Below are 72,089 nucleotides of genomic sequence, written 5' to 3' on the forward strand. Positions count from 1 at the left end.
GGCTAACACTTCCGAAAAACCAATACAACGCCCACCCGGACCAATATATAAAGCTAAACGAACCGTTCACTGGGTACTTATACGTACGAAAATCCCTATTGATTTACCTGTTTTTACAAGGAAATAAAATATGAAAAAAATATTTCTACATCCCATGGCCTTTCCCAACCATTTAAATTTTTCTCTTACAGGGCTAACACTTCCGAAAAACCAATACAACGCACACCCGGTCCAATATATAAAGCTAAACGAACCGTTCACTGGGTACTTATACGTACGAAAAACCCTATTGATTTACCTGTATTTACAAGGAAATAAAATGTGAAAAAAATATTTCTACATCCCATGGCCTTTCCCAACCGTTTAAATTTTACTCTTACAGGTCTAACACTTCCGAAAAACCAATACAACGCCCACCCGGAACAATATATAAAGCTAAACGAACCGTTCACTGGGTGCTTATATGTACGAAAATCCCTATTGATTTACCTGTTTTTACAAGGAAATAAAATGTGAAAAAAAAATTTCTACATCCCATGGCCTTTCCCAACCATTTAAATTTTTCTCTTACAGGGCTAACACTTCCGAAAAACCAATACAACGCCCACCCGGACCAATATATAAAGCTAAACGAACCGTTCACTGGGTACTTATATGTACGAAAATCCCTATTGATTTACCTGTTTTTACAAGGAAATAAAATGTGAAAAAAATATTTCTACATCCCATGGCCTTTCCCAAAGATTTAAATTTTTCTCTTACAGTTCTAACACTTCCGAAAAACCAATACAACACCCACCAGGAACAATATATAAAGCTAAACGAACTGTTCACTGGGTACTTATCCGTACGAAAATCCCTATTGATTTACCTGTTTTTACTAGGAAACAAAATGTGAAAAAAATATTTCTGCATCCCATGGCCTTTCCCAACCATTTAAATTTTTCTCTTACAAGTCTATCACTTCCGAAAAACCAATACAACGCCCACCCGGAACAATATATAAAGCTAAACGAGCCGTTCACTGGGTACTTTTACGTACGAAAATCCCTATTGATTTACCTGTTTTTACAAGGAAATAAAATGTGAAAAAAATATTTCTACATCCCATGGCCTTTCCCAACCATTTAAATTTTTCTCTTACAGGGCTAACACTTCCGAAAAACCAATACAACGCCCACCCGGATCAATATATAAAGCTAAACGAACCGTTCACTGGGTACTTATCCGTACGAAATTCCCTGTTGATTTACCTGTTTTTACAAGGAAATAAAATGTGAAAAAAATATTTCTACATCCCATGGCCATTCCCAACCATTTAAATTTTTCTCTTACAGGTCTAACACTTCCGAAAAACCAATACAACGCCCACCCGGATCAATATATAAAGCTAAACGAACCGTTCACTGGGTACTTATCCGTACGAAAATCCCTATTGATTTACCTGTTTTTACAAGGAAATAAAATGTGAAAAAAATATTTCTACATCCCATGGCCTTTCCCAACCATTTAAATTTTTCTCTTACAGGGCTAACACTTCCGAAAAACCAATACAACGCCCACCCGGACCAATATATAAAGCTAAACGAGCCGTTCACGGGGTACTTATACGTACGAAAATCCCTATTGATTTACCTGTTTTTACAAGGAAATAAAATGTGAAAAAAATATTTCTGCATTCCATGGCCTTTCCCAACCATTTAAATTTTTCTCTTACAAGTCTATCACTTCCGAAAAACCAATACAACGCCCACCCGGAACAATATATAAAGCTAAACGAGCCGTTCACTGGGTACTTTTATGTACGAAAATCCCTATTGATTTACCTGTTTTTACAAGGAAATAAAATGTGAAAAAAATATTTCTACATCCCATGGCCTTTCCCAACCATTTAAATTTTTCTCTTACAGGGCTAACACTTCCGAAAAACCAATACAACGCCCACCCGGACCAATATATAAAGCTAAACGAACTGTTCACTGGGTACTTATACGTATGAAAATCCCTATTGATTTACCTGTTTTTACAAGGAAGTAAAATGTGAAAAAAATATTTCTACATCCCATGGCCATTCCCAACCATTTAAATTTTTCTCTTACAGGGCTAACACTTCCGAAAAACCAATACAACGCCCACCCGGACCAATATATAAAGCTAAACGAGCCGTTCACTGGGTACTTATACGTACGAAAATCCCTATTGATTTACCTGTTTTTACAAGGAAATAAAATGTGAAAAAAATATTTCTGCATCCCATGGCCTTTCCCAACCATTTAAATTTTTCTCTTAGTGGTCTATCTCTTCCGAAAAGACAATACAATGCCCACCCGGACCAATATATAAAGCTAAACGAGCCGTTCACTGGGTACTTATACGTACGAAAATCCCTATTGATTTACCTCTTTTTACAAGGAAATAAAATATGAAAAAAATATTTCTACCTCCCATGGCCTTTCCCAACCATTTAAATTTTTCTCTTACAGGGCTAACACTTCCGAAAAACCAATACAACGCCCACCCGGACCAATATATAAAGCTAAACGAACCGTTCACTGGGTACTTATACGTACGAAAAACCCTATTGATTTACCTGTTTTTACAAGGAAATAAAATGTGAAAAAAATATTTCTACATCCCATGGCCTTTCCCAACCATTTAAATTTTTCTCTTACAGGTCTAACACTTCCGAAAAACCAATACAACGCCCACCCGGAACAATATATAAAGCTAAACGAACCGTTCACTGGGTACTTATATGTACGAAAATCCCTATTGATTTACCTGTTTTTACAAGGAAATAAAATGTGAAAAAAAAATTTCTACATCCCATGGCCTTTCCCAACCATTTAAATTTTTCTCTTACAGGGCTAACACTTCCGAAAAACCAATACAACGCCCACCCGGACCAATATATAAAGCTAAACGAACCGTTCACTGGGTACTTATATGTACAAAAATCCCTATTGATTTACCTGTTTTTACAAGGAAATAAAATGTGAAAAAAATATTTCTACATCCCATGGCCTTTCCCAAAGATTTAAATTTTTCGTTTACAGGTCTAACACTTCCGAAAAACCAATACAACGCCCACCCAGACCAATATATAAAGCTAAACGAACTGTTCACTGGGTACTTATCCGTACGAAAATCCCTATTGATTTACCTGTTTTAACTAGGAAACAAAATGTGAAAAAAATATTTCTACATCCCATGGCCTTTCCCAACCATTTAAATTTTTCTCTTACAGGTCTAACACTTCCGAAAAACCAATACAACGCCCACCCGGATCAATATATAAAGCTAAACGAGCCGTTCACAGGGTACTTATACGTACGAAAATCCCTATTGATTTACCTGTTTTTACAAGGAAATAAAATGTGAAAAAATATTTCTACATCCCATGGCCTTTCCCAACCATTTAAATTTTTCTCTTACAGGTCTATCACTTCCGAAAAACCAATACAACGCCCACCCGGAACAATATATAAAGCTAAACGAGCCGTTCACTGGGTACTTATACGTACGAAAATCCCTATTGATCTACCTGTTTTTACAAGGAAATAAAATGTGAAAAAAATATTTCTGCATCCCATGGCCTTTCCCAACCATTTAAATTTTTCTCTTACAGGTCTATCACTTCCGAAAAACCAATACAACGCCCACCCGGAACAATATATAAAGCTTAACGAGCCGTTCACTGGGTACTTATATGTACGAAAATCCCTATTGATTTACCTGTTTTTACAAGGAAATAAAATGTGAAAAAAATATTTCTACATCCCATGGCCTTTCCCAACCATTTAAATTTTTCCCTTACAGGGCTAACACTTCCGAAAAACCAATACAACGCCCACCCGGACCAATATATAAAGCTAAACGAGCCGTTCACTGGGTACTTATACGTACGAAAATCCCTATTGATTTACCTGTTTTTACAAGGAAATAAAATGTGAAAAAAATATTTCTACATCCCATGACCTTTCCCAACCATTTAAATTTTTCTCTTACAGGGCTAACACTTCCAAAAAACCAATACAACGCCCACCCGGACCAATATATAAAGCTAAACGAGCCGTTCACTGGGTACTTATACGTATGAAAATCCCTGTTGATTTACCTGTTTTTACAAGGAAATAAAATGTGAAAAAAATATTTCTGCGTCCCATGGCCTTTCCCAACCATTTAAATTTTTCTCTTACAGGTCTATCACTTCCGAAAAACCAATACAACACCCACCCGGAACAATATATAAAGCTAAACGAGCCGTTCACTGGGTACTTATACGTACGAAAATCCCTATTGATTTACCTGTTTTTACAAGGAAATAAAATGTGAAAAAAATATTTCTGCATCCCATGGCCTTTCCCAACCATTTAAATTTTTCTCTTACAGGGCTAACACTTCCGAAAAACCAATACAACGCCCACCCGGACCAATATATAAAGCTAAACGAGCCGTTCACTGGGTACTTATACGTACGAAAATCCCTATTGATTTACCTGTTTTTACAAGGAAATAAAATGTGAAAAAAATATTTCTGCATCCCATGGCCTTTCCCAACCATTTAAATTTTTCTCTTACAAGTCTATCACTTCCGAAAAACCAATACAACGCCCACCCGGAACAATATATAAAGCTAAACGAGCTGTTCACTGGGTACTTATACGTACGAAAATCCCTATTGAATTACCTGTTTTTACAAGGAAATAAAATGTGAAAAAAATATTTCTGCATCCCATGGCCTTTCCCAACCATTTAAATTTTTCTCTTACAGGGCTAACACTTCCGAAAAACCAATACAACGCCCACCCGGACCAATATATAAAGCTTAACGAACCGTTCACTGGGTACTTATCCGTACGAAAATCCCTATTGATTTACCTGTTTTTACAAGGAAATAAAATGTGAAAAAAATATTTCTACATCCCATGGCCTTTCCCAACCATTTAAATTTTTCTCTTACAGGGCTAACACTTCCGAAAAACCAATACAACGCCCACCCGGACCAATATATAAAGCTAAACGAGCCGTTCACTGGGTACTTATACGTACGAAAATCCCTATTGAATTACCTGTTTTTACAAGGAAATAAAATGTGAAAAAAATATTTCTGCATCCCATGGCATTTCCCAACCATTTAAATTTTTCTCTTACAAGTTTATCACTTCCGAAAAACCAATACAAAAGCCCACCCAGAACAATATATAAAGCTAAACGAGCCGTTCACTGGGTACTTATACGTACGAAAATCCCTACTGATTTACCTGTTTTTACAAGGAAATAAAATGTGAAAAAAATATTTCTACATCCCATGGTTTTTCCCAACCATTTAAATTTTTCTCTTACAAGTCTATCTCTTCCGAAAAACCAATACAACGCCCATCCGGACCAATATATAAAGCTAAACGAGCCGTTCACTGGGTACTTATACGTACGAAAATCCCTAATGATTTACCTGTTTTTACAAGGAAATAAAATGTGAAAAAAATATTTCTGCATCCCATGGCCTTTCCCAACCATTTAAATTTTTCTCTTACAAGTCTATCACTTCCGAAAAACCAATACAACGCCCACCCGGAATAATATATAAAGCTAAACGAGCCGTTCACTGGGTACTTATACGTACGAAAATCCCTATTGATTTACCTGTTTTTACAAGGAAATAAAATGTGAAAAAAATATTTCTACATCCCATGGCCTTTCCCAACCATTTAAATTTTTCTCTTACAGGGCTAACACTTCCGAAAAACCAATACAACGCCCACCCGGATCAATATATAAAGCTAAACGAACCGTTCACTGGGTACTTATCCGTACGAAAATCCCTATTGATTTACCTGTTTTTACAAGGAAATAAAATGTGAAAAAAATATTTCTGCATCCCATGGCCTTTCCCAACCATTTAAATTTTTCTCTTACAAGTCTATCACTTCCGAAAAACCAATACAACGCCCACCCGGAACAATATATAAAGCTAAACGAGCCGTTCACTGGGTACTTATACGTACGAAAATCCCTATTGAATTACCTGTTTTTACAAGGAAATAAAATGTGAAAAAAATATTTCTGCATCCCATGGCCTTTCCCAACCATTTAAATTTTTCTCTTACAGGGCTAACACTTCCGAAAAACCAATACAACGCCCACCCGGACCAATATATAAAGCTTAACGAACCGTTCACTGGGTACTTATCCGTACGAAAATCCCTATTGATTTACCTGTTTTTACAAGGAAATAAAATGTGAAAAAAATATTTCTACATCCCATGGCCTTTCCCAACCATTTAAATTTTTCTCTTACAGGGCTAACACTTCCGAAAAACCAATACAACGCCCACCCGGACCAATATATAAAGCTAAACGAGCCGTTCACTGGGTACTTATACGTACGAAAATCCCTATTGAATTACCTGTTTTTACAAGGAAATAAAATGTGAAAAAAATATTTCTGCATCCCATGGCATTTCCCAACCATTTAAATTTTTCTCTTACAAGTTTATCACTTCCGAAAAACCAATACAAAAGCCCACCCAGAACAATATATAAAGCTAAACGAGCCGTTCACTGGGTACTTATACGTACGAAAATCCCTACTGATTTACCTGTTTTTACAAGGAAATAAAATGTGAAAAAAATATTTCTACATCCCATGGTTTTTCCCAACCATTTAAATTTTTCTCTTACAAGTCTATCTCTTCCGAAAAACCAATACAACGCCCATCCGGACCAATATATAAAGCTAAACGAGCCGTTCACTGGGTACTTATACGTACGAAAATCCCTAATGATTTACCTGTTTTTTCAAGGAAATAAAATGTGAAAAAAATATTTCTGCATCCCATGGCCTTTCCCAACCATTTAAATTTTTCTCTTACAAGTCTATCACTTCCGAAAAACCAATACAACGCCCACCCGGAATAATATATAAAGCTAAACGAGCCATTCACTGGGTACTTATACGTACGAAAATCCCTATTGATTTACCTGTTTTTACAAGGAAATAAAATGTGAAAAAAATATTTTTACATCCCATGGCCTTTCCCAACCATTTAAATATTTCTCTTACAGGGCTAACACTTCCGAAAAACCAATACAACGCCCACCCGGACCAATATATAAAGCTAAACGAACCGTTCACTGGGTACTTATCCGTACGAAAATCCCTATTGATTTACCTGTTTTTACAAGGAAATAAAATGTGAAAAAAATATTTCTACATCCCATGGCCTTTCCCAACCATTTAAATTTTTCTCTTACAAGTCTATCACTTCTGAAAAACCAATACAACGCCCACCCGGAACAATATATAAAGCTAAACGAGCCGTTCACTGGGTACATATACGTACGAAAATCCCTATTGATTTACCTGTTTTTACAAGGAAATAAAATGTGAAAAAAATATTTCTACATCCCATGGCCTTTCCCAACCATTTAAATTTTTCTCTTACAGGGCTAACACTTCCGAAAAACCAATACAACGCCCACCCGGACCAATATATAAAGCTAAACGAACCGTTCACTGGGTACTTATCCGTACGAAAATCCCTATTGATTTACCTGTTTTTACAAGGAAATAAAATGTGAAAAAAATATTTCTACATCCCATGGCCTTTCCCAACCATTTAAATTTTTCTCTTACAGGGCTAACACTTCCGAAAAACCAATACAACGCCCACCCGGACCAATATATAAAGCTAAACGAGCCGTTCACTGGGTACTTATACGTACGAAAATCCCTATTGAATTACCTGTTTTTACAAGGAAATAAAATGTGAAAAAAATATTTCTGCATCCCATGGCCTTTCCCAACCATTTAAATTTTTCTCTTACAAGTCTATCACTTCCGAAAAACCAATACAACGCCCACCCGGAACAATATATAAAGCTAAACGAGCCGTTCACTGGGTACTTATACGTACGAAAATCCCTATTGATTTACCTGTTTTTACAAGGAAATAAAATGTGAAAAAAATATTTCTACATCCCATGGCCTTTCCCAACCATTTAAATTTTTCTCTTACAAGTCTATCACTTCCGAAAAACCAATACAACGCCCACCCGGACCAATATATAAAGCTAAACGAGCCGTTCACTGGGTACTTATCCGTACGAAAATCCCTATTGAATTACCTGTTTTTACAAGGAAATAAAATGTGAAAAAAATATTTCTGCATCCCATGGCCTTTCCCAACCATTTAAATTTTTCTCTTACAAGTCTATCACTTCCGAAAAACCAATACAACGCCCACCCGGAACAATATATAAAGCTAAACGAGCCGTTCACTGGGTACTTATACGTACGAAAATCCCTATTGATTTACCTGTTTTTACAAGGAAATAAAATGTGAAAAAAATATTTCTACATCCCATGGCCTTTCCCAACCATTTAAATTTTTCTCTTACAGGGCTAACACTTCCGAAAAACCAATACAACGCCCACCCGGACCAATATATAAAGCTAAACGAGCCGTTCACTGGGTACTTATACGTACGAAAATCCCTATTGAATTACCTGTTTTTACAAGGAAATAAAATGTGAAAAAAATATTTCTGCATCCCATGGCCTTTCCCAACCATTTAAATTTTTCTCTTACAAGTCTATCACTTCCGAAAAACCAATACAACGCCCACCCGGAACAATATATAAAGCTAAACGAGCCGTTCACTGGGTACTTATACGTACGAAAATCCCTATTGATTTACCTGTTTTTACAAGGAAATAAAATGTGAAAAAAATATTTCTACATCCCGTGGCCTTTCCCAACCATTTAAATTTTTCTCTTACAGGGCTAACACTTCCGAAAAACCAATACAACGCCCACCCGGACCAATATATAAAGCTAAACGAGCCGTTCACTGGGTACTTATACGTACGAAAATCCCTATTGATTTACCTGTTTTTACAAGGAAATAAAATGTGAAAAAAATATTTCTGCATCCCATGGCCTTTCCCAACCATTTAAATTTTTCTCTTACAAGTCTATCACTTCCGAAAAACCAATACAACGCCCACCCGGAACAATATATAAAGCTAAACGAGCCGTTCACTGGGTACTTATACGTACGAAAATCCCTATTGATTTACCTGTTTTTACAAGGAAATAAAATGTGAAAAAAATATTTCTACATCCCATGGCCTTTCCCAACCATTTAAATTTTTCTCTTACAGGGCTAACACTTCCGAAAAACCAATACAACGCCCACCCGGACCAATATATAAAGCTAAACGAGCCGTTCACTGGGTACTTATCCGTACGAAAATCCCTATTGATTTACCTGTTTTTACAAGGAAATAAAATGTGAAAAAAATATTTCTACATCCCATGGCCTTTCCCAACCATTTAAATTTTTCTCTTACAGGGCTAACACTTCCGAAAAACCAATACAACGCCCACCCGGACCAATATATAAAGCTAAACGAACCGTTCACTGGGTACTTATCCGTACGAAAATCCCTATTGATTTACCTGTTTTTACAAGGAAATAAAATGTGAAAAAAATATTTCTACATCCCATGGCCTTTCCCAACCATTTAAATTTTTCTCTTACAGGGCTAACACTTCCGAAAAACCAATACAACGCCCACCCGGACCAATATATAAAGCTAAACGAGCCGTTCACTGGGTACTTATACGTACGAAAATCCCTATTGAATTACCTGTTTTTACAAGGAAATAAAATGTGAAAAAAATATTTCTGCATCCCATGGCCTTTCCCAACCATTTAAATTTTTCTCTTACAAGTCTATCACTTCCGAAAAACCAATACAACGCCCACCCGGAACAATATATAAAGCTAAACGAGCCGTTCACTGGGTACTTATACGTACGAAAATCCCTATTGATTTACCTGTTTTTACAAGGAAATAAAATGTGAAAAAAATATTTCTACATCCCATGGCCTTTCCCAACCATTTAAATTTTTCTCTTACAGGGCTAACACTTCCGAAAAACCAATACAACGCCAACCCGGACCAATATATAAAGCTAAACGAGCCGTTCACTGGGTACTTATACGTACGAAAATCCCTATTGAATTACCTGTTTTTACAAGGAAATAAAATGTGAAAAAAATATTTCTGCATCCCATGGCCTTTCCCAACCATTTAAATTTTTCTCTTACAAGTCTATCACTTCCGAAAAACCAATACAACGCCCACCCGGAACAATATATAAAGCTAAACGAGCCGTTCACTGGGTACTTATACGTACGAAAATCCCTATTGATTTACCTGTTTTTACAAGGAAATAAAATGTGAAAAAAATATTTCAACATCCCGTGGCCTTTCCCAACCATTTAAATTTTTCTCTTACAGGGCTAACACTTCCGAAAAACCAATACAACGCCCACCCGGACCAATATATAAAGCTAAACGAACCGTTCACTGGGTACTTATCCGTACGAAAATCCCTATTGATTTACCTGTTTTTACAAGGAAATAAAATGTGAAAAAAATATTTCTACATCCCATGGCCTTTCCCAACCATTTAAATTTTTCTCTTACAGGGCTAACACTTCCGAAAAACCAATACAACGCCCACCCGGACCAATATATAAAGCTAAACGAACCGTTCACTGGGTACTTATCCGTACGAAAATCCCTATTGATTTACCTGTTTTTACAAGGAAATAAAATGTGAAAAAAATATTTCTACATCCCATGGCCTTTCCCAACCATTTAAATTTTTCTCTTACAGGGCTAACACTTCCGAAAAACCAATACAACGCCCACCCGGACCAATATATAAAGCTAAACGAGCCGTTCACTGGGTACTTATACGTACGAAAATCCCTATTGAATTACCTGTTTTTACAAGGAAATAAAATGTGAAAAAAATATTTCTGCATCCCATGGCCTTTCCCAACCATTTAAATTTTTCTCTTACAAGTCTATCACTTCCGAAAAACCAATACAACGCCCACCCGGAACAATATATAAAGCTAAACGAGCCGTTCACTGGGTACTTATACGTACGAAAATCCCTATTGATTTACCTGTTTTTACAAGGAAATAAAATGTGAAAAAAATATTTCTACATCCCATGGCCTTTCCCAACCATTTAAATTTTTCTCTTACAAGTCTATCACTTCCGAAAAACCAATACAACGCCCACCCGGACCAATATATAAAGCTAAACGAGCCGTTCACTGGGTACTTATCCGTACGAAAATCCCTATTGAATTACCTGTTTTTACAAGGAAATAAAATGTGAAAAAAATATTTCTGCATCCCATGGCCTTTCCCAACCATTTAAATTTTTCTCTTACAAGTCTATCACTTCCGAAAAACCAATACAACGCCCACCCGGAACAATATATAAAGCTAAACGAGCCGTTCACTGGGTACTTATACGTACGAAAATCCCTATTGATTTACCTGTTTTTACAAGGAAATAAAATGTGAAAAAAATATTTCTACATCCCATGGCCTTTCCCAACCATTTAAATTTTTCTCTTACAGGGCTAACACTTCCGAAAAACCAATACAACGCCCACCCGGACCAATATATAAAGCTAAACGAGCCGTTCACTGGGTACTTATACGTACGAAAATCCCTATTGAATTACCTGTTTTTACAAGGAAATAAAATGTGAAAAAAATATTTCTGCATCCCATGGCCTTTCCCAACCATTTAAATTTTTCTCTTACAAGTCTATCACTTCCGAAAAACCAATACAACGCCCACCCGGAACAATATATAAAGCTAAACGAGCCGTTCACTGGGTACTTATACGTACGAAAATCCCTATTGATTTACCTGTTTTTACAAGGAAATAAAATGTGAAAAAAATATTTCTACATCCCGTGGCCTTTCCCAACCATTTAAATTTTTCTCTTACAGGGCTAACACTTCCGAAAAACCAATACAACGCCCACCCGGACCAATATATAAAGCTAAACGAGCCGTTCACTGGGTACTTATACGTACGAAAATCCCTATTGATTTACCTGTTTTTACAAGGAAATAAAATGTGAAAAAAATATTTCTGCATCCCATGGCCTTTCCCAACCATTTAAATTTTTCTCTTACAAGTCTATCACTTCCGAAAAACCAATACAACGCCCACCCGGAACAATATATAAAGCTAAACGAGCCGTTCACTGGGTACTTATACGTACGAAAATCCCTATTGATTTACCTGTTTTTACAAGGAAATAAAATGTGAAAAAAATATTTCTACATCCCATGGCCTTTCCCAACCATTTAAATTTTTCTCTTACAGGGCTAACACTTCCGAAAAACCAATACAACGCCCACCCGGACCAATATATAAAGCTAAACGAGCCGTTCACTGGGTACTTATCCGTACGAAAATCCCTATTGATTTACCTGTTTTTACAAGGAAATAAAATGTGAAAAAAATATTTCTACATCCCATGGCCTTTCCCAACCATTTAAATTTTTCTCTTACAGGGCTAACACTTCCGAAAAACCAATACAACGCCCACCCGGACCAATATATAAAGCTAAACGAACCGTTCACTGGGTACTTATCCGTACGAAAATCCCTATTGATTTACCTGTTTTTACAAGGAAATAAAATGTGAAAAAAATATTTCTACATCCCATGGCCTTTCCCAACCATTTAAATTTTTCTCTTACAGGGCTAACACTTCCGAAAAACCAATACAACGCCCACCCGGACCAATATATAAAGCTAAACGAGCCGTTCACTGGGTACTTATACGTACGAAAATCCCTATTGAATTACCTGTTTTTACAAGGAAATAAAATGTGAAAAAAATATTTCTGCATCCCATGGCCTTTCCCAACCATTTAAATTTTTCTCTTACAAGTCTATCACTTCCGAAAAACCAATACAACGCCCACCCGGAACAATATATAAAGCTAAACGAGCCGTTCACTGGGTACTTATACGTACGAAAATCCCTATTGATTTACCTGTTTTTACAAGGAAATAAAATGTGAAAAAAATATTTCTACATCCCATGGCCTTTCCCAACCATTTAAATTTTTCTCTTACAGGGCTAACACTTCCGAAAAACCAATACAACGCCAACCCGGACCAATATATAAAGCTAAACGAGCCGTTCACTGGGTACTTATACGTACGAAAATCCCTATTGAATTACCTGTTTTTACAAGGAAATAAAATGTGAAAAAAATATTTCTGCATCCCATGGCCTTTCCCAACCATTTAAATTTTTCTCTTACAAGTCTATCACTTCCGAAAAACCAATACAACGCCCACCCGGAACAATATATAAAGCTAAACGAGCCGTTCACTGGGTACTTATACGTACGAAAATCCCTATTGATTTACCTGTTTTTACAAGGAAATAAAATGTGAAAAAAATATTTCAACATCCCGTGGCCTTTCCCAACCATTTAAATTTTTCTCTTACAGGGCTAACACTTCCGAAAAACCAATACAACGCCCACCCGGACCAATATATAAAGCTAAACGAACCGTTCACTGGGTACTTATCCGTACGAAAATCCCTATTGATTTACCTGTTTTTACAAGGAAATAAAATGTGAAAAAAATATTTCTACATCCCATGGCCTTTCCCAACCATTTAAATTTTTCTCTTACAAGTCTATCACTTCTGAAAAACCAATACAACGCCCACCCGGAACAATATATAAAGCTAAACGAGCCGTTCACTGGGTACATATACGTACGAAAATCCCTATTGATTTACCTGTTTTTACAAGGAAATAAAATGTGGAAAAAATATTTCTACATCCCATGGCCTTTCCCAACCATTTAAATTTTTCTCTTACAGGGCTAACACTTCCGAAAAACCAATACAACGCCCACCCGGACCAATATATAAAGCTAAACGAACCGTTCACTGGGTACTTATCCGTACGAAAATCCCTATTGATTTACCTGTTTTTACAAGGAAATAAAATGTGAAAAAAATATTTCTACATCCCATGGCCTTTCCCAACCATTTAAATTTTTCTCTTACAGGGCTAACACTTCCGAAAAACCAATACAACGCCCACCCGGACCAATATATAAAGCTAAACGAGCCGTTCACTGGGTACTTATACGTACGAAAATCCCTATTGAATTACCTGTTTTTACAAGGAAATAAAATGTGAAAAAAATATTTCTGCATCCCATGGCCTTTCCCAACCATTTAAATTTTTCTCTTACAAGTCTATCACTTCCGAAAAACCAATACAACGCCCACCCGGAACAACATATAAAGCTAAACGAGCCGTTCACTGGGTACTTATACGTACGAAAATCCCTATTGATTTACCTGTTTTTACAAGGAAATAAAATGTGAAAAAAATATTTCTACATCCCATGGCCTTTCCCAACCATTTAAATTTTTCTCTTACAAGTCTATCACTTCCGAAAAACCAATACAACGCCCACCCGGACCAATATATAAAGCTAAACGAGCCGTTCACTGGGTACTTATCCGTACGAAAATCCCTATTGATATACCTGTTTTTAAAAGGAAATAAAATGTGAAAAAAATATTTCTACATCCCATGGCCTTTCCCAACCATTTAAATTTTTCTCTTACAAGTCTATCACTTCCGAAAAACCAATACAACGCCCACCCGGACCAATATATAAAGCTAAACGAGCCGTTCACTGGGTACTTATCCGTACGAAAATCCCTATTGAATTACCTGTTTTTACAAGGAAATAAAATGTGAAAAAAATATTTCTACATCCCATGGCCTTTCCCAACCATTTAAATTTTTCTCTTACAGGGCTAACACTTCCGAAAAACCAATACAACGCCCACCCGGACCAATATATAAAGCTAAACGAACCGTTCACTGGGTACTTATCCGTACGAAAATCCCTATTGATTTACCTGTTTTTACAAGGAAATAAAATGTGAAAAAAATATTTCTACATCCCATGGCCTTTCCCAACCATTTAAATTTTTCTCTTACAGGGCTAACACTTCCGAAAAACCAATACAACGCCCACCCGGACCAATATATAAAGCTAAACGAACTGTTCACTGGGTACTTATCCGTACGAAAATCCCTATTGATTTACCTGTTTTTACTAGGAAACAAAATGTGAAAAAAATATTTCTACATCCCATGGCCTTTCCCAACCATTTAAATTTTTCTCTTACAGGTCTATCACTTCCGAAAAACCAATACAACGCCCACCCGGAACAATATATAAAGCTAAACGAGCCGTTCACTGGGTACTTATACGTACGAAAATCCCTATTGATTTACCTGTTTTTACAAGGAAATAAAATGTGAAAAAAATATTTCTGCATCCCATGGCCTTTCCCAACCATTAAAATTTTTCTCTTACAGGTCTATCACTTCCGAAAAACCAATACAACGCCCACCCGGAACAATATATAAAGCTAAACGAGCCGTTCACTGGGTACTTATACGTACGAAAATCCCTATTGATCTACCTGTTTTTACAAGGAAATAAAATGTGAAAAAAATATTTCTACATCCCATGGCCTTTCCCAACCATTTAAATATTTCTCTTACAAGTCTAACACTTCCGAAAAACCAATACAACGCCCACCCGGAACAATATATAAAGCTAAACGAACCGTTCACTGGGTACTTATACGTACGAAAATCCCTATTGATTTACCTGTTTTTACAAGGAAATAAAATGTGAAAAAAATATTTCTACATCCCATGGCCTTTCCCAACCATTTAAATTTTTCTCTTACAGGGCTAACACTTCCGAAAAACCAATACAACGCCCACCCGGACCAATATATAAAGCTAAACGAACCGTTCACTGGGTACTTATACGTACGAAAATCCCTATTGATTTACTTGTTTTTACAAGGAAATAAAATGTGAAAAAAATATTTCTACATCCCATGGCCTTTCCCAACGATTTAAATTTTTCTCTTACAGGTCTAACACTTCCAAAAAACCAATACAACGCCCACCCGGAACAATATATAAAGCTAAACGAACCGTTCACTGGGTACTTATCCATACGAAAATCCCTATTGATTTACCTGTTTTTACAAGGAAATAAAATGTGAAAAAAATATTTCTACATCCCATGGCCTTTCCCAACCATTTAAATTTTTCTCTTACAGGTCTAACACTTCCGAAAAACCAATACAACGCCCACCCGGATCAATATATAAAGCTAAACGAACCGTTCACTGGGTATTATCCGTACGAAAATCCCTATTGATTTACCTGTTTTTACAAGGAAATAAAATGTGAAAAAAATATTTCTACATCCCATGGCCTTTCCCAACCATTTAAATTTTTCTCTTACAGGGCTAACACTTCCGAAAAACCAATACAACGCCCACCCGGACCAATATATAAAGCTAAACGAACCGTTCACTGGGTACTTATCCGTACGAAATTCCCTGTTGATTTACCTGTTTTTACAAGGAAATAAAATGTGAAAAAAATATTTCTACATCCCATGGCCATTCCCAACCATTTAAATTTTTCTCTTACAGGTCTAACACTTCCGAAAAACCAATACAACGCCCACCCGGATCAATATATAAAGCTAAACGAACCGTTCACTGGGTACTTATCCGTACGAAAATCCCTATTGATTTACCTGTTTTTACAAGGAAATAAAATGTGAAAAAAATATTTCTACATCCCATGGCCTTTCCCAACCATTTAAATTTTTCTCTTACAGGGCTAACACTTCCGAAAAACCAATACAACGCCCACCCGGACCAATATATAAAGCTAAACGAGCCGTTCACGGGGTACTTATACGTACGAAAATCCCTATTGATTTACCTGTTTTTACAAGGAAATAAAATGTGAAAAAAATATTTCTACATCCCATGGCCTTTCCCAACCATTTAAATTTTTCTCTTACAGGGCTAACACTTCCGAAAAACCAATACAACGCCCACCCGGACCAATATATAAAGCTAAACGAACTGTTCACTGGGTACTTATACGTATGAAAATCCCTATTGATTTACCTGTTTTTACAAGGAAGTAAAATGTGAAAAAAATATTTCTACATCCCATGGCCTTTCCCAACCATTTAAATTTTTCTCTTACAGGGCTAACACTTCCGAAAAACCAATACAACGCCCACCCGGATCAATATATAAAGCTAAACGAACCGTTCACTGGGTACTTATCCGTACGAAAATCCCTATTGATTTACCTGTTTTTACAAGGAAATAAAATGTGAAAAAAATATTTCTACATCCCATGGCCTTTCCCAACCATTTAAATTTTTCTCTTACAGGGCTAACACTTCCGAAAAACCAATACAACGCCCACCCGGACCAATATATAAAGCTAAACGAGCCGTTCACTGGGTACTTATACGTACGAAAATCCCTATTGATTTACCTGTTTTTACAAGGAAATAAAATGTGAAAAAAATATTTCTGCATCCCATGGCCTTTCCCAACCATTTAAATTTTTCTCTTAGTGGTCTATCTCTTCCGAAAAGACAATACAATGCCCACCCGGACCAATATATAAAGCTAAACGAGCCGTTCACTGGGTACTTATACGTACGAAAATCCCTATTGATTTACCTGTTTTTACAAGGAAATAAAATATGAAAAAAATATTTCTACCTCCCATGGCCTTTCCCAACCATTTAAATTTTTCTCTTACAGGGCTAACACTTCCGAAAAACCAATACAACGCCCACCCGGACCAATATATAAAGCTAAACGAACCGTTCACTGGGTACTTATACGTACGAAAAACCCTATTGATTTACCTGTTTTTACAAGGAAATAAAATGTGAAAAAAATATTTCTACATCCCATGGCCTTTCCCAACCATTTAAATTTTTCTCTTACAGGTCTAACACTTCCGAAAAACCAATACAACGCCCACCCGGAACAATATATAAAGCTAAACGAACCGTTCACTGGGTACTTATATGTACGAAAATCCCTATTGATTTACCTGTTTTTACAAGGAAATAATATGTGAAAAAAAAATTTCTACATCCCATGGCCTTTCCCAACCATTTAAATTTTTCTCTTACAGGGCTAACACTTCCGAAAAACCAATACAACGGCCAACCGGACCAATATATAAAGCTAAACGAACCGTTCACTGGGTACTTATATGTACAAAAATCCCTATTGATTTACCTGTTTTTACAAGGAAATAAAATGTGAAAAAAATATTTCTACATCCCATGGCCTTTCCCAAAGATTTAAATTTTTCGTTTACAGGTCTAACACTTCCGAAAAACCAATACAACGCCCACCCGGACCAATATATAAAGCTAAACGAACTGTTCACTGGGTACTTATCCGTACGAAAATCCCTATTGATTTACCTGTTTTAACTAGGAAACAAAATGTGAAAAAAATATTTCTACATCCCATGGCCTTTCCCAACCATTTAAATTTTTCTCTTACAGGTCTAACACTTCCGAAAAACCAATACAACGCCCACCCGGATCAATATATAAAGCTAAACGAGCCGTTCACAGGGTACTTATACGTACGAAAATCCCTATTGATTTACCTGTTTTTACAAGGAAATAAAATGTGAAAAAATATTTCTACATCCCATGGCCTTTCCCAACCATTTAAATTTTTCTCTTACAGGTCTATCACTTCCGAAAAACCAATACAACGCCCACCCGGAACAATATATAAAGCTAAACGAGCCGTTCACTGGGTACTTATACGTACGAAAATCCCTATTGATCTACCTGTTTTTACAAGGAAATAAAATGTGAAAAAAATATTTCTGCATCCCATGGCCTTTCCCAACCATTTAAATTTTTCTCTTACAGGTCTATCACTTCCGAAAAACCAATACAACGCCCACCCGGAACAATATATAAAGCTTAACGAGCCGTTCACTGGGTACTTATATGTACGAAAATCCCTATTGATTTACCTGTTTTTACAAGGAAATAAAATGTGAAAAAAATATTTCTACATCCCATGGCCTTTCCCAACCATTTAAATTTTTCCCTTACAGGGCTAACACTTCCGAAAAACCAATACAACGCCCACCCGGACCAATATATAAAGCTAAACGAGCCGTTCACTGGGTACTTATACGTATGAAAATCCCTGTTGATTTACCTGTTTTTACAAGGAAATAAAATGTGAAAAAAATATTTCTGCGTCCCATGGCCTTTCCCAACCATTTAAATTTTTCTCTTACAGGTCTATCACTTCCGAAAAACCAATACAACACCCACCCGGAACAATATATAAAGCTAAACGAGCCGTTCACTGGGTACTTATACGTACGAAAATCCCTATTGATTTACCTGTTTTTACAAGGAAATAAAATGTGAAAAAAATATTTCTGCATCCCATGGCCTTTCCCAACCATTTAAATTTTTCTCTTACAGGGCTAACACTTCCGAAAAACAAATACAACGCCCACCCGGACCAATATATAAAGCTAAACGAGCCGTTCACTGGGTACTTATACGTACGAAAATCCCTATTGATTTACCTGTTTTTACAAGGAAATAAAATGTGAAAAAAATATTTCTGCATCCCATGGCCTTTCCCAACCATTTAAATTTTTCTCTTACAAGTCTATCACTTCCGAAAAACCAATACAACGCCCACCCGGAACAATATATAAAGCTAAACGAGCTGTTCACTGGGTACTTATACGTACGAAAATCCCTATTGAATTACCTGTTTTTACAAGGAAATAAAATGTGAAAAAAATATTTCTGCATCCCATGGCCTTTCCCAACCATTTAAATTTTTCTCTTACAGGGCTAACACTTCCGAAAAACCAATACAACGCCCACCCGGACCAATATATAAAGCTTAACGAACCGTTCACTGGGTACTTATCCGTACGAAAATCCCTATTGATTTACCTGTTTTTACAAGGAAATAAAATGTGAAAAAAATATTTCTACATCCCATGGCCTTTCCCAACCATTTAAATTTTTCTCTTACAGGGCTAACACTTCCGAAAAACCAATACAACGCCCACCCGGACCAATATATAAAGCTAAACGAGCCGTTCACTGGGTACTTATACGTACGAAAATCCCTATTGAATTACCTGTTTTTACAAGGAAATAAAATGTGAAAAAAATATTTCTGCATCCCATGGCATTTCCCAACCATTTAAATTTTTCTCTTACAAGTTTATCACTTCCGAAAAACCAATACAAAAGCCCACCCAGAACAATATATAAAGCTAAACGAGCCGTTCACTGGGTACTTATACGTACGAAAATCCCTACTGATTTACCTGTTTTTACAAGGAAATAAAATGTGAAAAAAATATTTCTACATCCCATGGTTTTTCCCAACCATTTAAATTTTTCTCTTACAAGTCTATCTCTTCCGAAAAACCAATACAACGCCCATCCGGACCAATATATAAAGCTAAACGAGCCGTTCACTGGGTACTTATACGTACGAAAATCCCTAATGATTTACCTGTTTTTACAAGGAAATAAAATGTGAAAAAAATATTTCTGCATCCCATGGCCTTTCCCAACCATTTAAATTTTTCTCTTACAAGTCTATCACTTCCGAAAAACCAATACAACGCCCACCCGGAATAATATATAAAGCTAAACGAGCCGTTCACTGGGTACTTATACGTACGAAAATCCCTATTGATTTACCTGTTTTTACAAGGAAATAAAATGTGAAAAAAATATTTCTACATCCCATGGCCTTTCCCAACCATTTAAATTTTTCTCTTACAGGGCTAACACTTCCGAAAAACCAATACAACGCCCACCCGGATCAATATATAAAGCTAAACGAACCGTTCACTGGGTACTTATCCGTACGAAAATCCCTATTGATTTACCTGTTTTTACAAGGAAATAAAATGTGAAAAAAATATTTCTGCATCCCATGGCCTTTCCCAACCATTTAAATTTTTCTCTTACAAGTCTATCACTTCCGAAAAACCAATACAACGCCCACCCGGAACAATATATAAAGCTAAACGAGCCGTTCACTGGGTACTTATACGTACGAAAATCCCTATTGAATTACCTGTTTTTACAAGGAAATAAAATGTGAAAAAAATATTTCTGCATCCCATGGCCTTTCCCAACCATTTAAATTTTTCTCTTACAGGGCTAACACTTCCGAAAAACCAATACAACGCCCACCCGGACCAATATATAAAGCTTAACGAACCGTTCACTGGGTACTTATCCGTACGAAAATCCCTATTGATTTACCTGTTTTTACAAGGAAATAAAATGTAAAAAAAATATTTCTACATCCCATGGCCTTTCCCAACCATTTAAATTTTTCTCTTACAGGGCTAACACTTCCGAAAAACCAATACAACGCCCACCCGGACCAATATATAAAGCTAAACGAGCCGTTCACTGGGTACTTATACGTACGAAAATCCCTATTGAATTACCTGTTTTTACAAGGAAATAAAATGTGAAAAAAATATTTCTGCATCCCATGGCATTTCCCAACCATTTAAATTTTTCTCTTACAAGTTTATCACTTCCGAAAAACCAATACAAAAGCCCACCCAGAACAATATATAAAGCTAAACGAGCCGTTCACTGGGTACTTATACGTACGAAAATCCCTACTGATTTACCTGTTTTTACAAGGAAATAAAATGTGAAAAAAATATTTCTACATCCCATGGTTTTTCCCAACCATTTAAATTTTTCTCTTACAAGTCTATCTCTTCCGAAAAACCAATACAACGCCCATCCGGACCAATATATAAAGCTAAACGAGCCGTTCACTGGGTACTTATACGTACGAAAATCCCTAATGATTTACCTGTTTTTTCAAGGAAATAAAATGTGAAAAAAATATTTCTGCATCCCATGGCCTTTCCCAACCATTTAAATTTTTCTCTTACAAGTCTATCACTTCCGAAAAACCAATACAACGCCCACCCGGAATAATATATAAAGCTAAACGAGCCATTCACTGGGTACTTATACGTACGAAAATCCCTATTGATTTACCTGTTTTTACAAGGAAATAAAATGTGAAAAAAATATTTTTACATCCCATGGCCTTTCCCAACCATTTAAATATTTCTCTTACAGGGCTAACACTTCCGAAAAACCAATACAACGCCCACCCGGACCAATATATAAAGCTAAACGAACCGTTCACTGGGTACTTATCCGTACGAAAATCCCTATTGATTTACCTGTTTTTACAAGGAAATAAAATGTGAAAAAAATATTTCTACATCCCATGGCCTTTCCCAACCATTTAAATTTTTCTCTTACAAGTCTATCACTTCTGAAAAACCAATACAACGCCCACCCGGAACAATATATAAAGCTAAACGAGCCGTTCACTGGGTACATATACGTACGAAAATCCCTATTGATTTACCTGTTTTTACAAGGAAATAAAATGTGAAAAAAATATTTCTACATCCCATGGCCTTTCCCAACCATTTAAATTTTTCTCTTACAGGGCTAACACTTCCGAAAAACCAATACAACGCCCACCCGGACCAATATATAAAGCTAAACGAACCGTTCACTGGGTACTTATCCGTACGAAAATCCCTATTGATTTACCTGTTTTTACAAGGAAATAAAATGTGAAAAAAATATTTCTACATCCCATGGCCTTTCCCAACCATTTAAATTTTTCTCTTACAGGGCTAACACTTCCGAAAAACCAATACAACGCCCACCCGGACCAATATATAAAGCTAAACGAGCCGTTCACTGGGTACTTATACGTACGAAAACCCCTATTGAATTACCTGTTTTTACAAGGAAATAAAATGTGAAAAAAATATTTCTGCATCCCATGGCCTTTCCCAACCATTTAAATTTTTCTCTTACAAGTCTATCACTTCCGAAAAACCAATACAACGCCCACCCGGAACAATATATAAAGCTAAACGAGCCGTTCACTGGGTACTTATACGTACGAAAATCCCTATTGATTTACCTGTTTTTACAAGGAAATAAAATGTGAAAAAAATATTTCTACATCCCATGGCCTTTCCCAACCATTTAAATTTTTCTCTTACAAGTCTATCACTTCCGAAAAACCAATACAACGCCCACCCGGACCAATATATAAAGCTAAACGAGCCGTTCACTGGGTACTTATCCGTACGAAAATCCCTATTGAATTACCTGTTTTTACAAGGAAATAAAATGTGAAAAAAATATTTCTGCATCCCATGGCCTTTCCCAACCATTTAAATTTTTCTCTTACAAGTCTATCACTTCCGAAAAACCAATACAACGCCCACCCGGAACAATATATAAAGCTAAACGAGCCGTTCACTGGGTACTTATACGTACGAAAATCCCTATTGATTTACCTGTTTTTACAAGGAAATAAAATGTGAAAAAAATATTTCTACATCCCATGGCCTTTCCCAACCATTTAAATTTTTCTCTTACAGGGCTAACACTTCCGAAAAACCAATACAACGCCCACCCGGACCAATATATAAAGCTAAACGAGCCGTTCACTGGGTACTTATACGTACGAAAATCCCTATTGAATTACCTGTTTTTACAAGGAAATAAAATGTGAAAAAAATATTTCTGCATCCCATGGCCTTTCCCAACCATTTAAATTTTTCTCTTACAAGTCTATCACTTCCGAAAAACCAATACAACGCCCACCCGGAACAATATATAAAGCTAAACGAGCCGTTCACTGGGTACTTATACGTACGAAAATCCCTATTGATTTACCTGTTTTTACAAGGAAATAAAATGTGAAAAAAATATTTCTACATCCCGTGGCCTTTCCCAACCATTTAAATTTTTCTCTTACAGGGCTAACACTTCCGAAAAACCAATACAACGCCCACCCGGACCAATATATAAAGCTAAACGAGCCGTTCACTGGGTACTTATACGTACGAAAATCCCTATTGATTTACCTGTTTTTACAAGGAAATAAAATGTGAAAAAAATATTTCTGCATCCCATGGCCTTTCCCAACCATTTAAATTTTTCTCTTACAAGTCTATCACTTCCGAAAAACCAATACAACGCCCACCCGGAACAATATATAAAGCTAAACGAGCCGTTCACTGGGTACTTATACGTACGAAAATCCCTATTGATTTACCTGTTTTTACAAGGAAATAAAATGTGAAAAAAATATTTCTACATCCCATGGCCTTTCCCAACCATTTAAATTTTTCTCTTACAGGGCTAACACTTCCGAAAAACCAATACAACGCCCACCCGGACCAATATATAAAGCTAAACGAGCCGTTCACTGGGTACTTATCCGTACGAAAATCCCTATTGATTTACCTGTTTTTACAAGGAAATAAAATGTGAAAAAAATATTTCTACATCCCATGGCCTTTCCCAACCATTTAAATTTTTCTCTTACAGGGCTAACACTTCCGAAAAACCAATACAACGCCCACCCGGACCAATATATAAAGCTAAACGAGCCGTTCACTGGGTACTTATACGTACGAAAATCCCTATTGATTTACCTGTTTTTACAAGGAAATAAAATGTGAAAAAAATATTTCTACATCCCATGGCCTTTCCCAACCATTTAAATTTTTCTCTTACAGGGCTAACACTTCCGAAAAACCAATACAACGCCAACCCGGACCAATATATAAAGCTAAACGAGCCGTTCACTGGGTACTTATACGTACGAAAATCCCTATTGAATTACCTGTTTTTACAAGGAAATAAAATGTGAAAAAAATATTTCTGCATCCCATGGCCTTTCCCAACCATTTAAATTTTTCTCTTACAAGTCTATCACTTCCGAAAAACCAATACAACGCCCACCCGGAACAATATATAAAGCTAAACGAGCCGTTCACTGGGTACTTATACGTACGAAAATCCCTATTGATTTACCTGTTTTTACAAGGAAATAAAATGTGAAAAAAATATTTCAACATCCCGTGGCCTTTCCCAACCATTTAAATTTTTCTCTTACAGGGCTAACACTTCCGAAAAACCAATACAACGCCCACCCGGACCAATATATAAAGCTAAACGAACCGTTCACTGGGTACTTATCCGTACGAAAATCCCTATTGATTTACCTGTTTTTACAAGGAAATAAAATGTGAAAAAAATATTTCTACATCCCATGGCCTTTCCCAACCATTTAAATTTTTCTCTTACAAGTCTATCACTTCTGAAAAACCAATACAACGCCCACCCGGAACAATATATAAAGCTAAACGAGCCGTTCACTGGGTACATATACGTACGAAAATCCCTATTGATTTACCTGTTTTTACAAGGAAATAAAATGTGAAAAAAATATTTCTACATCCCATGGCCTTTCCCAACCATTTAAATTTTTCTCTTACAGGGCTAACACTTCCGAAAAACCAATACAACGCCCACCCGGACCAATATATAAAGCTAAACGAACCGTTCACTGGGTACTTATCCGTACGAAAATCCCTATTGATTTACCTGTTTTTACAAGGAAATAAAATGTGAAAAAAATATTTCTACATCCCATGGCCTTTCCCAACCATTTAAATTTTTCTCTTACAGGGCTAACACTTCCGAAAAACCAATACAACGCCCACCCGGACCAATATATAAAGCTAAACGAGCCGTTCACTGGGTACTTATACGTACGAAAATCCCTATTGTATTACCTGTTTTTACAAGGAAATAAAATGTGAAAAAAATATTTCTGCATCCCATGGCCTTTCCCAACCATTTAAATTTTTCTCTTACAAGTCTATCACTTCCGAAAAACCAATACAACGCCCACCCGGAACAATATATAAAGCTAAACGAGCCGTTCACTGGGTACTTATACGTACGAAAATCCCTATTGATTTACCTGTTTTTACAAGGAAATAAAATGTGAAAAAAATATTTCTACATCCCATGGCCTTTCCCAACCATTTAAATTTTTCTCTTACAAGTCTATCACTTCCGAAAAACCAATACAACGCCCACCCGGACCAATATATAAAGCTAAACGAGCCGTTCACTGGGTACTTATCCGTACGAAAATCCCTATTGATATACCTGTTTTTAAAAGGAAATAAAATGTGAAAAAAATATTTCTACATCCCATGGCCTTTCCCAACCATTTAAATTTTTCTCTTACAAGTCTATCACTTCCGAAAAACCAATACAACGCCCACCCGGACCAATATATAAAGCTAAACGAGCCGTTCACTGGGTACTTATCCGTACGAAAATCCCTATTGAATTACCTGTTTTTACAAGGAAATAAAATGTGAAAAAAATATTTCTACATCCCATGGCCTTTCCCAACCATTTAAATTTTTCTCTTACAGGGCTAACACTTCCGAAAAACCAATACAACGCCCACCCGGACCAATATATAAAGCTAAACGAACCGTTCACTGGGTACTTATCCGTACGAAAATCCCTATTGATTTACCTGTTTTTACAAGGAAATAAAATGTGAAAAAAATATTTCTACATCCCATGGCCTTTCCCAACCATTTAAATTTTTCTCTTACAGGGCTAACACTTCCGAAAAACCAATACAACGCCCACCCGGACCAATATATAAAGCTAAACGAGCCGTTCACTGGGTACTTATACGTACGAAAATCCCTATTGAATTACCTGTTTTTACAAGGAAATAAAATGTGAAAAAAATATTTCTGCATCCCATGGCCTTTCCCAACCATTTAAATTTTTCTCTTACAAGTCTATCACTTCCGAAAAACCAATACAACGCCCACCCGGAACAATATATAAAGCTAAACGAGCCGTTCACTGGGTACTTATACGTACGAAAATCCCTATTGATTTACCTGTTTTTACAAGGAAATAAAATGTGAAAAAAATATTTCTACATCCCATGGCCTTTCCCAACCATTTAAATTTTTCTCTTACAGGGCTAACACTTCCGAAAAACCAATACAACGCCCACCCGGACCAATATATAAAGCTAAACGAGCCGTTCACTGGGTACTTATACGTACGAAAATCCCTATTGAATTACCTGTTTTTACAAGGAAATAAAATGTGAAAAAAATATTTCTGCATCCCATGGCCTTTCCCAACCATTTAAATTTTTCTCTTACAAGTCTATCACTTCCGAAAAACCAATACAACGCCCACCCGGAACAATATATAAAGCTAAACGAGCCGTTCACTGGGTACTTATACGTACGAAAATCCCTATTGATTTACCTGTTTTTACAAGGAAATAAAATGTGAAAAAAATATTTCTACATCCCGTGGCCTTTCCCAACCATTTAAATTTTTCTCTTACAGGGCTAACACTTCCGAAAAACCAATACAACGCCCACCCGGACCAATATATAAAGCTAAACGAGCCGTTCACTGGGTACTTATACGTACGAAAATCCCTATTGATTTACCTGTTTTTACAAGGAAATAAAATGTGAAAAAAATATTTCTGCATCCCATGGCCTTTCCCAACCATTTAAATTTTTCTCTTACAAGTCTATCACTTCCGAAAAACCAATACAACGCCCACCCGGAACAATATATAAAGCTAAACGAGCCGTTCACTGGGTACTTATACGTACGAAAATCCCTATTGATTTACCTGTTTTTACAAGGAAATAAAATGTGAAAAAAATATTTCTACATCCCATGGCCTTTCCCAACCATTTAAATTTTTCTCTTACAGGGCTAACACTTCCGAAAAACCAATACAACGCCCACCCGGACCAATATATAAAGCTAAACGAGCCGTTCACTGGGTACTTATCCGTACGAAAATCCCTATTGATTTACCTGTTTTTACAAGGAAATAAAATGTGAAAAAAATATTTCTACATCCCATGGCCTTTCCCAACCATTTAAATTTTTCTCTTACAGGGCTAACACTTCCGAAAAACCAATACAACGCCCACCCGGACCAATATATAAAGCTAAACGAACCGTTCACTGGGTACTTATCCGTACGAAAATCCCTATTGATTTACCTGTTTTTACAAGGAAATAAAATGTGAAAAAAATATTTCTACATCCCATGGCCTTTCCCAACCATTTAAATTTTTCTCTTACAGGGCTAACACTTCCGAAAAACCAATACAACGCCCACCCGGACCAATATATAAAGCTAAACGAGCCGTTCACTGGGTACTTATACGTACGAAAATCCCTATTGAATTACCTGTTTTTACAAGGAAATAAAATGTGAAAAAAATATTTCTGCATCCCATGGCCTTTCCCAACCATTTAAATTTTTCTCTTACAAGTCTATCACTTCCGAAAAACCAATACAACGCCCACCCGGAACAATATATAAAGCTAAACGAGCCGTTCACTGGGTACTTATACGTACGAAAATCCCTATTGATTTACCTGTTTTTACAAGGAAATAAAATGTGAAAAAAATATTTCTACATCCCATGGCCTTTCCCAACCATTTAAATTTTTCTCTTACAGGGCTAACACTTCCGAAAAACCAATACAACGCCAACCCGGACCAATATATAAAGCTAAACGAGCCGTTCACTGGGTACTTATACGTACGAAAATCCCTATTGAATTACCTGTTTTTACAAGGAAATAAAATGTGAAAAAAATATTTCTGCATCCCATGGCCTTTCCCAACCATTTAAATTTTTCTCTTACAAGTCTATCACTTCCGAAAAACCAATACAACGCCCACCCGGAACAATATATAAAGCTAAACGAGCCGTTCACTGGGTACTTATACGTACGAAAATCCCTATTGATTTACCTGTTTTTACAAGGAAATAAAATGTGAAAAAAATATTTCAACATCCCGTGGCCTTTCCCAACCATTTAAATTTTTCTCTTACAGGGCTAACACTTCCGAAAAACCAATACAACGCCCACCCGGACCAATATATAAAGCTAAACGAGCCGTTCACTGGGTACTTATACGTACGAAAATCCCTATTGATTTACCTGTTTTTACAAGGAAATAAAATGTGAAAAAAATATTTCTGCATCCCATGGCCTTTCCCAACCATTTAAATTTTTCTCTTACAAGTCTATCACTTCCGAAAAACCAATACAACGCCCACCCGGAACAATATATAAAGCTAAACGAGCCGTTCACTGCGTACTTATACGTACGAAAATCCCTATTGATTTACCTGTTTTTACAAGGAAATAAAATGTGAAAAAAATATTTCTACATCCCATGGCCTTTCCCAACCATTTAAATTTTTCTCTTACAGGGCTAACACTTCCGAAAAACCAATACAACGCCCACCCGGACCAATATATAAAGCTAAACGAGCCGTTCACTGGGTACTTATCCGTACGAAAATCCCTATTGATTTACCTGTTTTTACAAGGAAATAAAATGTGAAAAAAATATTTCTACATCCCATGGCCTTTCCCAACCATTTAAATTTTTCTCTTACAGGGCTAACACTTCCGAAAAACCAATACAACGCCCACCCGGACCAATATATAAAGCTAAACGAGCCGTTCACTAGGTACTTATACGTACGAAAATCCCTATTGATTTACCTGTTTTTACAAGGAAATAAAATGTGAAAAAAATATTTCTGCATCCCATGGCCTTTCCCAACCATTTAAATTTTTCTCTTACAAGTCTATCACTTCCGAAAAACCAATACAACGCCCACCCGGAACAATATATAAAGCTAAACGAGCCGTTCACTGGGTACTTATACGTACGAAAATCCCTATTGATTTACCTGTTTTTACAAGGAAATAAAATGTGAAAAAAATATTTCTGCATCCCATGGCCTTTCCCAACCATTTAAATTTTTCTCTTACAAGTCTATCACTTCCGAAAAACCAATACAACGCCCACCCGGACCAATATATAAAGCTAACCGAGCCGTTCACTGGGTACTTATCCGTACGAAAATCCCTATTGATTTACCTGTTTTTACAAGGAAATAAAATGTGAAAAAAATATTTCTACATCCCATGGCCTTTCCCAACCATTTAAATTTTTCTCTTACAGGGCTAACACTTCCGAAAAACCAATACAACGCCCACCCGGACCAATATATAAAGCTAAACGAGCCGTTCACTGGGTACTTATACGTACGAAAATCCCTATTGATTTACCTGTTTTTACAAGGAAATAAAATGTGAAAAAAATATTTCTACATCCCATGGCCTTTCCCAACCATTTAAATTTTTCTCTTACAGGGCTAACACTTCCGAAAAACCAATACAACGCCCACCCGGATCAATATATAAAGCTAAACGAACCGTTCACTGGGTACTTAAACGAGCCGTTCACTGGGTACTTATACGTACGAAAATCCCTATTGAATTACCTGTTTTTACAAGGAAATAAAATGTGAAAAAAATATTTCTGCATCCCATGGCCTTTCCCAACCATTTAAATTTTTCTCTTACAGGGCTAACACTTCCGAAAAACCAATACAACGCCTACCCGGACCAATATATAAAGCTAAACGAACCGTTCACTGGGTACTTATCCGTACGAAAATCCCTATTGATTTACCTGTTTTTACAAGGAAATAAAATGTGAAAAAAATATTTCTACATCCCATGGCCTTTCCCAACCATTTAAATTTTTCTCTTACAGGGCTAACACTTCCGAAAAACCAATACAACGCCCACCCGGACCAATATATAAAGCTAAACGAGCCGTTCACTGGGTACTTATACGTACGAAAATCCCTATTGAATTACCTGTTTTTACAAGGAAATAAAATGTGAAAAAAATATTTCTGCATCCCATGGCCTTTCCCAACCATTTAAATTTTTCTCTTACGAGTCTATCACTTCCGAAAAACCAATACAACGCCCACCCGGAACAATATATAAAGCTAAACGAGCCGTTCACTGGGTACTTATACGTACGAAAATCCCTATTGATTTACCTGTTTTTACAAGGAAATAAAATGTGAAAAAAATATTTCTACATCCCATGGCCTTTCCCAACCATTTAAATTTTTCTCTTACAAGTCTATCACTTCCGAAAAACCAATACAACGCCCACCCGGACCAATATATAAAGCTAAACGAGCCGTTCACTGGGTACTTATACGTACGAAAATCCCTATTGATTTACCTGTTTTTACAAGGAAATAAAATGTGAAAAAAATATTTCTGCATCCCATGGCCTTTCCCAACCATTTAAATTTTTCTCTTACAAGTCTATCACTTCCGAAAAACCAATACAACGCCCACCCGGAACAATATATAAAGCTAAACGAGCCGTTCACTGGGTACTTATACGTACGAAAATCCCTATTGATTTACCTGTTTTTACAAGGAAATAAAATGTGAAAAAAATATTTCTACATCCCATGGCCTTTCCCAACCATTTAAATTTTTCTCTTACAAGTCTATCACTTCCGAAAAACCAATACAATGTCCACCCGGAACAATATATAAAGCTAAACAAGCCGTTCACTGGGTACTTATACGTACGAAAATCCCTATTGATTTACCTGTTTTTACAAGGAAATAAAATGTGAAAAAAATATTTCTACATCCCATGGCCTTTCCCAACCATTTAAATTTTTCTCTTACAGGGCTAACAATTCCGAAAAACCAATACAACGCCCACCCGGATCAATATATAAAGCTAAACGAACCGTTCACTGGGTACTTATCCGTACCAAAATCCCTATTGATTTACCTGTTTTTACAAGGAAATAAAATGTGAAAAAAATATTTCTACATCCCATGGCCTTTCCCAACCATTTAAATTTTTCTCTTACAAGTCTATCACTTCCGAAAAACCAATACAACGCCCACCCGGAACAATATATAAAGCTAAACGAGCCGTTCACTGGGTACTTATACGTACGAAAATCCCTATTGATTTACCTGTTTTTACAAGGAAATGAAATGTGAAAAAAATATTTCTGCATCCCATGGCCTTTCCCAACCATTTAAATTTTTCTCTTACAATTCTATCACTTCCGAAAAACCAATACAACGCCCACCCGGAACAATATATAAAGCTAAAAGAGCCGTTCACTGGGTACTTATACGTACGAAAATCCCTATTGATTTACCTGTTTTTACAAGGAAATAAAATGTGAAAAAAATATTTCTACATCCCATGGCCTTTCCCAACCATTTAAATTTTTCTCTTACAGGGCTAACACTTCCGAAAACCAATACAACGCCCACCCGGATCAATATATAAAGCTAAACGAACCGTTCACTGGGTACTTATCCGTACGAAAATCCCTATTGATTTACCTACTTTTTACAAGGAAATAAAATGTGAAAAAAATATTTCTACATCCCATGGCCTTTCCCAACCATTTAAATTTTTCTCTTACAGGGCTAACACTTCCGAAAAACCAATACAACGCCCACCCGGACCAATATATAGAGCTAAACGAACCGTTCACTGGGTACTTATCCGTACGAAAATCCCTATTGATTTACCTGTTTTTACAAGGAAATAAAATGTGAAAAAAATATTTCTACATCCCATGGCCTTTCCCAACCATTTAAATTTTTCTCTTACAAGTCTATCACTTCCGAAAAACCAATACAACGCCCACCCGGAACAATATATAAAGCTAAACGAGCCGTTCACTGGGTACATATACGTACGAAAATCCCTATTGATTTACCTGTTTTTACAAGGAAATAAAATGTGAAAAAAATATTTCTACATCCCATGGCCTTTCCCAACCATTTAAATTTTTCTCTTACAGGGCTAACACTTCCGAAAAACCAATACAACGCCCACCCGGACCAATATATAAAGCTAAACGAACCGTTCACTGGGTACTTATCCGTACGAAAATCCCTATTGATTTACCTGTTTTTACAAGGAAATAAAATGTGAAAAAAATATTTCTACATCCCATGGCCTTTCCCAACCATTTAAATTTTTCTCTTACAGGGCTAACACTTCCGAAAACCAATACAACGCCCACCCGGATCAATATATAAAGCTAAACGAACCGTTCACTGGGTACTTATCCGTACGAAAATCCCTATTGATTTACCTGTTTTTACAAGGAAATAAAATGTGAAAAAAATATTTCTACATCCCATGGCCTTTCCCAACCATTTAAATTTTTCTCTTACAGGGCTAACACTTCCGAAAAACCAATACAACGCCCACCCGGACCAATATATAAAGCTAAACGAGCCGTTCACTGGGTACTTATACGTACGAAAATCCCTATTGAATTACCTGTTTTTACAAGGAAATAAAATGTGAAAAAAATATTTCTGCATCCCATGGCCTTTCCCAACCATTTAAATTTTTCTCTTACGAGTCTATCACTTCCGAAAAACCAATACAACGCCCACCCGGAACAATATATAAAGCTAAACGAGCCGTTCACTGGGTACTTATACGTACGAAAATCCCTATTGATTTACCTGTTTTTACAAGGAAATAAAATGTGAAAAAAATATTTCTACATCCCATGGCCTTTCCCAACCATTTAAATTTTTCTCTTACAAGTCTATCACTTCCGAAAAACCAATACAACGCCCACCCGGACCAATATATAAAGCTAAACGAGCCGTTCACTGGGTACTTATACGTACGAAAATCCCTATTGATTTACCTGTTTTTACAAGGAAATAAAATGTGAAAAAAATATTTCTGCATCCCATGGCCTTTCCCAACCATTTAAATTTTTCTCTTACAAGTCTATCACTTCCGAAAAACCAATACAACGCCCACCCGGAACAATATATAAAGCTAAACGAGCCGTTCACTGGGTACTTATACGTACGAAAATCCCTATTGATTTACCTGTTTTTACAAGGAAATAAAATGTGAAAAAAATATTTCTGCATCCCATGGCCTTTCCCAACCATTTAAATTTTTCTCTTACAAGTCTATCACTTCCGAAAAACCAATACAATGTCCACCCGGAACAATATATAAAGCTAAACAAGCCGTTCACTGGGTACTTATACGTACGAAAATCCCTATTGATTTACCTGTTTTTACAAGGAAATAAAATGTGAAAAAAATATTTCTACATCCCATGGCCTTTCCCAACCATTTAAATTTTTCTCTTACAGGGCTAACAATTCCGAAAAACCAATACAACGCCCACCAGGATCAATATATAAAGCTAAACGAACCGTTCACTGGGTACTTATCCGTACGAAAATCCCTATTGATTTACCTGTTTTTACAAGGAAATAAAATGTGAAAAAAATATTTCTACATCCCATGGCCTTACCCAACCATTTAAATTTTTCTCTTACAGGGCTAACACTTCCGAAAAACCAATACAACGCCCACCCGGACCAATATATAGAGCTAAACGAACCGTTCACTGGGTACTTATCCGTACGAAAATCCCTATTGATTTACCTGTTTTTACAAGGAAATAATATGTGAAAAAAATATTTCTACATCCCATGGCCTTTCCCAATCATTTAAATTTTTCTCTTACAAGTCTATCACTTCCGAAAAACCAATACAACGCCCACCCGGAACAATATATAAAGCTAAACGAGCCGTTCACTGGGTACATATACGTACGAAAATCCCTATTGATTTACCTGTTTTTACAAGGAAATAAAATGTGAAAAAAATATTTCTACATCCCATGGCCTTTCCCAACCATTTAAATTTTTCTCTTACAGGGCTAACACTTCCGAAAAACCAATACAACGCCCACCCGGACCAATATATAAAGCTAAACGAACCGTTCACTGGGTACTTATCCGTACGAAAATCCCTATTGATTTACCTGTTTTTACAAGGAAATAAAATGTGAAAAAAATATTTCTACATCCCATGGCCTTTCCCAACCATTTAAATTTTTCTCTTACAGGGCTAACACTTCCGAAAACCAATACAACGCCCACCCGGATCAATATATAAAGCTAAACGAACCGTTCACTGGGTACTTATCCGTACGAAAATCCCTATTGATTTACCTGCTTTTTACAAGGAAATAAAATGTGAAAAAAATATTTCTACATCCCATGGTCTTTCCCAACCATTTAAATTTTTCTCTTACAGGGCTAACACTTCCGAAAAACCAATACAACGCCCACCCGGACCAATATATAAAGCTAAACGAACCGTTCACTGGGTACTTATCCGTACGAAAATCCCTATTGATTTACCTGTTTTTACAAGGAAATAAAATGTGAAAAAAATATTTCTACATCCCATGGCCTTTCCCAACCATTTAAATTTTTCTCTTTCAAGTCTATCACTTCCGAAAAACCAATACAACGCCCACCCGGAACAATATATAAAGCTAAACGAGCCGTTCACTGGGTACATATACGTACGAAAATCCCTATTGATTTACCTTTTTTTACAAGGAAATAAAATGTGAAAAAAATATTTCTGCATCCCATGGCCTTTCCCAACCATTTAAATTTTTCTCTTACAAGTCTATCACTTCCGAAAAACCAATACAACGCCCACCCGGAACAATATATAAAGCTAAACGAGCCGTTCACTGGGTACTTATACGTACGAAAATCCCTATTGATTTACCTGTTTTTACAAGGAAATAAAATGTGAAAAAAATATTTCTACATCCCATGGCCTTTCCCAACCATTTATATTTTTCTCTTACAGGGCTAACACTTCCGAAAAACCAATACAACGCCCACCCGGACCAATATATAAAGCTAAACGAGCCGTTCACTGGGTACTTATCCGTACGAAAATCCCTATTGATTTACCTGTTTTTACAAGGAAATAAAATGTGAAAAAAATATTTCTACATCCCATGGCCTTACCCAACCATTTAAATTTTTCTCTTACAGGGCTAACACTTCCGAAAAACCAATACAACGCCCACCCGGACCAATATATAAAGCTAAACGAACCGTTCACTGGGTACTTATCCGTACGAAAATCCCTATTGATTTACCAGTTTTTACAAGGAAATAAAATGTGAAAAAAATATTTCTACATCCCATGGCCTTTCCCAACCATTTAAATTTTTCTCTTACAAGTCTATCACTTCCCGAAAAACCAATACAACGCCCACCCGGAACAATATATAAAGCTAAACGAGCCGTTCACTGGGTACTTATACGTACGAAAATCCCTATTGATTTACCTGTTTTTACAAGGAAATGAAATGTGAAAAAAATATTTCTGCATCCCATGGCCTTTCCCAACCATTTAAATTTTTCTCTTACAATTCTATCACTTCCGAAAAACCAATACAACGCCCACCCGGAACAATATATAAAGCTAAAAGAGCCGTTCACTGGGTACTTATACGTACGAAAATCCCTATTGATTTACCTGTTTTTACAAGGAAATAAAATGTGAAAAAAATATTTCTACATCCCATGGCCTTTCCCAACCATTTAAATTTTTCTCTTACAGGGCTAACACTTCCGAAAACCAATACAACGCCCACCCGGATCAATATATAAAGCTAAACGAACCGTTCACTGGGTACTTATCCGTACGAAAATCCCTATTGATTTACCTGCTTTTTACAAGGAAATAAAATGTGAAAAAAATATTTCTACATCCCATGGCCTTTCCCAACCATTTAAATTTTTCTCTTACAGGGCTAACACTTCCGAAAACCAATACAACGCCCACCCGGATCAATATATAAAGCTAAACGAACCGTTCACTGGGTACTTATCCGTACGAAAATCCCTATTGATTTACCTACTTTTTACAAGGAAATAAAATGTGAAAAAAATATTTCTACATCCCATGGCCTTTCCCAACCATTTAAATTTTTCTCTTACAGGGCTAACACTTCCGAAAAACCAATACAACGCCCACCCGGACCAATATATAGAGCTAAACGAACCGTTCACTGGGTACTTATCCGTACGAAAATCCCTATTGATTTACCTGTTTTTACAAGGAAATAAAATGTGAAAAAAATATTTCTACATCCCATGGCCTTTCCCAACCATTTAAATTTTTCTCTTACAAGTCTATCACTTCCGAAAAACCAATACAACGCCCACCCGGAACAATATATAAAGCTAAACGAGCCGTTCACTGGGTACATATACGTACGAAAATCCCTATTGATTTACCTGTTTTTACAAGGAAATAAAATGTGAAAAAAATATTTCTACATCCCATGGCCTTTCCCAACCATTTAAATTTTTCTCTTACAGGGCTAACACTTCCGAAAAACCAATACAACGCCCACCCGGACCAATATATAAAGCTAAACGAACCGTTCACTGGGTACTTATCCGTACGAAAATCCCTATTGATTTACCTGTTTTTACAAGGAAATAAAATGTGAAAAAAATATTTCTACATCCCATGGCCTTTCCCAACCATTTAAATTTTTCTCTTACAGGGCTAACACTTCCGAAAACCAATACAACGCCCACCCGGATCAATATATAAAGCTAAACGAACCGTTCACTGGGTACTTATCCGTACGAAAATCCCTATTGATTTACCTGCTTTTTACAAGGAAATAAAATGTGAAAAAAATATTTCTACATCCCATGGTCTTTCCCAACCATTTAAATTTTTCTCTTACAGGGCTAACACTTCCGAAAAACCAATACAACGCCCACCCGGACCAATATATAAAGCTAAACGAACCGTTCACTGGGTACTTATCCGTACGAAAATCCCTATTGATTTACCTGTTTTTACAAGGAAATAAAATGTGAAAAAAATATTTCTACATCCCATGGCCTTTCCCAACCATTTAAATTTTTCTCTTTCAAGTCTATCACTTCCGAAAAACCAATACAACGCCCACCCGGAACAATATATAAAGCTAAACGAGCCGTTCACTGGGTACATATACGTACGAAAATCCCTATTGATTTACCTGTTTTTACAAGGAAATAAAATGTGAAAAAAATATTTCTGCATCCCATGGCCTTTCCCAACCATTTAAATTTTTCTCTTACAAGTCTATCACTTCCGAAAAACCAATACAACGCCCACCCGGAACAATATATAAAGCTAAACGAGCCGTTCACTGGGTACTTATACGTACGAAAATCCCTATTGATTTACCTGTTTTTACAAGGAAATAAAATGTGAAAAAAATATTTCTACATCCCATGGCCTTTCCCAACCATTTATATTTTTCTCTTACAGGGCTAACACTTCCGAAAAACCAATACAACGCCCACCCGGACCAATATATAAAGCTAAACGAGCCGTTCACTGGGTACTTATCCGTACGAAAATCCCTATTGATTTACCTGTTTTTACAAGGAAATAAAATGTGAAAAAAATATTTCTACATCCCATGGCCTTACCCAACCATTTAAATTTTTCTCTTACAGGGCTAACACTTCCGAAAAACCAATACAACGCCCACCCGGACCAATATATAAAGCTAAACGAACCGTTCACTGGGTACTTATCCGTACGAAAATCCCTATTGATTTACCAGTTTTTACAAGGAAATAAAATGTGAAAAAAATATTTCTACATCCCATGGCCTTTCCCAACCATTTAAATTTTTCTCTTACAAGTCTATCACTTCCCGAAAAACCAATACAACGCCCACCCGGAACAATATATAAAGCTAAACGAGCCGTTCACTGGGTACTTATACGTACGAAAATCCCTATTGATTTACCTGTTTTTACAAGGAAATGAAATGTGAAAAAAATATTTCTGCATCCCATGGCCTTTCCCAACCATTTAAATTTTTCTCTTACAATTCTATCACTTCCGAAAAACCAATACAACGCCCACCCGGAACAATATATAAAGCTAAAAGAGCCGTTCACTGGGTACTTATACGTACGAAAATCCCTATTGATTTACCTGTTTTTACAAGGAAATAAAATGTGAAAAAAATATTTCTACATCCCATGGCCTTTCCCAACCATTTAAATTTTTCTCTTACAGGGCTAACACTTCCGAAAACCAATACAACGCCCACCCGGATCAATATATAAAGCTAAACGAACCGTTCACTGGGTACTTATCCGTACGAAAATCCCTATTGATTTACCTGCTTTTTACAAGGAAATAAAATGTGAAAAAAATATTTCTACATCCCATGGCCTTTCCCAACCATTTAAATTTTTCTCTTACAGGGCTAACACTTCCGAAAAACCAATACAACGCCCACCCGGACCAATATATAGAGCTAAACGAACCGTTCACTGGGTACTTATCCGTACGAAAATCCCTATTGATTTACCTGTTTTTACAAGGAAATAAAATGTGAAAAAAATATTTCTACATCCCATGGCCTTTCCCAACCATTTAAATTTTTCTCTTACAAGTCTATCACTTCCGAAAAACCAATACAACGCTCACCCGGAACAATATATAAAGCTAAACGAGCCGTTCACTGGGTACATATACGTACGAAAATCCCTATTGATTTACCTGTTTTTACAAGGAAATAAAATGTGAAAAAAATATTTCTACATCCCATGGCCTTTCCCAACCATTTAAATTTTTCTCTTACAGGGCTAACACTTCCGAAAAACCAATACAACGCCCACCCGGACCAATATATAAAGCTAAACGAACCGTTCACTGGGTACTTATCCGTACGAAAATCCCTATTGATTTACCTGTTTTTACAAGGAAATAAAATGTGAAAAAAATATTTCTACATCCCATGGCCTTTCCCAACCATTTAAATTTTTCTCTTACAGGGCTAACACTTCCGAAAACCAATACAACGCCCACCCGGATCAATATATAAAGCTAAACGAACCGTTCACTGGGTACTTATCCGTACGAAAATCCCTATTGATTTACCTGCTTTTTACAAGGAAATAAAATGTGAAAAAAATATTTCTACATCCCATGGTCTTTCCCAACCATTTAAATTTTTCTCTTACAGGGCTAACACTTCCGAAAAACCAATACAACGCCCACCCGGACCAATATATAAAGCTAAACGAACCGTTCACTGGGTACTTATCCGTACGAAAATCCCTATTGATTTACCTGTTTTTACAAGGAAATAAAATGTGAAAAAAATATTTCTACATCCCATGGCCTTTCCCAACCATTTAAATTTTTCTCTTTCAAGTCTATCACTTCCGAAAAACCAATACAACGCCCACCCGGAACAATATATAAAGCTAAACGAGCCGTTCACTGGGTACATATACGTACGAAAATCCCTATTGATTTACCTGTTTTTACAAGGAAATAAAATGTGAAAAAAATATTTCTGCATCCCATGGCCTTTCCCAACCATTTAAATTTTTCTCTTACAAGTCTATCACTTCCGAAAAACCAATACAACGCCCACCCGGAACAATATATAAAGCTAAACGAGCCGTTCACTGGGTACTTATACGTACGAAAATCCCTATTGATTTACCTGTTTTTACAAGGAAATAAAATGTGAAAAAAATATTTCTACATCCCATGGCCTTTCCCAACCATTTATATTTTTCTCTTACAGGGCTAACACTTCCGAAAAACCAATACAACGCCCACCCGGACCAATATATAAAGCTAAACGAGCCGTTCACTGGGTACTTATCCGTACGAAAATCCCTATTGATTTACCTGTTTTTACAAGGAAATAAAATGTGAAAAAAATATTTCTACATCCCATGGCCTTTCCCAACCATTTAAATTTTTCTCTTACAGGGCTAACACTTCCGAAAAACCAATACAACGCCCACCCGGACCAATATATAAAGCTAAACGAACCGTTCACTGGGTACTTATCCGTACGAAAATCCCTATTGATTTACCTGTTTTTACAAGGAAATAAAATGTGAAAAAAATATTTCTACATCCCATGGCCTTTCCCAACCATTTAAATTTTTCTCTTACAAGTCTATCACTTCCGAAAAACCAATACAACGCCCACCCGGAACAATATATAAAGCTAAACGAGCCGTTCACTGGGTACATATACGTACGAAAATCCCTATTGATTTACCTGTTTTTACAAGGAAATAAAATGTGAAAAAAATATTTCTACATCCCATGGCCTTTCCCAACCATTTAAATTTTTCTCTTACAGGGCTAACACTTCCGAAAAACCAATACAACGCCCACCCGGACCAATATATAAAGCTAAACGAACCGTTCACTGGGTACTTATCCGTACGAAAATCCCTATTGATTTACCTGTTTTTACAAGGAAATAAAATGTGAAAAAAATATTTCTACATCCCATGGCCTTTCCCAACCATTTAAATTTTTCTCTTACAGGGCTAACACTTCCGAAAACCAATACAACGCCCACCCGGATCAATATATAAAGCTAAACGAACCGTTCACTGGGTACTTATCCGTACGAAAATCCCTATTGATTTACCTGCTTTTTACAAGGAAATAAAATGTGAAAAAAATATTTCTACATCCCATGGCCTTTCCCAACCATTTAAATTTTTCTCTTACAGGGCTAACACTTCCGAAAAACCAATACAACGCCCACCCGGACCAATATATAAAGCTAAACGAACCGTTCACTGGGTACTTATCCGTACGAAAATCCCTATTGATTTACCTGTTTTTACAAGGAAATAAAATGTGAAAAAAATATTTCTACATCCCATGGCCTTTCCCAACCATTTAAATTTTTCTCTTACAAGTCTATCACTTCCGAAAAACCAATACAACGCCCACCCGGAACAATATATAAAGCTAAACGAGCCGTTCACTGGGTACATATACGTACGAAAATCCCTATTGATTTACCTGTTTTTACAAGGAAATAAAATGTGAAAAAAATATTTCTGCATCCCATGGCCTTTCCCAACCATTTAAATTTTTCTCTTACAAGTCTATCACTTCCGAAAAACCAATACAACGCCCACCCGGAACAATATATAAAGCTAAACGAGCCGTTCACTGGGTACTTATACGTACGAAAATCCCTATTGATTTACCTGTTTTTACAAGGAAATAAAATGTGAAAAAAATATTTCTACATCCCATGGCCTTTCCCAACCATTTATATTTTTCTCTTACAGGGCTAACACTTCCGAAAAACCAATACAACGCCCACCCGGACCAATATATAAAGCTAAACGAGCCGTTCACTGGGTACTTATACGTACGAAAATCCCTATTGATTTTTACAATCCCTATTGTTTTTACAAGGAAATAAAATGTGAAAAAAATATTTCTACATCCCATGGCCTTTCCCAACCATTTAAATTTTTCTCTTACAGGGCTAACACTTCCGAAAAACCAATACAACGCCCACCCGGACCAATATATAAAGCTAAACGAGCCGTTCACTGGGTACTTATACGTACGAAAATCCCTATTGAATTACCTGTTTTTACAAGGAAATAAAATGTGAAAAAAATATTTCTGCATCCCATGGCCTTTCCCAACCATTATATTTTTCTCTTACAAGTCTATCACTTCCGAAAAACCAATACAACGCCCACCCGGAACAATATATAAAGCTAAACGAGCCGTTCACTGGGTACTTATCCGTACGAAAATCCCTATTGATTTACCTGTTTTTACAAGGAAATAAAATGTGAAAAAAATATTTCTGCATCCCATGGCCTTTCCCAACCATTTAAATTTTTCTCTTACAAGTCTATCACTTCCGAAAAACCAATACAATGTCCACCCGGAACAATATATAAAGCTAAACAAGCCGTTCACTGGGTACTTATACGTACGAAAATCCCTATTGATTTACCTGTTTTTACAAGGAAATAAAATGTGAAAAAAATATTTCTACATCCCATGGCCTTTCCCAACCATTTAAATTTTTCTCTTACAGGGCTAACAATTCCGAAAAACCAATACAACGCCCACCCGGATCAATATATAAAGCTAAACGAACCGTTCACTGGGTACTTATCCGTACCAAAATCCCTATTGATTTACCTGTTTTTACAAGGAAATAAAATGTGAAAAAAATATTTCTACATCCCATGGCCTTACCCAACCATTTAAATTTTTCTCTTACAGGGCTAACACTTCCGAAAAACCAATACAACGCCCACCCGGACCAATATATAAAGCTAAACGAACCCTTCACTGGGTACTTATCCGTACGAAAATCCCTATTGATTTACCAGTTTTTACAAGGAAATAAAATGTGAAAAAAATATTTCTACATCCCATGGCCTTTCCCAACCATTTAAATTTTTCTCTTACAAGTCTATCACTTCCGAAAAACCAATACAACGCCCACCCGGAACAATATATAAAGCTAAACGAGCCGTTCACTGGGTACTTATACGTACGAAAATCCCTATTGATTTACCTGTTTTTACAAGGAAATGAAATGTGAAAAAAATATTTCTGCATCCCATGGCCTTTCCCAACCATTTAAATTTTTCTCTTACAATTCTATCACTTCCGAAAAACCAATACAACGCCCACCCGGAACAATATATAAAGCTAAAAGAGCCGTTCACTGGGTACTTATACGTACGAAAATCCCTATTGATTTACCTGTTTTTACAAGGAAATAAAATGTGAAAAAAATATTTCTACATCCCATGGCCTTTCCCAACCATTTAAATTTTTCTCTTACAGGGCTAACACTTCCGAAAACCAATACAACGCCCACCCGGATCAATATATAAAGCTAAACGAACCGTTCACTGGGTACTTATCCGTACGAAAATCCCTATTGATTTACCTACTTTTTACAAGGAAATAAAATGTGAAAAAAATATTTCTACATCCCATGGCCTTTCCCAACCATTTAAATTTTTCTCTTACAGGGCTAACACTTCCGAAAAACCAATACAACGCCCACCCGGACCAATATATAGAGCTAAACGAACCGTTCACTGGGTACTTATCCGTACGAAAATCCCTATTGATTTACCTGTTTTTACAAGGAAATAAAATGTGAAAAAAATATTTCTACATCCCATGGCCTTTCCCAACCATTTAAATTTTTCTCTTACAAGTCTATCACTTCCGAAAAACCAATACAACGCCCACCCGGAACAATATATAAAGCTAAACGAGCCGTTCACTGGGTACATATACGTACGAAAATCCCTATTGATTTACCTGTTTTTACAAGGAAATAAAATGTGAAAAAAATATTTCTACATCCCATGGCCTTTCCCAACCATTTAAATTTTTCTCTTACAGGGCTAACACTTCCGAAAAACCAATACAACGCCCACCCGGACCAATATATAAAGCTAAACGAACCGTTCACTGGGTACTTATCCGTACGAAAATCCCTATTGATTTACCTGTTTTTACAAGGAAATAAAATGTGAAAAAAATATTTCTACATCCCATGGCCTTTCCCAACCATTTAAATTTTTCTCTTACAGGGCTAACACTTCCGAAAACCAATACAACGCCCACCCGGATCAATATATAAAGCTAAACGAACCGTTCACTGGGTACTTATCCGTACGAAAATCCCTATTGATTTACCTGCTTTTTACAAGGAAATAAAATGTGAAAAAAATATTTCTACATCCCATGGTCTTTCCCAACCATTTAAATTTTTCTCTTACAGGGCTAACACTTCCGAAAAACCAATACAACGCCCACCCGGACCAATATATAAAGCTAAACGAACCGTTCACTGGGTACTTATCCGTACGAAAATCCCTATTGATATACCTGTTTTTACAAGGAAATAAAATGTGAAAAAAATATTTCTACATCCCATGGCCTTTCCCAACCATTTAAATTTTTCTCTTTCAAGTCTATCACTTCCGAAAAACCAATACAACGCCCACCCGGAACAATATATAAAGCTAAACGAGCCGTTCACTGGGTACATATACGTACGAAAATCCCTATTGATTTACCTGTTTTTACAAGGAAATAAAATGTGAAAAAAATATTTCTGCATCCCATGGCCTTTCCCAACCATTTAAATTTTTCTCTTACAAGTCTATCACTTCCGAAAAACCAATACAACGCCCACCCGGAACAATATATAAAGCTAAACGAGCCGTTCACTGGGTACTTATACGTACGAAAATCCCTATTGATTTACCTGTTTTTACAAGGAAATAAAATGTGAAAAAAATATTTCTACATCCCATGGCCTTTCCCAACCATTTATATTTTTCTCTTACAGGGCTAACACTTCCGAAAAACCAATACAACGCCCACCCGGACCAATATATAAAGCTAAACGAGCCGTTCACTGGGTACTTATCCGTACGAAAATCCCTATTGATTTACCTGTTTTTACAAGGAAATAAAATGTGAAAAAAATATTTCTACATCCCATGGCCTTACCCAACCATTTAAATTTTTCTCTTACAGGGCTAACACTTCCGAAAAACCAATACAACGCCCACCCGGACCAATATATAAAGCTAAACGAACCGTTCACTGGGTACTTATCCGTACGAAAATCCCTATTGATTTACCAGTTTTTACAAGGAAATAAAATGTGAAAAAAATATTTCTACATCCCATGGCCTTTCCCAACCATTTAAATTTTTCTCTTACAAGTCTATCACTTCCCGAAAAACCAATACAACGCCCACCCGGAACAATATATAAAGCTAAACGAGCCGTTCACTGGGTACTTATACGTACGAAAATCCCTATTGATTTACCTGTTTTTACAAGGAAATGAAATGTGAAAAAAATATTTCTGCATCCCATGGCCTTTCCCAACCATTTAAATTTTTCTCTTACAATTCTATCACTTCCGAAAAACCAATACAACGCCCACCCGGAACAATATATAAAGCTAAAAGAGCCGTTCACTGGGTACTTATACGTACGAAAATCCCTATTGATTTACCTGTTTTTACAAGGAAATAAAATGTGAAAAAAATATTTCTACATCCCATGGCCTTTCCCAACCATTTAAATTTTTCTCTTACAGGGCTAACACTTCCGAAAACCAATACAACGCCCACCCGGATCAATATATAAAGCTAAACGAACCATTCACTGGGTACTTATCCGTACGAAAATCCCTATTGATTTACCTGCTTTTTACAAGGAAATAAAATGTGAAAAAAATATTTCTACATCCCATGGCCTTTCCCAACCATTTAAATTTTTCTCTTACAGGGCTAACACTTCCGAAAAACCAATACAACGCCCACCCGGACCAATATATAGAGCTAAACGAACCGTTCACTGGGTACTTATCCGTACGAAAATCCCTATTGATTTACCTGTTTTTACAAGGAAATAAAATGTGAAAAAAATATTTCTACATCCCATGGCCTTTCCCAACCATTTAAATTTTTCTCTTACAAGTCTATCACTTCCGAAAAACCAATACAACGCTCACCCGGAACAATATATAAAGCTAAACGAGCCGTTCACTGGGTACATATACGTACGAAAATCCCTATTGATTTACCTGTTTTTACAAGGAAATAAAATGTGAAAAAAATATTTCTACATCCCATGGCCTTTCCCAACCATTTAAATTTTTCTCTTACAGGGCTAACACTTCCGAAAACCAATACAACGCCCACCCGGATCAATATATAAAGCTAAACGAGCAGTTCACTGGGTACTTATCCGTACGAAAATCCCTATTGATTTACCTGCTTTTTACAAGGAAATAAAATGTGAAAAAAATATTTCTACATCCCATGGTCTTTCCCAACCATTTAAATTTTTCTCTTACAGGGCTAACACTTCCGAAAAACCAATACAACGCCCACCCGGACCAATATATAAAGCTAAACGAACCGTTCACTGGGTACTTATCCGTACGAAAATCCCTATTGATTTACCTGTTTTTACAAGGAAATAAAATGTGAAAAAAATATTTCTACATACCATGGCCTTTCCCAACCATTTAAATTTTTCTCTTTAAAGTCTATCACTTCCGAAAAACCAATACAACGCCCACCCGGAACAATATATAAAGCTAAACGAGCCGTTCACTGGGTACATATACGTACGAAAATCCCTATTGATTTACCTGTTTTTACAAGGAAATAAAATGTGAAAAAAATATTTCTGCATCCCATGGCCTTTCCCAACCATTTAAATTTTTCTCTTACAAGTCTATCACTTACGAAAAACCAATACAACGCCCACCCGGAACAATATATAAAGCTAAACGAGCCGTTCACTGGGTACTTATACGTACGAAAATCCCTATTGATTTACCTGTTTTTACAAGGAAATAAAATGTGAAAAAAATATTTCTACATCCCATGGCCTTTCCCAACCATTTATATTTTTCTCTTACAGGGCTAACACTTCCGAAAAACCAATACAACGCCCACCCGGACCAATATATAAAGCTAAACGAGCCGTTCACTGGGTACTTATCCGTACGAAAATCCCTATTGATTTACCTGTTTTTACAAGGAAATAAAATGTGAAAAAAATATTTCTACATCCCATGGCCTTTCCCAACCATTTAAATTTTTCTCTTACAGGGCTAACACTTCCGAAAAACCAATACAACGCCCACCCGGACCAATATATAAAGCTAAACGAACCGTTCACTGGGTACTTATCCGTACGAAAATCCCTATTGATTTACCTGTTTTTACAAGGAAATAAAATGTGTAAAAAATATTTCTACATCCCATGGCCTTTCCCAACCATTTAAATTTTTCTCTTACAAGTCTATCACTTCCGAAAAACCAATACAACGCCCACCCGGAACAATATATAAAGCTAAACGAGCCGTTCACTGGGTACTTATACGTACAAAAATCCCTATTGATTTACCTGTTTTTACAAGGAAATAAAATGTGAAAAAAATATTTCTACATCCCATGGCCTTTCCCAACCATTTAAATTTTTCTCTTACAGGGCTAACACTTCCGAAAAAGCAATACAACGCCCACCCGGATCAATATATAAAGCTAAACGAACCGTTCACTGGGTACTTATCCGTACGAAAATCCCTATTGATTTACCTGTTTTTACAAGGAAATAAAATGTGAAAAAAAATTTCTACATCCCATGGCCTTTCCCAAGCATTTAAATTTTTCTCTTACAGGGCTAACACTTCCGAAAAACCAATACAACGCCCACCCGGACCAATATATAAAGCTAAACGAACCGTTCACTGGGTACTTATATGTACGAAAATCCCTATTGATTTACCAGTTTTTACAAGGAAATAAAATGTGAAAAAAATATTTCTACATCCCATGGCCTTTCCCAACGATTTAAATTTTTCTCTTACAGGTCTAACACTTCTGAAAAACCAATACAACGCCCACCCAGAACAATATATAAAGCTAAACGAACCGTTCACTGGGTACTTATCCGTACGAAAATCCCTATTGATTTACCTGTTTTTACAAGGAAATAAAATGTGAAAAAAATATTTCTACATCCCATGGCCTTTCCCAACCATTTAAATTTTTCTCTTACAGGGCTAACACTCCCGAAAAACCAATACAACGCCCACCCGGATCAATATATAAAGCTAAACGAGCCGTTCACTGGGTACTTATACGTACGAAAATCCCTATTGATTTACCTGTTTTTACAAGGAAATAAAATGTGAAAAAATTATTTCTGCATCCCATGGCCTTTCCCAACCATTTAAATTTTTCTCTTACAAGTCTATCACTTCCGAAAAACCAATACAACGCCCACCCGGAACAATATATAAAGCTAAACGAGCCGTTCACTGGGTACTTATCCGTACGAAAATCCCTATTGATTTACCTGTTTTTACAAGGAAATAAAATGTGAAAAAAATATTTCTACATCCCATGGTTTTTCCCAACCATTTAAATTTTTCTCTTACAAGTCTATCACTTCCGAAAAACCAATACAACGCCCACCCGGACCAATATATAAAGCTAAACGAGCCGTTCACTGGGTACTTATACGTACGAAAATCCCTATTGATTTACCTGTTTTTACAAGGAAATAAAATGTGAAAAAAATATTTCTGCATCCCATGGCCTTTCCCAACCATTTAAATTTTTCTCTTACAAGTCTATCACTTCCGAAAAACCAATACAATGTCCACCCGGAACAATATATAAAGCTAAACAAGCCGTTCACTGGGTACTTATACGTACGAAAATCCCTATTGATTTAACTGTTTTTACAAGGAAATAAAATGTGAAAAAAATATTTCTACATCCCATGGCCTTTCCCAACCATTTAAATTTTTCTCTTACAGGGCTAACACTTCCGAAAAACCAATACAACGCCCACCCGGATCAATATATAAAGCTAAACGAACCGTTCACTGGGTACTTATCCGTACGAAAATCCCTATTGATTTACCTGTTTTTACAAGGAAATAAAATGTGAAAAAAATATTTCTACATCCCATGGCCTTTCCCAACCATTTAAATTTTTCTCTTACAGGGCTAACACTTCCGAAAAACCAATACAACGACCACCCGGACCAATATATAAAGCTAAACAAGCCGTTCACTGGGTACTTATCCGTACGAAAATCCCTATTGATTTACCTGTTTTTACAAGGAAATAAAATGTGAAAAAAATATTTCTACATCCCATGGCCTTTCCCAACCATTTAAATTTTTCTCTTACAGGGCTAACACTTCCGAAAAACCAATACAACGCCCACCCGGACCAATATATAAAGCTAAACGAACCGTTCACTGGGTACTTATCCGTACGAAAATCCCTCTTGATTTACCTGTTTTTACAAGGAAATAAAATGTGAAAAAAATATTTCTACATCCCATGGCCTTTCCCAACCATTTAAATTTTTCTCTTACAGGGCTAACACTTCTGAAAAACCAATACAACGCCCACCCGGAACAATATATAAAGCTAAACGAGCCGTTCACTGGGTACTTATACGTACAAAAATCCCTATTGATTTACCCGTTTTTACAAGGAAATAAAATGTGAAAAAATATTTCTACATCCCATGGCCTTTCCCAACCATTTAAATTTTTCTCTTACAGGGCTAACACTTCCGAAAAACCAATACAACGCCCACCCGGATCAATATATAAAGCTAAACGAACCGTTCACTGGGTACTTATCCGTACGAAAATCCCTATTGATTTACCTGTTTTTACAAGGAAATAAAATGTGAAAAAAAATTTCTACATCCCATGGCCTTTCCCAACCATTTAAATTTTTCTCTTACAGGGCTAACACTTCCGAAAAACCAATACAACGCCCACCCGGACCAATATATAAAGCTAAACGAACCGTTCACTGGGTACTTATATGTACGAAAATCCCTATTGATTTACCTGTTTTTACAAGGAAATAAAATGTGAAAAAAATATTTCTACATCCCATGGCCTTTCCCAACGATTTAAATTTTTCTCTTACAGGTCTAACACTTCCGAAAAACCAATACAACGCCCACCCGGAACAATATATAAAGCTAAACGAACCGTTCACTGGGTACTTATCCGTACGAAAATCCCTATTGATTTACCTGTTTTTACAAGGAAATAAAATGTGAAAAAAATATTTCTACATCCCATGGCCTTTCCCAACCATTTAAATTTTTCTCTTACAGGGCTAACACTCCCGAAAAACCAATACAACGCCCACCCGGACCAATATATAAAGCTAAACGAGCCGTTCACTGGGTACTTATACGTACGAAAATCCCTATTGATTTACCTGTTTTTACAAGGAAATAAAATGTGAAAAAAATATTTCTGCATCCCATGGCCTTTCCCAACCATTTAAATTTTTCTCTTACAGGTCTATCACTTCCGAAAAACCAATACAACGCCCACCCGGAACAATATATAAAGCTAAACGAGCCGTTCCCTGGGTACTTATACGTACGAAAATCCCTATTGATTTACCTGTTTTTACAAGGAAATAAAATGTGAAAAAAATATTTCTACATCCCATGGCCTTTCCCAACCATTTAAATTTTTCTCTTACATGGCTAACACTTCCGAAAAACCAATACAACGCCCACCCGGATCAATATATAAAGCTAAACGAACCGTTCAATGGGTACTTATCCGTACGAAAATCCCTATTGATTTACCTGTTTTTACAAGGAAACAAAATGTGAAAAAAATATTTCTACATCCCATGGCCTTTCCCAACCATTTAATTTTTTCTCTTACAGGGCTAACACTTCCGAAAAACCAATACAACGCCCACCCGGAACAATATATAAAGGTAAACGAGCCGTTCACTGGGTACTTATACGTACAAAAATCCCTATTGATTTACCTGTTTTTACAAGGAAATAAAATGTGAAAAAAATATTTCTACATCCCATGGCCTTTCCCAACTATTTAAATTTTTCTCTTACAGGGCTAACACTTCCGAAAAACCAATACAACGCCCACCCGGATCAATATATAAAGCTAAACGAACCGTTCACTGGGTACTTATCCGTACGAAAATCCCTATTGATTTACCTGTTTTTACAAGGAAATAAAATGTGAAAAAAAATTTCTACATCCCATGGCCTTTCCCAAGCATTTAAATTTTTCTCTTACAGGGCTAACACTTCTGAAAAACCAATACAACGCCCACCCGGACCAATATATAAAGCTAAACGAACCGTTCACTGGGTACTTATATGTACGAAAATCCCTATTGATTTACCTGTTTTTACAAGGAAATAAAATGTGAAAAAAATATTTCTACATCCCATGGCCTTTCCCAACGATTTAAATTTTTCTCTTACAGGTCTAACACTTCCGAAAAACCAATACAACGCCCACCCGGAACAATATATAAAGCTAAACGAACCGTTCACTGGGTACTTATCCGTACGAAAATCCCTATTGATTTACCTGTTTTTACAAGGAAATAAAATGTGAAAAATATATTTCCACATTCCATGGCCTTTCCCAACCATTTAAATTTTTCTCTTACAGGGCTAACACTCCCGAAAAACCAATACAACGCCCACCCGGACCAATATATAAAGCTAAACGAGCCGTTCACTGGGTACTTATACGTACGAAAATCCCTATTGATTTACCTGTTTTTACAAGGAAATAAAATGTGAAAAAAATATTTCTGCATCCCATGGCCTTTCCCAACCATTTAAATTTTTCTCTTACAAGTCTATCACTTCCGAAAAACCAATACAACGCCCACCCGGAACAATATATAAAGCTAAACGAGCCGTTCACTGGGTACTTATCCGTACGAAAATCCCTATTGATTTACCTGTTTTTACAAGGAAATAAAATGTGAAAAAAATATTTCTACATCCCATGGTTTTTCCCAACCATTTAAATTTTTCTCTTACAAGTCTATCACTTCCGAAAAACCAATACAACGCCCACCCGGACCAATATATAAAGCTAAACGAGCCGTTCACTGGGTACTTATACGTACGAAAATCCCTATTGATTTACCTGTTTTTACAAGGAAATAAAATTTGAAAAAAATATTTCTGCATCCCATGGCCTTTCCCAACCATTTAAATTTTTCTCTTACAAGTCTATCACTTCCGAAAAACCAATACAATGTCCACCCGGAACAATATATAAAGCTAAACAAGCCGTTCACTGGGTACTTATACGTACGAAAATCCCTATTGATTTACCTGTTTTTACAAGGAAATAAAATGTGAAAAAAATATTTCTACATCCCATGGCCTTTCCCAACCATTTAAATTTTTCTCTTACAGGGCTAACACTTCCGAAAAACCAATACAACGCCCACCCGGATCAATATATAAAGCTAAACGAACCGTTCACTGGGTACTTATCCGTACGAAAATCCCTATTGATTTACCTGTTTTTACAAGGAAATAAAATGTGAAAAAAATATTTCTACATCCCATGGCCTTTCCCAACCATTTAAATTTTTCTCTTACAGGGCTAACACATCCAAAAAACCAATACAACGCCCACCCGGATCAATATATAAAGCTAAACGAACCGTTCAATGGGTACTTATCCGTACGAAAATCCCTATTGATTTACCTGTTTTTACAAGGAAACAAAATGTGAAAAAAATATTTCTACATCCCATGGCCTTTCCCAACCATTTAATTTTTTCTCTTACAGGGCTAACACTTCCGAAAAACCAATACAATGCCCACCCGGAACAATATATAAAGCTAAACGAGCCGTTCACTGGGTACTTATACGTACAAAAATCCCTATTGATTTACCTGTTTTTACAAGGAAATAAAATGTGAAAAAAATATTTCTACATCCCATGGCCTTTCCCAACCATTTAAATTTTTCTCTTACAGGGCTAACACTTCCGAAAAACCAATACAACGCCCATCCGGATCAATATATAAAGCTAAACGAACCGTTCACTGGGTACTTATCCGTACGAAAATCCCTATTGATTTACCTGTTTTTACAAGGAAATAAAATGTGAAAAAAAATTTCTACATCCCATGGCCTTTCCCAAGCATTTAAATTTTTCTCTTACAGGGCTAACACTTCCGAAAAACCAATACAACGCCCACCCGGACCAATATATAAAGCTAAACGAACCGTTCACTGGGTACTTATATGTACGAAAATCCCTATTGATTTACCTGTTTTTACAAGGAAATAAAATGTGAAAAAAATATTTCTACATCCCATGGCCTTTCCCAACGATTTAAATTTTTCTCTTACAGGTCTAACACTTCCGAAAAACCAATACAACGCCCACCCGGAACAATATATAAAGCTAAACGAACCGTTCACTGGGTACTTATCCGTACGAAAATCCCTATTGATTTACCTGTTTTTACAAGGAAATAAAATGTGAAAAAAATATTTCTACATCCCATGGCCTTTCCCAACCATTTAAATTTTTCTCTTACAGGGCTAACACTCCCGAAAAACCAATACAACGCCCACCCGGACCAATATATAAAGCTAAACGAGCCGTTCACTGGGTACTTATACGTACGAAAATCCCTATTGATTTACCTGTTTTTACAAGGAAATAAAATGTGAAAAAAATATTTCTGCATCCCATGGCCTTTCCCAACCATTTAAATTTTTCTCTTACAAGTCTATCACTTCCGAAAAACCAATACAACGCCCACCCGGAACAATATATAAAGCTAAACGAGCCGTTCACTGGGTACTTATCCGTACGAAAATCCCTATTGATTTACCTGTTTTTACAAGGAAATAAAATGTGAAAAAAATATTTCTACATCCCATGGTTTTTCCCAACCATTTAAATTTTTCTCTTACAGGTCTATCACTTCCGAAAAACCAATACAACGCCCACCCGGACCAATATATAAAGCTAAACGAGCCGTTCACTGGGTACTTATACGTACGAAAATCCCTATTGATTTACCTGTTTTTACAAGGAAATAAAATGTGAAAAAAATATTTCTGCATCCCATGGCCTTTCCCAACCATTTAAATTTTTCTCTTACAAGTCTATCACTTCCGAAAAACCAATACAATGTCCACCCGGAACAATATATAAAGCTAAACAAGCCGTTCACTGGGTACTTATACGTACGAAAATCCCTATTGATTTACCTGTTTTTACAAGGAAATAAAATGTGAAAAAAATATTTCTACATCCCATGGCCTTTCCCAACCATTTAAATTTTTCTCTTACAGGGCTAACACATCCAAAAAACCAATACAACGCCCACCCGGATCAATATATAAAGCTAAACGAACCGTTCAATGGGTACTTATCCGTACGAAAATCCCTATTGATTTACCTGTTTTTACAAGGAAACAAAATGTGAAAAAAATATTTCTACATCCCATGGCCTTTCCCAACCATTTAATTTTTTCTCTTACAGGGCTAACACTTCCGAAAAACCAATACAACGCCCACCCGGAACAATATATAAAGCTAAACGTGCCGTTCACTGGGTACTTATACGTACAAAAATCCCTATTGATTTACCTGTTTTTACAAGGAAATAAAATGTGAAAAAAATATTTCTACATCCCATGGCCTTTCCCAACCATTTAAATTTTTCTCTTACAGGGCTAACACTTCCGAAAAACCAATACAACGCCCATCCGGATCAATATATAAAGCTAAACGAACCGTTCACTGGGTACTTATCCGTACGAAAATCCCTATTGATTTACCTGTTTTTACAAGGAAATAAAATGTGAAAAAAATATTTCTACATCCCATGGCCTTTCCCAACCATTTAAATTTTTCTCTTACAGGGCTAACACTCCAGAAAAACCAATACAACGCCCACCCGGACCAATATATAAAGCTAAACGAGCCGTTCACTGGGTACTTATACGTACGAAAATCCCTATTGATTTACCTGTTTTTACAAGGAAATAAAATGTGAAAAAAATATTTCTGCATCCCATGGCCTTTCCCAACCATTTAAATTTTTCTCTTACAAGTCTATCACTTCCGAAAAACCAATACAACGCCCACCCGGAACAATATATAAAGCTAAACGAGCCGTTCACTGGGTACTTATCCGTACGAAAATCCCTATTGATTTACCTGTTTTTACAAGGAAATAAAATGTGAAAAAAATATTTCTACATCCCATGGTTTTTCCCAACCATTTAAATTTTTCTCTTACAGGGCTAACACTTCCGAAAAACCAATACAACGCCCACCCGGAACAATATATAAAGCTAAACGAGCCGTTCACTGGGTACTTATACGTACAAAAATCCCTATTGATTTACCTGTTTTTACAAGGAAATAAAATGTGAAAAAAAATTTCTACATCCCATGGCCTTTCCCAACCATTTAAATTTTTCTCTTACAAGTCTATCACTTCCGAAAAACCAATACAATGTCCACCCGGAACAATATATAAAGCTAAACAAGCCGTTCACTGGGTACTTATACGTACGAAAATCCCTATTGATTTACCTGTTTTTACAAGGAAATAAAATGTGAAAAAAATATTTCTATATCCCATGGCCTTTCCCAACCATTTAAATTTTTCTCTTACAGGGCTAACACTTCCGAAAAACCAATACAACGCCCACCCGGATCAATATATAAAGCTAAACGAACCGTTCACTGGTTACTTATCCGTACGAAAATCCCTATTGATTTACCTGTTTTTACAAGGAAATAAAATGTGAAAAAAATATTTCTACATCCCATGGCCTTTCCCAACCATTTAAATTTTTCTCTTACAGGGCTAACACATCCAAAAAACCAATACAACGCCCACCCGGATCAATATATAAAGCTAAACGAACCGTTCAATGGGTACTTATCCGTACGAAAATCCCTATTGATTTACCTGTTTTTACAAGGAAACAAAATGTGAAAAAAATATTTCTACATCCCATGGCCTTTCCCAACCATTTAATTTTTTCTCTTACAGGGCTAACACTTCCGAAAAACCAATACAACGCCCACCCGGAACAATATATAAAGCTAAACGAGCCGTTCACTGGGTACTTATACGTACAAAAATCCCTATTGATTTACCTGTTTTTACAAGGAAATAAAATGTGAAAAAAATATTTCTACATCCCATGGCCTTTCCCAACCATTTAAATTTTTCTCTTACAGGGCTAACACTTCCGAAAAACCAATACAACGCCCATCCGGATCAATATATAAAGCTAAACGAACCGTTCACTGGGTACTTATCCGTACGAAAATCCCTATTGATTTACCTGTTTTTACAAGGAAATAAAATGTGAAAAAAAATTTCTACATCCCATGGCCTTTCCCAAGCATTTAAATTTTTCTCTTACAGGGCTAACACTTCCGAAAAACCAATACAACGCCCACCCGGACCAATATATAAAGCTAAACGAACCGTTCACTGGGTACTTATATGTACGAAAATCCCTATTGATTTACCTGTTTTTACAAGGAAATAAAATGTGAAAAAAATATTTCTACATCCCATGGCCTTTCCCAACGATTTAAATTTTTCTCTTACAGGTCTAACACTTCCGAAAAACCAATACAACGCCCACCCGGAACAATATATAAAGCTAAACGAACCGTTCACTGGGTACTTATCCGTACGAAAATCCCTATTGATTTACCTGTTTTTACAAGGAAATAAAATGTGAAAAAAATATTTCTACATCCCATGGCCTTTCCCAACCATTTAAATTTTTCTCTTACAGGGCTAACACTCCCGAAAAACCAATACAACGCCCACCCGGACCAATATATAAAGCTAAACGAGCCGTTCACTGGGTACTTATACGTACGAAAATCCCTATTGATTTACCTGTTTTTACAAGGAAATAAAATGTGAAAAAAATATTTCTGCATCCCATGGCCTTTCCCAACCATTTAAATTTTTCTCTTACAAGTCTATCACTTCCGAAAAACCAATACAACGCCCCCCCGGAACAATATATAAAGCTAAACGAGCCGTTCACTGGGTACTTATCCGTACGAAAATCCCTATTGATTTACCTGTTTTTACAAGGAAATAAAATGTGAAAAAAATATTTCTACATCCCATGGTTTTTCCCAACCATTTAAATTTTTCTCTTACAGGTCTATCACTTCCGAAAAACCAATACAACGCCCACCCGGACCAATATATAAAGCTAAACGAGCCGTTCACTGGGTACTTATACGTACGAAAATCCCTATTGATTTACCTGTTTTTACAAGGAAATAAAATGTGAAAAAAATATTTCTGCATCCCATGGCCTTTCCCAACCATTTAAATTTTTCTCTTACAAGTCTATCACTTCCGAAAAACCAATACAATGTCCACCCGGAACAATATATAAAGCTAAACAAGCCGTTCACTGGGTACTTATACGTACGAAAATCCCTATTGATTTACCTGTTTTTACAAGGAAATAAAATGTGAAAAAAATATTTCTACATCCCAAGGCCTTTCCCAACCATTTAAATTTTTCTCTTACAGGGCTAACACTTCCGAAAAACCAATACAACGCCCACCCGGATCAATATATAAAGCTAAACGAACCGTTCACTGGGTACTTATACGTACAAAAATCCCTATTGATTTACCTGTTTTTACAAGGAAATAAAATGTGAAAAAAATATTTCTACATCCCATGGCCTTTCCCAACAATTTAAATTTTTCTCTTACAGGGCTAACACTTCCGAAAAACCAATACAACGCCCACCCGGAACAATATATAAAGCTAAACGAGCCGTTCACTGGGTACTTATACGTACAAAAATCCCTATTGATTTACCTGTTTTTACAAGGAAATAAAATGTGAAAAAAATATTTCTACATCCCATGGCCTTTCCCAACCATTTAAATTTTTCTCTTACAGGGCTAACACTTCCGAAAAACCAATACAACGCCCACCCGGATCAATATATAAAGCTAAACGAACCGTTCACTGGGTACCCGTCTGACAGCCGCTATAGATGAGATTGCCCCTAAGCGTCCTCTCTGCCCTCGACTCAAACGGGCCCCCTGGTACACGGGGGTGCTCCGGGAAAAGAAGAGGGAGGTGAGACGACTAGAGCGAGTGTGGCGGAAGACTCGCGACGAAGCTGCAAGAACATCTTATCGCACGCTTATGAGGGCGTATGAGATGGCGGTGAAAGTGGCGAAGCGAGAGTTCTTCGCCACGGAAATCGCGTCCGCAAGCTCTCGCCCGGCCCAATTATTTAGGGTAGTTAGATCCCTTACCGCCCTTCAGGGGCGCCAAAATATTAGTCAATTGGCACTTGGCTGCGAGGCATTAGCGAGCTTTTTTGCGGATAAAGTCTTGTCGCTTCGCCATGACCTTCCTGTCACAATTAATACAGTAAATGAACTGGAGACCTGTTGGCCGTCTTTGGCAGCGAGGTTTGATGGCTTCAGACGGCTCTCTTCTTCCGAAGTGGACAAGTTGCTGGGGTCGGTCAGGGCGACCACCTGCCCCCTTGATCCCTGTCCCTCTTGGCTTCTCAAGGGGAGCGGAGAGGGGATAGGAGGCCAACTCAGGGATATTATCAACCTTTCCCTGAGTTCCGGGGAATTCCCCGAGCGGCTGAAGGAGGCAGTGGTTCGCCCTCTCCTGAAAAAATCAACGCTGGACCCGCAGGACCCTGCCAACTACCGCCCGGTGTCGCATCTAGCGTTCCTGGGCAAGGTGGTGGAAAGGGCTGCGGCGGACCAGCTCCTAGCTTTCTTGGATGAAACTTCGGCACTCGATCCATATCAGTCTGGCTTCCGTCCTGGCCACGGGGTGGAGACGGTGTTGGTCGCTCTGCTGGATGATCTCCGTCGCCAGCTGGATAGAGGCGGGTCAGCCGTGCTGGTCCTTCTGGATCTGTCGGCTGCTTTCGACACCGTGGACCATGAGATATTGGGCCACCGCCTCGCCGGTACGGGGATACGGGGTACAGCCTTGCGCTGGATACGCTCCTTCCTCCAGAACCGGACCCAGAGGGTTGCAGTGGGGGATGAGCTCTCGCGCCCTTATGGACTCCCTTGTGGGGTCCCACAGGGCGCGGTTCTCTCCCCCACACTATTTAACATCTTCATGCGCCCTCTGGCCCAGATGGTACGGAGTTTTGGGTTGGGCTGCCATCAGTACGCTGATGACACCCAGCTCTATCTCCTCATGGACGGCCACCCAGACTCCCCCCCAGAACCATTCGCCAGATGTTTGGAAGCAGTGACAGAATGGTTTGAGCAGAGTCGCCTGAAACTCAACCCCTCCAAGACGGAGGTCCTGTGGCTGGGAAGTAGGGGGCGGGAACAGGAAGCGCATTTACCCACCCTGGCAGGGGCGCATCTTACCATCGCGTCCCAGGCTAGAAACTTGGGTGTGACCATTGATGCCTCCCTGACTATGGAGGCGCAGGTCAGGAAAGTAGCCGGCCAGGCATTTTTCCATCTTCGCCAAGCCCGGCTACTAGCGCCCTACCTGTCCCCCGAACACCTGGCCACTGTGATCCATGCAACGGTCACCTCCAGATTAGATTTCTGTAACTCGCTCTACGCGGGCCTACCCCTGTCTCTGATCCGGAAACTCCAGCTGGTACAAAATGCAGCCGCTAGGGTCCTCACCGGCACACCTTGGAGGGCCCACATCCAGCCTGTGCTGAGGCAGCTGCACTGGTTACCAATTGCTGTCCGGATCCGGTTCAAGGTTCTGGTTCTAACCTTTAAGGCTTTACGCGGGCTGGGACCCACATACCTGAGGGACCGCCTAGTGCCCTATGCCCCCCGCAGGGCTCTGCGCTCTGCGAGTGAGAATCTTCTGGTCGTTCCCGGCCCTAGGGAAGCACGCCTAGCCTCGACCAGGGCCAGGGCCTTTTCGGTCCTGGCCCCCACCTGGTGGGATGAGCTCCCGGGTGAGCTGCGGGCCCTGCGGGACCCTTTAACGTTCCGCAGGGCCTGCAAGACGGAGCTCTTCCGCCAGGTCTATGGTTGAGGCTGGGGCTGCCGGGGTACATCGACTGCTCTCCCTCGGGCTTCCTGAACATCGTTGACCTCCTTCTCCTCCACCCCCCCTTCTTTAGGAATGGGGGTAGGAAGGGGATCTTATTATTGTGCTGCCATGTTGTGACATTTTAAAGTCTTTTAATGGGAGTTTTAATGGGTTTTTTAAGACATTGTAACCCGCCGCGAGCCATTTGGGAGTGGCGGGAAATAAATCGAAATAATAATAATAATAATAATAATAATACTTATCCATACGAAAATCCCTATTGATTTACCTGTTTTTACAAGGAAATAAAATGTGAAAAAAAATTTCTACATCCCATGGCCTTTCCCAACCATTTAAATTTTTCTCTTACAGGGCTAACACTTCCGAAAAACCAATACAACGCCCACCCGGACCAATATATAAAGCTAAACGAACCGTTCACTGGGTACTTATCCGTACGAAAATCCCTATTGATTTACCTGTTTTTACAAGGAAATAAAATGTGAAAAAAATATTTCTACATCCCATGGTTTTTCCCAACCATTTAAATTTTTCTCTTACAGGTCTATCACTTCCGAAAAACCAATACAACGCCCACCCGGACCAATATATAAAGCTAAACGAGCCGTTCACTGGGTACTTATACGTACGAAAATCCCTATTGATTTACCTGTTTTTACAAGGAAATAAAATGTGAAAAAAATATTTCTGCATCCCATGGCCTTTCCCAACCATTTAAATTTTTCTCTTACAAGTCTATCACTTCCGAAAAACCAATACAATGTCCACCCGGAACAATATATAAAGCTAAACAAGCCGTTCACTGGGTACTTATACGTACGAAAATCCCTATTGATTTACCTGTTTTTACAAGGAAATAAAATGTGAAAAAAATATTTCTACATCCCATGGCCTTTCCCAACCATTTAAATTTTTCTCTTACAGGGCTAACACTTCCGAAAAACCAATACAATGCCCACCCGGATCAATATATAAAGCTAAACGAACCGTTCACTGGGTACTTATACGTACAAAAATCCCTATTGATTTACCTGTTTTTACAAGGAAATAAAATGTGAAAAAAATATTTCTACATCCCATGGCCTTTCCCAACCATTTAAATTGTTCTCTTACAGGGCTAACACTTCCGAAAAACCAATACAACGCCCACCTGGAACAATATATAAAGCTAAACGAGCCGTTCACTGGGTACTTATACGTACAAAAATCCCTATTGATTTACCTGTTTTTACAAGGAAATAAAATGTGAAAAAAATATTTCTACATCCCATGGCCTTTCCCAACCATTTAAATTTTTCTCTTACAGGGCTAACACTTCCGAAAAACCAATACAACGCCCACCCGGATCAATATATAAAGCTAAACGAACCGTTCACTGGGTACTTATCCGTACGAAAATCCCTATTGATTTACCTGTTTTTACAAGGAAATAAAATGTGAAAAAAAATTTCTACATCCCATGGCCTTTCCCAACCATTTAAATTTTTCTCTTACAGGGCTAACACTTCCGAAAAACCAATACAACGCCCACCCGGACCAATATATAAAGCTAAACGAACCGTTCACTGAGTACTTATACGTACGAAAATCCCTATTGATTTACCTGTTTTTACAAGGAAATAAAATGTGAAAAAAATATTTCTACATCCCATGGCCTTTCCCAACCATTTAAATTTTTCTCTTACAGGGCTAACACTTCCGAAAAACCAATACAACGCCCACCCGGAACAATATATAAAGCTAAACGAGCCGTTCACTGGGTACTTATACGTACAAAAATCCCTATTGATTTACCCGTTTTTACAAGGAAATAAAATGTGAAAAAATATTTCTACATCCCATGGCCTTTCCCAACCATTTAAATTTTTCTCTTACAGGGCTAACACTTCCGAAAAACCAATACAACGCCCACCCGGATCAATATATAAAGCTAAACGAACCGTTCACTGGGTCCTTATCCGTACGAAAATCCCTATTGATTTACCTGTTTTTACAAGGAAATAAAATGTGAAAAAAAATTTCTACATCCCATGGCCTTTCCCAACCATTTAAATTTTTCTCTTACAGGGCTAACACTTCCGAAAAACCAATACAACGCCCACCCGGACCAATATATAAAGCTAAACGAACCGTTCACTGGGTACTTATATGTACGAAAATCCCTATTGATTTACCTGTTTTTACAAGGAAATAAAATGTGAAAAAAATATTTCTACATCCCATGGCCTTTCCCAACGATTTAAATTTTTCTCTTACAGGTCTAACACTTCCGAAAAACCAATACAACGCCCACCCGGAACAATATATAAAGCTAAACGAACCGTTCACTGGGTACTTATACGTACGAAAATCCCTATTGATTTACCTGTTTTTACAAGGAAATAAAATGTGAAAAAAATATTTCTGCATCCCATGGCCTTTCCCAACCATTTAAATTTTTCTCTTACAAGTCTATCACTTCCGAAAAACCAATACAATGTCCACCCGGAACAATATATAAAGCTAAACAAGCCGTTCACTGGGTACTTATACGTACGAAAATCCCTATTGATTTACCTGTTTTTACAAGGAAATAAAATGTGAAAAAAATATTTCTACATCCCATGGCCTTTCCCAACCATTTAAATTTTTCTCTTACAGGGCTAACACTTCCGAAAAACCAATACAACGCCCACCCGGATCAATATATAAAGCTAAACGAACCGTTCACTGGGTACTTATACGTACAAAAATCCCTATTGATTTACCTGTTTTTACAAGGAAATAAAATGTGAAAAAAATATTTCTACATCCCATGGCCTTTCCCAACAATTTAAATTTTTCTCTTACAGGGCTAACACTTCCGAAAAACCAATACAACGCCCACCAGGAACAATATATAAAGCTAAACGAGCCGTTCACTGGGTACTTATACGTACAAAAATCCCTATTGATTTACCTGTTTTTACAAGGAAATAAAATTTGAAAAAAATATTTCTACATCCCATGGCCTTTCCCAACCATTTAAATTTTTCTCTTACAGGGCTAACACTTCCGAAAAACCAATACAACGCCCACCCGGATCAATATATAAAGCTAAACGAACCGTTCACTGGGTACTTATCCATACGAAAATCCCTATTGATTTACCTGTTTTTACAAGGAAATAAAATGTGAAAAAAAATTTCTACATCCCATGGCCTTTCCCAACCATTTAAATTTTTCTCTTACAGGGCTAACACTTCCGAAAAACCAATACAACGCCCACCCGGACCAATATATAAAGCTAAACGAACCGTTCACTGGGTACTTATACGTACGAAAATCCCTATTGATTTACCTGTTTTTACAAGGAAATAAAATGTGAAAAAAATATTTCTACATCCCATGGTTTTTCCCAACCATTTAAATTTTTCTCTTACAGGGCTATCACTTCCGAAAAACCAATACAACGCCCACCCGGACCAATATATAAAGCTAAACGAGCCGTTCACTGGGTACTTATACGTACGAAAATCCCTATTGATTTACCTGTTTTTACAAGGAAATAAAATGTGAAAAAAATATTTCTGCATCCCATGGCCTTTCCCAACCATTTAAATTTTTCTCTTACAAGTCTATCACTTCCGAAAAACCAATACAATGTCCACCCGGAACAATATATAAAGCTAAACAAGCCGTTCACTGGGTACTTATACGTACGAAAATCCCTATTGATTTACCTGTTTTTACAAGGAAATAAAATGTGAAAAAAATATTTCTACATCCCATGGCCTTTCCCAACCATTTAAATTTTTCTCTTACAGGGCTAACACTTCTGAAAAACCAATACAACGCCCACCCGGATCAATATATAAAGCTAAACGAACCGTTCACTGGGTACTTATACGTACAAAAATCCCTATTGATTTACCTGTTTTTACAAGGAAATAAAATGTGAAAAAAATATTTCTACATCCCATGGCCTTTCCCAACGATTTAAATTTTTCTCTTACAGGGCTAACACTTCCGAAAAACCAATACAACGCCCACCCGGAACAATATATAAAGCTAAACGAGCCGTTCACTGAGTACTTATACGTACAAAAATCCCTATTGATTTACCCGTTTTTACAAGGAAATAAAATGTGAAAAAATATTTCTACATCCCATGGCCTTTCCCAACCATTTAAATTTTTCTCTTACAGGGCTAACACTTCCGAAAAACCAATACAACGCCCACCCGGATCAATATATAAAGCTAAACGAACCGTTCACTGGGTCCTTATCCGTACGAAAATCCCTATTGATTTACCTGTTTTTACAAGGAAATAAAATGTGAAAAAAAATTTCTACATCCCATGGCCTTTCCCAACCATTTAAATTTTTCTCTTACAGGGCTAACACTTCCGAAAAACCAATACAACGCCCACCCGGACCAATATATAAAGCTAAACGAACCGTTCACTGGGTACTTATATGTACGAAAATCCCTATTGATTTACCTGTTTTTACAAGGAAATAAAATGTGAAAAAAATATTTCTACATCCCATGGCCTTTCCCAACGATTTAAATTTTTCTCTTACAGGTCTAACACTTCCGAAAAACCAATACAACGCCCACCCGGAACAATATATAAAGCTAAACGAACCGTTCACTGGGTACTTATACGTACGAAAATCCCTATTGATTTACCTGTTTTTACAAGGAAATAAAATGTGAAAAAAATATTTCTGCATCCCATGGCCTTTCCCAACCATTTAAATTTTTCTCTTACAAGTCTATCACTTCCGAAAAACCAATACAATGTCCACCCGGAACAATATATAAAGCTAAACAAGCCGTTCACTGGGTACTTATACGTACGAAAATCCCTATTGATTTACCTGTTTTTACAAGGAAATAAAATGTGAAAAAAATATTTCTACATCCCATGGCCTTTCCCAACCATTTAAATTTTTCTCTTACAGGGCTAACACTTCCGAAAAACCAATACAACGCCCACCCGGATCAATATATAAAGCTAAACGAACCGTTCACTGGGTACTTATACGTACAAAAATCCCTATTGATTTACCTGTTTTTACAAGGAAATAAAATGTGAAAAAAATATTTCTACATCCCATGGCCTTTCCCAACAATTTAAATTTTTCTCTTACAGGGCTAACACTTCCGAAAAACCAATACAACGCCCACCAGGAACAATATATAAAGCTAAACGAGCCGTTCACTGGGTACTTATACGTACAAAAATCCCTATTGATTTACCTGTTTTTACAAGAAAATAAAATGTGAAAAAAATATTTCTACATCCCATGGCCTTTCCCAACCATTTAAATTTTTCTCTTACAGGGCTAACACTTCCGAAAAACCAATACAACGCCCACCCGGATCAATATATAAAGCTAAACGAACCGTTCACTGGGTACTTATCCATACGAAAATCCCTATTGATTTACCTGTTTTTACAAGGAAATAAAATGTGAAAAAAAATTTCTACATCCCATGGCCTTTCCCAACCATTTAAATTTTTCTCTTACAGGGCTAACACTTCCGAAAAACCAATACAACGCCCACCCGGACCAATATATAAAGCTAAACGAACCGTTCACTGGGTACTTATACGTACGAAAATCCCTATTGATTTACCTGTTTTTACAAGGAAATAAAATGTGAAAAAAATATTTCTACATCCCATGGTTTTTCCCAACCATTTAAATTTTTCTCTTACAGGGCTATCACTTCCGAAAAACCAATACAACGCCCACCCGGACCAATATATAAAGCTAAACGAGCCGTTCACTGGGTACTTATACGTACGAAAATCCCTATTGATTTACCTGTTTTTACAAGGAAATAAAATGTGAAAAAAATATTTCTGCATCCCATGGCCTTTCCCAACCATTTAAATTTTTCTCTTACAAGTCTATCACTTCCGAAAAACCAATACAATGTCCACCCGGAACAATATATAAAGCTAAACAAGCCGTTCACTGGGTACTTATACGTACGAAAATCCCTATTGATTTACCTGTTTTTACAAGGAAATAAAATGTGAAAAAAATATTTCTACATCCCATGGCCTTTCCCAACCATTTAAATTTTTCTCTTACAGGGCTAACACTTCTGAAAAACCAATACAACGCCCACCCGGATCAATATATAAAGCTAAACGAACCGTTCACTGGGTACTTATACGTACAAAAATCCCTATTGATTTACCTGTTTTTACAAGGAAATAAAATGTGAAAAAAATATTTCTACATCCCATGGCCTTTCCCAACCATTTAAATTTTTCTCTTACAGGGCTAACACTTCCGAAAAACCAATACAACGCCCACCCGGAACAATATATAAAGCTAAACGAGCCGTTCACTGGGTACTTATACGTACAAAAATCCCTATTGATTTACCTGTTTTTACAAGGAAATAAAATGTGAAAAAAATATTTCTACATCCCATGGCCTTTCCCAACCATTTAAATTTTTCTCTTACAGGGCTAACACTTCCGAAAAACCAATACAACGCCCACCCGGATCAATATATAAAGCTAAACGAACCGTTCACTGGGTACTTATCCGTACGAAAATCCCTATTGATTTACCTGTTTTTACAAGGAAATAAAATGTGAAAAAAAATTTCTACATCCCATGGCCTTTCCCAACCATTTAAATTTTTCTCTTACAGGGCTAACACTTCCGAAAAACCAATACAACGCCCACCCGGACCAATATATAAAGCTAAACGAACCGTTCACTGGGTACTTATACGTACGAAAATCCCTATTGATTTACCTGTTTTTACAAGGAAATAAAATGTGAAAAAAATATTTCTACATCCCATGGCCTTTCCCAACCATTTAAATTTTTCTCTTACAGGGCTAACACTTCCGAAAAACCAATACAACGCCCACCCGGAACAATATATAAAGCTAAACGAGCCGTTCACTGGGTACTTATACGTACAAAAATCCCTATTGATTTACCCGTTTTTACAAGGAAATAAAATGTGAAAAAATATTTCTACATCCCATGGCCTTTCCCAACCATTTAAATTTTTCTCTTACAGGGCTAACACTTCCGAAAAACCAATACAACGCCCACCCGGATCAATATATAAAGCTAAACGAACCGTTCACTGGGTACTTATCCGTACGAAAATCCCTATTGATTTACCTGTTTTTACAAGGAAATAAAATGTGAAAAAAAATTTCTACATCCCATGGCCTTTCCCAACCATTTAAATTTTTCTCTTACAGGGCTAACACTTCCGAAAAACCAATACAACGCCCACCCGGACCAATATATAAAGCTAAACGAACCGTTCACTGGGTACTTATATGTACGAAAATCCCTATTGATTTACCTGTTTTTACAAGGAAATAAAATGTGAAAAAAATATTTCTACATCCCATGGCCTTTCCCAACGATTTAAATTTTTCTCTTACAGGTCTAACACTTCCGAAAAACCAATACAACGCCCACCCGGAACAATATATAAAGCTAAACGAACCGTTCACTGGGTACTTATCCGTACGAAAATCCCTATTGATTTACCTGTTTTTACAAGGAAATAAAATGTGAAAAAAATATTTCTACATCCCATGGCCTTTCCCAACCATTTAAATTTTTCTCTTACAGGGCTAACACTCCCGAAAAACCAATACAACGCCCACCCGGACCAATATATAAAGCTAAACGAGCCGTTCACTGGGTACTTATACGTACGAAAATCCCTATTGATTTACCTGTTTTTACAAGGAAATAAAATGTGAAAAAATATTTCTGCATCCCATGGCCTTTCCCAACCATTTAAATTTTTCTCTTACAGGTCTATCACTTCCGAAAAACCAATACAACGCCCACCCGGAACAATATATAAAGCTAAACGAGCCGTTCCCTGGGTACTTATACGTACGAAAATCCCTATTGATTTACCTGTTTTTACAAGGAAATAAAATGTGAAAAAAATATTTCTACATCCCATGGCCTTTCCCAACAATTTAAATTTTTCTCTTACAGGGCTAACACTTCCGAAAAACCAATACAACGCCCACCAGGAACAATATATAAAGCTAAACGAGCCGTTCACTGGGTACTTATACGTACAAAAATCCCTATTGATTTACCTGTTTTTACAAGAAAATAAAATGTGAAAAAAATATTTCTACATCCCATGGCCTTTCCCAACCATTTAAATTTTTCTCTTACAGGGCTAACACTTCCGAAAAACCAATACAACGCCCACCCGGATCAATATATAAAGCTAAACGAACCGTTCACTGGGTACTTATCCATACGAAAATCCCTATTGATTTACCTGTTTTTACAAGGAAATAAAATGTGAAAAAAAATTTCTACATCCCATGGCCTTTCCCAACCATTTAAATTTTTCTCTTACAGGGCTAACACTTCCGAAAAACCAATACAACGCCCACCCGGACCAATATATAAAGCTAAACGAACCGTTCACTGGGTACTTATACGTACGAAAATCCCTATTGATTTACCTGTTTTTACAAGGAAATAAAATGTGAAAAAAATATTTCTACATCCCATGGTTTTTCCCAACCATTTAAATTTTTCTCTTACAGGGCTATCACTTCCGAAAAACCAATACAACGCCCACCCGGACCAATATATAAAGCTAAACGAGCCGTTCACTGGGTACTTATACGTACGAAAATCCCTATTGATTTACCTGTTTTTACAAGGAAATAAAATGTGAAAAAAATATTTCTGCATCCCATGGCCTTTCCCAACCATTTAAATTTTTCTCTTACAAGTCTATCACTTCCGAAAAACCAATACAATGTCCACCCGGAACAATATATAAAGCTAAACAAGCCGTTCACTGGGTACTTATACGTACGAAAATCCCTATTGATTTACCTGTTTTTACAAGGAAATAAAATGTGAAAAAAATATTTCTACATCCCATGGCCTTTCCCAACCATTTAAATTTTTCTCTTACAGGGCTAACACTTCTGAAAAACCAATACAACGCCCACCCGGATCAATATATAAAGCTAAACGAACCGTTCACTGGGTACTTATACGTACAAAAATCCCTATTGATTTACCTGTTTTTACAAGGAAATAAAATGTGAAAAAAATATTTCTACATCCCATGGCCTTTCCCAACCATTTAAATTTTTCTCTTACAGGGCTAACACTTCCGAAAAACCAATACAACGCCCACCCGGAACAATATATAAAGCTAAACGAGCCGTTCACTGGGTACTTATACGTACAAAAATCCCTATTGATTTACCTGTTTTTACAAGGAAATAAAATGTGAAAAAAATATTTCTACATCCCATGGCCTTTCCCAACCATTTAAATTTTTCTCTTACAGGGCTAACACTTCCGAAAAACCAATACAACGCCCACCCGGATCAATATATAAAGCTAAACGAACCGTTCACTGGGTACTTATCCGTACGAAAATCCCTATTGATTTACCTGTTTTTACAAGGAAATAAAATGTGAAAAAAAATTTCTACATCCCATGGCCTTTCCCAACCATTTAAATTTTTCTCTTACAGGGCTAACACTTCCGAAAAACCAATACAACGCCCACCCGGACCAATATATAAAGCTAAACGAACCGTTCACTGGGTACTTATACGTACGAAAATCCCTATTGATTTACCTGTTTTTACAAGGAAATAAAATGTGAAAAAAATATTTCTACATCCCATGGCCTTTCCCAACCATTTAAATTTTTCTCTTACAGGGCTAACACTTCCGAAAAACCAATACAACGCCCACCCGGAACAATATATAAAGCTAAACGAGCCGTTCACTGGGTACTTATACGTACAAAAATCCCTATTGATTTACCCGTTTTTACAAGGAAATAAAATGTGAAAAAATATTTCTACATCCCATGGCCTTTCCCAACCATTTAAATTTTTCTCTTACAGGTCTAACACTTCCGAAAAACCAATACAACGCCCACCCGGATCAATATATAAAGCTAAACGAACCGTTCACTGGGTACTTATCCGTACGAAAATCCCTATTGATTTACCTGTTTTTACAAGGAAATAAAATGTGAAAAAAAATTTCTACATCCCATGGCCTTTCCCAACCATTTAAATTTTTCTCTTACAGGGCTAACACTTCCGAAAAACCAATACAACGCCCACCCGGACCAATATATAAAGCTAAACGAACCGTTCACTGGGTACTTATATGTACGAAAATCCCTATTGATTTACCTGTTTTTACAAGGAAATAAAATGTGAAAAAAATATTTCTACATCCCATGGCCTTTCCCAACGATTTAAATTTTTCTCTTACAGGTCTAACACTTCCGAAAAACCAATACAACGCCCACCCGGAACAATATATAAAGCTAAACGAACCGTTCACTGGGTACTTATCCGTACGAAAATCCCTATTGATTTACCTGTTTTTACAAGGAAATAAAATGTGAAAAAAATATTTCTACATCCCATGGCCTTTCCCAACCATTTAAATTTTTCTCTTACAGGGCTAACACTCCCGAAAAACCAATACAACGCCCACCCGGACCAATATATAAAGCTAAACGAGCCGTTCACTGGGTACTTATACGTACGAAAATCCCTATTGATTTACCTGTTTTTACAAGGAAATAAAATGTGAAAAAATATTTCTGCATCCCATGGCCTTTCCCAACCATTTAAATTTTTCTCTTACAGGTCTATCACTTCCGAAAAACCAATACAACGCCCACCCGGAACAATATATAAAGCTAAACGAGCCGTTCCCTGGGTACTTATACGTACGAAAATCCCTATTGATTTACCTGTTTTTACAAGGAAATAAAATGTGAAAAAAATATTTCTGCATCCCATGGCCTTTCCCAACCATTTAAATTTTTCTCTTACAGGGCTAACACATCCAAAAAACCAATACAACGCCCACCCGGATCAATATATAAAGCTAAACGAACCGTTCAATGGGTACTTATCCGTACGAAAATCCCTATTGATTTACCTGTTTTTACAAGGAAACAAAATGTGAAAAAAATATTTCTACATCCCATGGCCTTTCCCAACCATTTAATTTTTTCTCTTACAGGGCTAACACTTCCGAAAAACCAATACAACGCCCACCCGGAACAATATATAAAGCTAAACGAGCCGTTCACTGGGTACTTATACGTACAAAAATCCCTATTGATTTACCTGTTTTTACAAGGAAATAAAATGTGAAAAAAATATTTCTACATCCCATGGCCTTTCCCAACCATTTAAATTTTTCTCTTACAGGGCTAACACTTCCGAAAAACCAATACAACGCGCACCCGGATCAATATATAAAGCTAAACGAACCGTTCACTGGGTACTTATCCGTACGAAAATCCCTATTGATTTACCTGTTTTTACAAGGAAATAAAATGTGAAAAAAAATTTCTACATCCCATGGCCTTTCCCAAGCATTTAAATTTTTCTCTTACAGGGCTAACACTTCCGAAAAACCAATACAACGCCCACCCGGACCAATATATAAAGCTAAACAAACCGTTCACTGGGTTCTTATATGTACGAAAATCCCTATTGATTTACCTGTTTTTACAAGGAAATAAAATGTGAAAAAAATATTTCTACATCCCATGGTTTTTCCCAACCATTTAAATTTTTCTCTTACAGGGCTATCACTTCCGAAAAACCAATACAACGCCCACCCGGACCAATATATAAAGCTAAACGAGCCGTTCACTGGGTACTTATACGTACGAAAATCCCTATTGATTTACCTGTTTTTACAAGGAAATAAAATGTGAAAAAAATATTTCTGCATCCCATGGCCTTTCCCAACCATTTAAATTTTTCTCTTACAAGTCTATCACTTCCGAAAAACCAATACAATGTCCACCCGGAACAATATATAAAGCTAAACAAGCCGTTCACTGGGTACTTATACGTACGAAAATCCCTATTGATTTACCTGTTTTTACAAGGAAATAAAATGTGAAAAAAATATTTCTACATCCCATGGCCTTTCCCAACCATTTAAATTTTTCTCTTACAGGGCTAACACTTCTGAAAAACCAATACAACGCCCACCCGGATCAATATATAAAGCTAAACGAACCGTTCACTGGGTACTTATACGTACAAAAATCCCTATTGATTTACCTGTTTTTACAAGGAAATAAAATGTGAAAAAAATATTTCTACATCCCATGGCCTTTCCCAACCATTTAAATTTTTCTCTTACAGGGCTAACACTTCCGAAAAACCAATACAACGCCCACCCGGAACAATATATAAAGCTAAACGAGCCGTTCACTGGGTACTTATACG

This window comes from Paroedura picta, chromosome 9 (assembly GCF_049243985.1).
Source record: "Paroedura picta isolate Pp20150507F chromosome 9, Ppicta_v3.0, whole genome shotgun sequence".
Classification (NCBI taxonomy): domain Eukaryota; kingdom Metazoa; phylum Chordata; class Lepidosauria; order Squamata; family Gekkonidae; genus Paroedura; species Paroedura picta.